The sequence below is a fragment of the Marmota monax genome, unplaced genomic scaffold (assembly GCF_021218885.2).
Source record: "Marmota monax isolate L192 unplaced genomic scaffold, Marmota_monax_Labrador192_F-V1.1 WCK01_AAM20220418_F8-fsc00025, whole genome shotgun sequence".
In the NCBI taxonomy this organism is placed as follows: Eukaryota; Metazoa; Chordata; class Mammalia; order Rodentia; family Sciuridae; genus Marmota; species Marmota monax.
The window spans coordinates 13580653-13641600 of record NW_026691950.1 but is presented as its reverse complement, the minus strand read 5'-3'; the positions used below and the strand labels follow the sequence as shown (position 1 = coordinate 13641600).

Genomic DNA, 60948 nt, shown 5'->3' with positions numbered 1-60948 from the left:
TCATAGAAAGCCTCGAGAAAGAAGCTAAAATTCAGGGTTTCTGATAATCCTAAATCAATGTGTGGTCCCATTTCCATAGACCAAACAAAAGAAGGTTTGACATTAGACATCTGAGTGGCAGTTGTAATGGGATCAGCACAGTCATTCACTGAACTCAGGATGCTGCAGCCCTGACTCTGGAGAAGGTAAGAGACCTCACTCCCCTGTTTTGCCTCTCATAGGCAATTATTTTGCACAAACCTCTGTACTCAAATGCCTAAGTTAGGTTACATTCCATTGTAACCTAAAGCTTGATAGAGATGGTTTTGTGCTAACATTGAGAGGCTTAATCATCTTCATCATAGTTGGTTTTTTGGCACAGATTCCAAAAATGTAAAAGGGAGAATTTATATATACCACAATCCACTTTCAAAAATAATTATTTTTTTTAATCAAGGAAAAGCACTATAGTTGAAAGTTGAATTTCACATCAAGTCTGTAGGTAAATATCATTATCGGTTTACAAAACATCTCTAGTGAAGAAAGCATATCTATATATAAAAGTGAAATGTCAAGAATTTTAAAAGCAAATCCCCTCAATATTCCTCACCTAGTATGACAGGCTCCTAGAGACAAGTATTTCCTAACTCTTTCTGAAAGTGGTTGATTCTATTTCTCTGAGGGTTTGAAGGTGCTCACTTTCCTCATTCTACTATCCTGTAATTCTATCCCACAATGTTAATGGATCCACTTAAAAGAAAGACATATGGATATTTACTTGAGAAGAAGACGCTTGTTAAAATGTTTTAATAGAAACTTAATAATACTGAAAAACCACAAGTGGGGTGAAAACATTCTAATGTTCACTTTACTTTTGTTGATTAAACATCCTAATTCTAGGGCTGGAGATGGAGCTAAGTGGAAAAGCATGTGGTTAGCATGTGCAAGGCCCTTTGTTCAAACCCCAGCACTGGAAAAATAAAAAATCCTAATTCACTCCAAATATGCTGTTTTTAAAATATGTTAATTGTACAACCAGAGATATGAAAAGTTGTGCTATATATGTGTAATAAGAATTGTAATGCATTCTGCTGTCATTTATTTTTTTAAAAATCAATAAAATATGTTGACTGGGTGTGGCGGTGAATGCCTGGAATCCCAGCAGCTAGAGGGGCTAAAGCAGGAGGATCATAAGTTCAAAGCCAGCCTCAGCAACTTAGTGAGGCCCTAAGTAACTTAATAAGATCCTGTCTCAAAATAAGAAACAAAAAGAACTGGGGCTGTGTCTCAGGGGCTATGCACCCCTGAGTTCAATTCCTGGTACCAAAAAATAAAATGAAATGTTTTTGTTTGGTTAGCTGTTTGCAGTATTAGATTCAATCCAGGAGTATTTTACCACTGAGCTATATCTCTGGCCCTTTTTATTTTTTTTATTTTGAGACAGGCTTTTTCTAGGTTTCCCAAGCTGATCTCAAACTTGAGATCCTCCCCAGTCATCTTCCCCAGTCCCCCCAGTGGGATTACAGTCGTGCACCACCATGCCCAGCTATAAATACGTTTAAAGTTCAAAATCTAAATAAGTAGATACTCATAATGAATTAACATTATCTTTGTGTATATGTCATGCATTGAGAAAATAGGAAATGTCTTATTTTTTAATCGAAAGTGGAAACCTTTGGTTTCAAGCCTGCCACTCAGCATTCCCCAATGACATGTAGGTGGTGAGTCACACAGTGGGCCTCGTCCTGCTTACTGCACATTTGCAGCCAGGTGTGCAATCAGGTCTTTGGCATCTTGCATAGTAGAAGGTATCTCTGAGCCATTCTTGGTCACTTGAGTTCCAAACAAGAACAATTTTCTGTCATTTCCCACCTCAGATAATGCTAATGCTTCGTGGATATCTGTAATGTGATAGGCTGCCTCGAGATCCTTCACCCAGAATGGAAAAATAAGAAGAAAAAGTTGGTTATTTTGCATTCCTTTGGGATATACAGACTTACTATTTGTCTTTATTGCTCTAATGACCATTTTAATACAGAGGATGTTGTGACCCCAATTGTGATGACACCAGTAGATGTTTGAATATAAATATTTTCACCAGAATTATGCCAGTATGGGGGTGGGTACTAGGGATTGAACCCAGAGGCTCTTTACCACTGAGTCACATCCCCAGCTCTTTTTATTTTATTTTTGAGACAGGATCTGATTCAGTTGCTTATGGCCTCACCAAGGTGCTGAGGCTACCCTCAAACTTGAGATCCTCCTGTCTCAGCCTCCTGAGTTGCTGGGATTTCAGGTGTGCACCATTGCACCCAGCTAATGCCAGCATTTATGTGTTATCAAACAAATGTTTTCTGGAATGAAGCTAAGCCAATCTAATACCTTAATTTTCTAAACAGAGTCATCACTGTTTTTAATTCAAGATTATTTTCAACAGAATCAATTAATACAAATTTACATTTATCAAAAGGAATTTGATTCATTAGTTACTTTTGGTTCATATCATATATTTCTAATTTTAGCACTTGCCATTGTGAGCTTTCTTTTCTGATCATTATTTCTACTGAACAAGAACTTTGGATCAAACTTTGGGAGGTAGAGGGAGACAGACAAGAGACCAGGGAGGGAGCAGATCGAGAACAAAAATGGTAGGGAGGGAGGCAAAGAGGAGGAGAGAGGCAAAGAGATGCAGCAGGGACAGAATCCCCTAGAGAGAGCCACCTGGGCTTATGCTGCATGCCACAGTCAGACTCCTAGAGGTCAAAATGGAAAGATCCAAATATACTCCTCGGCCTCTCATGCATCCAGAAGTATTTAGACAAAAGGTCTCTGATATTTCTTTCTTTCTTTTATTTTTTTTAAAGAGAGAGAGAGAATTTTAATATTTATTTTTTATTTTTCGGCAGACACAACATCTTTGTTTGTATGTGGTGCTGAGGATCGAACCTGGGCCGAATGCATCCTAGGCAAGCGCGCTACCGCTTGAGCCACATCCCCAGCCCCTCTGATATTTCTTTTAAAAATATTAAATCCCTATTGTTTTTGAGTCCTTTGTTGGCATTTTCACATCTAAAACTGCATTTATAATTGGCTTTTTATTAATTTGCAGCATTTCTCTAAGCTTTAGAGTATCATTTTATCTATCTATCTATCATCTATCTATTTATTGAGATGGGGTCTCACTATGTTGCCCAAACTGGCCTCAAACTCCTGGGCTCAAGTGATCCTCCTACCTCAGCTTCCTGAGGAGCTGGGACAAACTGGGGTGCCACTGCACCTGACCAGCAGAACAGTTTTCAAGTTCTAAAAATAATCCAATACTGAGTCATATTTTTCCTATACCAATGTAGACCTACCAAATTCCACCACGGGGAGGCTTCATGATGTGCTGTAATTAGTAACTGGGAGGTGGTTACCTTTCTGAGTACTGGTAGTCACATACATTCACTGACTGTTCTCAATCTGAATAATTTACTTGGTCTTAGAGCTTATAATAATTTGTGTAATGGTATTAATAAATCCAGTAACATGGATAATGTCCCATATTAAATAAGTTCACTGACTGAATTGGAGCAGAAAAAATAGGAAGAGAAGGGTGGTAGGTGGGAAGAGGGGCTCCCTCTAATGATATAACACATAAGGTATAAATACAGGGTTTATTCCATGCTTATATAATTGGGCCTTAATAGAGTTAATAATGCAAAGAGTAAAGATAAAAAAGATGACTTCTTTGAAAACCCTTACATAAAAACTTGAACTTGGGGCTGGGATTGTGGCTCAGCGGTAGAGCGCTCGCCTAGCACATGGGAGGCCCTGGGTTTGATCCTCAGCACACATGAAAATAGGTAGATAAAATGGAGGTATTGTGTCCAACTACAATAAAAAATAAATATTAAAAAAACCTTGAACTTAGCTAAAATAATAGACTAAATATTTTGGCCAAAGAATATAAACAAAGATAAATTGAGCTCTTGTTATGGTATGAATATGAAGTGTCCCTCAAAAAGCTCATTCATTAGGCAGTGCAGGAATGTTCAGAGATGAAATAATGAGCTTATGAGAGCTGTAATCTCATTAATGGGTCGATCCATTTGATTTATTAATAATTTAAATGGAATACTGACTGGTAACTGCAGGCTGATGGTGTGTGGCTATGGAAATAAGTCACATGGTGGTGATGGGTGGCCTTGGAGTGTATCTTGTCGTCCCTGGCGCTCTCTTGCTCTTGGTTGTCATGAACTGAGCAGCTTCCTCTGCCACACCCTTCTACCATGATATTTTACCTCCTCTTGGGCCCAGAGCAATGGAGTCAGATTGATCATGAACTGAACCTCTGAAACTTAAAGCCCCAAATAAACTTTTTCTCCTCTAATTGTTCTTGTCAGGTGTTTTGGTCACAGTGATGAAAGGCTAACTCACACAAACTAGAATATACAGATCTTTTCTCTTTAAGGCTCAATAATATTATAAATTTGACAATGAATGGCCTTGTTGATTTAATTTGATGAAGAGACAAATCACAAAAGAAAGTATTGATAAATTAAAAATAGAAATCTTCAATATGAAAATGTAAACTATAAGTAAAATAAAATGACATGGCACCAGAATGCTGAAGAAGAAGATAGTAGTAAAGCATGTGACTAACAAAGAATGCTTTTAAAGATTCCTATAATTCAAACAAGAAAAGATAGAGGGGCTAGAGGTATAACAGAGTGGTAGGAAACATGCATAATATATGTGAAACACTGGGTTCTACCCCCAGCAACACACACACACACACACACACACACACACACTATAAATACTCTAGTAAGAGTTTGGAAAAAGATACTAATAAATTCACTAATATGGAGATCAATAAACACCTGGAAAATATTTAAGCTCACTAGCAATTAGAGAAATATAAATTAGAATAATAAAAAACAATTCTGCCCCATCGTATTGGCAAAAATACCAAGTACTGACAAAGATACAGAGTTCCAAAAACTATCACCTTCTGCCAATGGGAGAATGAACTGGTATAACATCTTTGGAAAGCAACTTGATAAGATCTAGTCCAATTTACCATTTATAAATACAAAAACCCAGTAATTGTTCTTTTAGGCATATGCACCAGGAAAATGTTCACAGAGATCTCCAAGGAGACACATATATTTGAAGACTCATTTGCAACATTGTTTATAACAATGAAAAATTGAAAATAATTCAAATACACAACAAGAAAATGGCAAGACTGTGGTATATTCATTCGTGCAATGGAATAGCGTACAGCTCACATTTATCATGACTTTTTAAATCTTTGCTATTATTTATTTATTTATTGTTTATTGATGTTGGAACTGGCAATAGAACCTAGGGCCTCATGCATGCTAAGCACATCTTCTACCATTGAGCTATACCCCCATCCCCAAATCTTTGTAGTTTATGGTATTTAAGATGCTCCTCTTAAAAATAAAAACAAAATAGCACGAGTGTTTCTTTCAAAATGTTAACCGAATGTCAAAATCTGCTGAACTAGTTTCCACAAAGGACTTCAACTAGGCTCCTACTTTGGATCATCATTTGGGATTAGTTAGTTTACTTCCACAAATATTCACTCATAGAAGTCATAAAAGAAAAAGTAGGAATTGAGCTGTTTTATAATCGGCAAACCTAGCCATTGAGAAAGGGACTTAAGTAATACTAAAAAAAGAGTGAATTTCCATAACATTGTATTACTTAAGCCCCTTTCTCAATGGCTAGGTTTGCCGATTATAAAACAGCTCAATTCCTACTTTTTCTTTTATGACTTCTATGAGTGAATATTTGTGGAAGTAAACTAATACTAAAAAAAAAAAAAGTGAATTTCCATAACATTGTATTATTTTTAGTGATGAACACAACACCTTTATTTTTTTATGTGGTGCTAAGGATCGAACCCTGTGCCTCACACGTGTGCCACCAATGAGCCACAACCCCAGCCCTTGGAAATTGATTTTTAAATTTTTTTTAATTGTGAAAAGTGCACATAACAAAAGTTACCATCTTAACCATTTTTCAGTGTACAGTGCCATTAAATACATTCACATTGTTGTGCGACTATCACCCAAACTCTCTTAATCTTGCTAAACTGAAACTCTGTACCTATCAATTAATTCCCCCATTCCTCCAGGCAATCACCATTCTACTTTGTATCTTAGTGGATTTGACTTTTCTGGGAGCCTCAATAAGCAGAATTTTTCAATATTTGTCCTTTCTTGGCTGGGTTATTTCGTGTAACATGATGTCTTAAAGGTTCATCTGTGTTGTATATGTCAGAATTTCCTTCCCTTTTAAGGCCAAGTAATATTCCATTGTATGTAAGTACCATGTTTTGTTTATCTGTTCATCATTGGATGGACTCTTGGGTTGCTTCCACCTTTTGGCTACTGTAAATAGTGCTATATAAATACCTGTTTGAGACGTGCTTTCAGGGTTTTTTTGTGTGTGTGTGGGGGTGGGGCGGGGTGGAGATATATGCCCAGAAGTGGAATTGCTGCATCATATGGGAACCCTATTTTTTTTAATTTTTTGAGGAGCCACAATATTATTTCCCATAGCAAGTATACAATTTTACATTCCAACAGTGCACAGGGGTTCCAATTTCCCCATGGATGTTTAATATTTTTAACATGTGTATGAAATAAATTCAGGTCAATCTAGTTGGTCTAAAACAAAACTATTTCTTTATACATGGAAACCTCTCAAATATTTTGTTGGATTCAACCATTAATATATGTTTATTGAAATAAGTTCAACAGACCTTTGCTGAATTCCTACTACGCACAAAGCAGTCTACTTAGGAACTTCAAAGGACACCAAAATTCATAACAGTCGTATTACGCTCAAGGAGTTTATAACCCAGGGAATCTAATAAGTCAAATTGAATATGCAGCATATTATTGAGTATCTAGCTATTAAAAAAATAGAAATTTCTTGTATTAGTAAGCAAAGTATTGAGTGTGATTTATATTTGCACAGATTTTTACCTGTTTGTGTGCAAACACAACCAGAGGAAGGATTGGATTTGCTTCTGTTAGTTGGTGAAGGAATTTTTTGGCTTCAGGTAATCGATTGTGATCTGCTGAATCCACCACAAAGATCAGCAACAATCCCTTGGACAGGTACATTTCCCAGTAAGAACGAAAAGGCTCGCTGCCGCCAACTACAGAGAACAGTAGAGGAAGAAGACACCAACAAATCACAGGAGCATTCACCCAGGACAGTCTGGGCACACTGGACAGGTGCTCCAACAAAATTCCACTGTGTTAGAAGATACCTAATTCTGAGAGCAATCAGAGGGACACTGCTGGGAAATAGCCATTGGGAATGAGTACCCTTCACAAGTGGATCATTCATTTTGGAATCAGAAAGGATCTTTGTTCAGATATTAAATGTTACAGTGGGTGTCTTCTGATCCTGACATACACAACAGACTCACAGCCACTGCAAGTTCATCAATGGGAGTGGGCTACTGAAATAGTTAAAGGTGGTAGGTTAAAGCACAAGTTATGCTGGGCACAGTGGTGTATGCCTATAATCCCAGTGGCTTGGGAGGCTGAGGCAGGAGGATTGTGAGTTCAAAGCCAGCCTCAGCAACTTCACAAGTCTGAGTAACTCAGACTTGACTCTGTCTCTAAAAAATACAAAAAAAGAGCTGGGAATGTGGCTCTGTGGTTAAGTGCCCCTGGTTCAACTCCCAGTATGGGGGAAAAACAAACAAACAAAAAACACATATCACTCTGATTTTTAAATGGACTAAACTTCTTGGCTACCCTCATTTGCATAATTCTTTTCCTTTGTCAGAATCCCAGAATTCATTTCTATTTTTAATATTGCATTAAGAGGAAATATGATCTTAAGGTATTCAGGAATATTTGCCTTAGAATAAAAATGCCTTTAGATTACAGAAATTCATTCTACTGATTCTTCCCATAGGAAACTTTTTGGTAATGATAATATACAAAATGAATTTAGCTTTTATTTTTCTCCTAGTATGGGGTTTGGCAGACCATGGTCCCATATTCAAATCTAGCCAGCCACCTATTTTTGTATAGCTCACAAGCTAAAAAGGCTTTTTTACACATTTAAATGTTTTTTAAAAAAGAATACCATATTAAGACTGTGAATATTCTATCAATTTTAGATTCTAGTGTCCACAAATAGTTTTATTGGAACACAATATGTTTTGGTTTATATATTGTCTGTGGCTACTCTTATACCACAAGGGCAGTTTAGTGGTTACAACAGAGACCATGCAGTCCACAGAGCTCAAATTATTTACTACATAGCCATTGATAGAAAGAGCTTTCAGATCTCTGTAACAGCAACTTAACAAAAGCCATTTTAAACACTAATAAGAAAAGATTTACCTTTCCTTGTTTTCTTTTGCATCTCTCTAGGCTAGTCATTCTTCTAAGTATTTTGTGTTTTTCATTTGTTAAACTATTTTGAAAACTTCTAAGTAATTCAGATGGTTTTAACACAATTTAAACATCCATGGACATTGGGTTATTCCTCATTTATTGTTACCATAAACAATGCTGCTGTAAAGACTTTTGTATTTGTTTCCTGGTGTGGATATATGTGAAAGGAAGGCCAACTATGCTAAATTGTTTTCTAAAGTGGCAGGTTCCAATTTATGTTCCACCAATGGCCAATAAATTTCCTTTGGATTCACATTCTCTTCAAAACTTGGTATTATCTGATTGATTTGTGTGTGTGTGTGTGTGCTCTCGCACCTAATTTGAATTCTCTTGCTTAATGATCATTAAACATTTTTTCATGTTTACTTCTAATTTGTTTCATGTGAAATGTTTTTTATGATGTCTAAATTTTTTCATAAGAGTTCTTAACATATTCTGATTACTGTCTGTTTATTGGTTATAGGTGTTGCATGTATCTTCTCCCATTTTGTGGCATCTTTTTTATGAGCAGAAGTTCCCAATTTTAATGTAATTGATTTACCCATCTGTCTTTATCTATTTTTATATCCTGTTTTGTATTCTGCATTTGTCTTTTTCTACCCTGGAGACATAAGATATTCTCTATTTTCTTCACAAAGCTTTTTACATTAGACTTTTATCCATCTGAATTTGATGTATACATATGTATATAAAGAGGCTGGTAAACAATTTCACTTTTTTCTCATGTGCCATCACCATTTGTTAAACAGCCTCTCTTTTCCCCAGAAGATCTCTACTCTGTACATTTGGTCACTTTGCTCATTCCTGTGCCAACACCACACAATGTTAATTTTAAAGCTTTATAGTAAGATTTGATATTTGACAGAACAAGGCTGTCTTTCTTACTCATTTCTTCAAGAGTGTCCAGCTTTTTTTATACCTTTATTCTTCCATGTAAGTTTTAGTCTCAGCTTCTCAAACTCTTAAAAAAAGTTTTATCGGGATTTTGATTGGAATTGAATTATATCTAAACATAAATTTGGAGGAGAATTAACATCTTTTTAAGTTTTTTTTCAAAAAATTTTTTTATTTGTAGATAGACACACATATGTTTGTTTATTAGTTTATTTTTATGTGGTGCTAAGGATTGAACCAAGTGCCTCACACATGCCAGGCAAGCACTCTACCACTGAGTTACAGCCCCAGCCCATGAATTCATGGAAACTATGTCACCATTTATTTAGATCTTCTTTCAGTGTTTTTCAATGACATCTGCAAATGTCTATTATGTGTGTGTGTGTGTGTGTGTGTTTAAGTTTAGGACTAGCTAAATTATGTACATTGCTATCAAAAATGATATCTTCTTAAAAATCATATATGCTAAGTTGTGCATAGTAGTGCATGCCTATAATCCCAGCAACTCGGAGAATCCTCCCAGCAGGAGGACAGCAAGTTTGAAGCCAGTCTCAGCAACTTAGTAAGGCCCTAAGCAACTAAGAAAGACCCTATCTCAAAACAAAAATTAATTAATTAATTTAAAAGGCTGGGGGTGGGGGGGTGGGGTTGTAGCTCAGTGGTAGACCTACCACGTGTGAGGCACCAGGTTCCATCCTCAGCACCACATAAAAAATAAATAGAAGTATTGTGTCTATCTACAACCAAAAAAAAATTTTTTTAATAAAATAAATAAAAGGTTGGGTGTGTAGCTTTGTGAAAAAGTGCCCATAGGTTCAACCGGAGAAGAGGAAAAAAAAAATCATTTTCTGCATGTTGATGGATAACAGAAGTGTAATTGACTTTTTAAAGTAATTTGACGGGTTTTCTAAGTTTCCTTTAAAGAAAATTACAACATTCATAAACAAGAACTGTTTTGTTTCTTCCTTTCTAATCCTAATACATTTTTTTTGTGTTGAACTGACTTAGACCTTCTGGGTAATGCTGAATTAAAATACTCTTGTTGGTCCTGGCTTTCAAGGGGCCATACTTCTAATACTTTATGTTGAGGAATCCTGTGTTCTGAAGTGTTGGTGGGTTAAGGAATTGCCATTTATTTTTAGTTTATTAAGAATTTTAAAATCATAAACAGAATTGAATTTTGCAATTTTTTTCTGCTTTTATTGAGGTTATCATATATATTTCGCTAGTTAACAATGTAGTAAATGACATTTATAGGTTTTTGATGGGGGGGATGGGTACCACAGATTGAACTCAAGGGCACTCAACCACTGAGCCACATCCCCAGCCCTCTATTTTGTATTTTATTTAAAGACAGATGCTCACTGAGTTGCTTAGATTTTTCAAACGTTAAACTAACCTTTTGTTTCTGGAGAAGCCAAGCTTGGTCATGATATGTTTTCTCTTTCATATACTAACTGGATTTTGGTTTACTACAATTTTGTTTGGATTTCTGCTTCTATGCTCATGAATTTCCTTTTTTTAATACTTCTTAGCCTGGCTTTGGTTATAGTAATCTCACTGTGAGGAAATACTACTTTTGCTTCCTGTTGGGTAGGAGAATTTATGGAAGATTAAGATTGACAGAGTTTACCTATAAAATCAACTTATCTAGTGTTTTCATTATAGAGTGATTTTTTTTTTTTTTTTTTTTTTTTTTTTGTGGTATTGGGGATTGAACCAAGGGCCTTGTGTTTGTGAGGAAAGCTGAGCTACCAACTGAGCTATGTCCCCAGCCCTAGAGTGATTTTTAGCTAGTGATTTCATTTTAAATTTTTAAAATTATTCAATGTCTTATTTTTATTTATTTTCCACATTTTTATTGGTGAACTATAGTTGTACACAATGGTATGATTTATTTTTACATATTTGTACATGCACACAATATAACAATATAATTTGGCCAAGAGTTGTTATTTCTTCTTGAATCTGCTTTTGTAATATATATGTCTATTGGCACAGATGTAAATATACTCTTGACATATTTTTTTCATTTGAGACATTAGTTGTGCTTTCTGGATTTTCCTGATAAATTTCATCAGAAGATTGTCTATTTTGTTTATCTTTCAAGGAACTAACTTTTGACTTTTCTGATCTTTGCTACTGTATCTTTGTAATTAATTTCATTGGTTTCTTTATAATCTCTTTCCTTCTACCCTCTTTGATTTTAGCCTGTTGTTCTTTCCTAATCTACATCATATATTTAACCCATAAGTTTTCAGCTGTTTTTTTCCCTAGCTATAAACATTTAAGATTGTAAATTTCTTTAAATGCATTATTATTTTTTTGTCATGCCAATTTTGACCAATACATTTTGTCATTGTTATTTTTACCAGTCATTTGTTCTGAGTATTTTTAAATTCCCATAATGATTTTATCTTTGAACTATGAGTTATTTAAAAGTGGACCTACCTATCATTGGAAGGGTTTTTGTTTTTTGGTACTGAGGACTGACCCCAGGGGTGCTTAGCCACTGGGCTTACATCCTCACCCTCCCTCCTCCTTTTTTTTTTTTTTTTTTTCCTTATTTTGAAACAGGGTCTCACTAACTTGTTCAGGGCCTCATTAAGTTGCTTCGGCTGACCTCAAATTTGTGATCTTTCTGCCTCAGCCTCCCCAGCCACTGGGATTACAGATGTACACCATTGCACCCAGCTAATTCATTGAAGGGTTTTAAGTTAGCAATGGATTTGCTTAAATACATGGTTAAAATATTTCTCTTCACAAATGGACAAAAGCAAAAATAAAATGATGACTGCAGGAAACTGAGGAACAGGTGAGGGAGGTTTTGGCTCATTTGCAGGCAGTAGAAAAGGATGACACTGACAAATTCTAGTTATGCTTTGGAGATAGAAGGAGTCAATATGTTTCTCTTGTGGACCGAAGGCAGGGGTAGAGAAGGAGGAATCAAGGGTGACTCCCAGATTCTGCCTTGAGCAACTTGATGGGTAAGGAATCACTTAATGGCCAGTGGATTACAGGTAATGAAACAGACAGGAGGGGATAAGTCAGACATTTTTGTTTAATCACATGGTTTGAGAGGCCCATGAGACAATCAAGTAGAGATGTCAGGAGACGTTTGGATATGTTTGGGCTAGATAGGTCAATTGTGGGGGGGCTCATTATCATATAGATAGTATTAAGTGCCATGAAGATGAATCAAGTCATCCAAAGAGAGAGTGTAAGAGAAGAACCCAGGAGGCTAAGATAGGAGGATCACAAGTTCAAGGCCAACCTGGGCAATTAATGAGGGCCTCATCTACTTAGGGAGATCCTGTCTCAAAAAATAAAAAGGTCACGGGTCTGGGGATGTGGTTCAAGTGGTAAGTGTGCTCTCCTGGCATGCGCAGGGTGATGGGTTCGATCCTCAGCACCACATAAAAATAAAAAAAATAAAGATGTTGTGTCCACCAAAAACTAAAAAATAATTATTAAAAAAAAATCTCTCTCTCTCTCTCTAAAAAAAAAGGTCAGGAATATAGCTCAGTGGTAAAGAACTGAGAGAGAGAGAAGACAAGGGAAGATCTGACCCAACTTTGGGGCACAGCAACATCTAGCAAGGTGGTGACTTCAGCGTTGCTGCACAGTAGGGACTTTGGAACTGCCATCTAGTTGGAAGAAGAAGTTTGGGGCTTCTATATAATTTTATTTGCAGAGAAGGAAGCACACTGTACTTACTTAGGCTGCATGTTTATTTGCTATAGTGTGGAAAGAGGGAGGCCCGTTATAGATTATAGGAGGGCATGCTAAAGCCTTCCTTTAACCTCCCCTGTCTCCATCACTGCAAAAAAGGAGACAATTAAAAAAGCAGAAAGTGATTCCTAACTCCCTCCCTAGAGCACCTTAGTATTAAACCACACATGCATCCTAAAGTTTATGTAAATCTGATCCAGCATCATAAGAATCCAGTTGATAACACCACATCTAGCTAAACATAAAAGAAGGCTACTAGATAACTAGTGAGGAAATAGAGCTTACTCTCCAGGAACTCCATTTGGTTGTCTTCAATGTCGATGCAAACGGGATTGAAACCTTGGGTGGGTGCCTTGCTATGCTGGACTTTGTTTAAAGCTAGAGAGTCGAGGATGCTGGTTTTCCCTGCTCCATCCAGGCCTAGAACTAGGATCTGCTTATTTTTGTCCTGTGAAACAAAAGATAAATCAATAAACCTATGCCATCAGGTCCTTGTTTTCCTGGCTCCTAATAGTGTGTCTTCCTGTGCTAGGACTTAATAATAATCATGGAATTGCCAAACAGAGAGGAACTTAACATTTTATAGGCCAAGACCAAACCACCAATCACCTAATGTTTTCACATAACCATTACTACTATGTGACTATTAATCTCACATACCCTCTCCATCCCCCAACTCTTGGTCAGTCTATCACATACACCAACACACATACACCAGTATTTATGGAAGGTTCTAGAGGTCTCAGAGTCAATTTCGAGACTTCTTGTTCATGTCCTTTGGAGATTGTACCAGAATTTGGTTTGGTTTTTGGGGTCTTGGGACCTCCATGGTGCACACATCCACTATACCACTCAGCATGCAAGCATTTAAGGTCTCATGTTATTATTAATCTATCTTTTCTTCACAAGTAGATAACTTGATTATAAAATGTTAGTGCAAGTTTCCCCTCTTATATTTTTAATGCATATTTTTAAGTATCATGATTTAATGATATTAAAACCTGGTGAACTGGAAGTAAACTTTAAAAAAAGCATCCTACCAATATGTCAGCCTCAATTTTTATTGCCATGGACCGAGGGACCACAAGGGCAGTCTCATGAGAAGACAGAAATACAGTTAAAAGTGCCTAGAGATGTGGTCTCTACAGTGCAAACATTAAAGATTAAGAAGTGAGCCAGACTGCTCAGAGGAGTTCCATTCTATTTCCCAAACAGCTTAATAAAGATGTTTCCATGGGTCTAGAGCCACTTTTTGGTTCTAAACAGTTTTAATTATTAAAGGAAATTTGATATCTGATAAAACACAGGCTATGTAGATCTAAAATACTAGCAATTATCTTTAATGGCACTGGTTTAGAAATAACAATAATCTTATACACCCTGCTTGTTCTGCTTGAACACCAAATGTTGACATTAGACTTAGATTGCATTTCTGGAGGGAAAAAAAGTGATCTTAAACAGTGTTAGAATGTCTATAACCACTTCTTTAAAAAAAAAAAATCTATGTGAAAGTAAGACATTTTAAGTTCTGCCCTAATAGGTATTTGGGTAAACAACACATTTTTTTTTTAAGTTGGACACAATATCTTTATTTATTTTTATGTGATACTGAAGATCGAACCCAGGGCTTCTCACGTGCTAGGTGAGTGCTTTACTGCTGAGCCCCAGCCCCAGCCCAACAACACAATTTTTGAAGGCCATACATTTTAGAGTGAATTCTTTTTTTTTTAATTTTTTAAAATATTTTTAGTTGTAGAAGGACACAACACCTTTATTTATTTAATTAATTTTATATGGTGCTGAGGGTCAAACCCAGTGCCTCACACATTTTAGGCAAGTGCTCTACCACTGAGCCACAACCCCAACCCCTAGAGTGAATTCTTGATGGCTCTGAAAGTGAATGATATTTTTATGGATCTCTCCTATCTCCATCCCTATGTCCTTCCCCATTCTCTCCATCTGCATCTACACATTAAAATGCCATTCTTAGGGCTGGGGTTGTGGCTCAGTGGAAGAGCGCTTGCCTAGCATGTGTGAGGCACTGGGTTCGTCTCAGCATCACATATAAATAAATAAAGGCCCATAATAACGAATGAAACTATTTTAAAAATGCCATTCTTAGAAAGTGCTAGGGTAAGGAAGAAGGACTTGATACACAAAGGAGACTTTGTTGAATGCTTTAAAATTACATGGTTTAAAGCAGTAGCAGCACCAAAAAATGGCTGCAGGCATGGATTGTGTTCTCTCACCATTTGGAAGGGGCCCCCACTCAGGTTACCCCAACATACTTCATTACATACTCATTCCATGGTACATCCCTTCCTCATTTTAATATGCTAAAAATATGATGTTTTTAAAATCTATGGTATGTCCTATTTTGGTTGGTAGCATTTTTTTTTTCTTTCTTAGTGATTCCTAAAATAATGATGTACTAGGTCCTTGAAACATTGTGAGTTAAAAACAGTTCCCTACTCCTTTTCCAACCACATTGCCACACCTAAACCCATTCTACCTAGAAATTCTGCATTAATGATTTACATTTTGTTTATATTTTCGGTCTAAAATACAAACATTGGGCTGGGGATGTAGCTGAGTGATAGAGCATATTCCTGAGATTTTGGGTTCAATCCTCAGCACCAATTAATTAATTAATTAATTAAAATAAAATGTATTATCCTCGTGTCATCCCCTCCTAGGGAAACCTAAGATAGTTGTAAATCAAGAGTTCAGATGCAAAATGTGATGCTGAACACGATCATTCTGTGTCAAAAGTAATTTCTTTAGGACTGGGGATATAGCTGAGTTGGTAGAGTGCTTGCTTCATTTGCATAAGGCCCCGAGTTCAATCCCCAGCACCACAAAAGAAAAAAAAATGTTATTCCTTTAGCCATACATAGATCTACGTAGCCTTGTTTTACCAGACATCAAATATCCTGTAATAATTAAATTAAAACTGTTTAGAACCAAAAAGTGGCTCTAGACCCATGGAGCCAACCAGAAACACAGAGCCCATCTAGCTGACCCTCACAATGCCTGGGTTCTCACACCTCTCCGTTAAAAATTTGCGACGCCCCACTCCCCGCCCTTCTGGGTGCTGATGGTTTGAAAACCATGCAAGCAGTAACCACAGCGCCTTACAGAAAAGAGCCAGAGAGCCCCCAAACACATCCTGCATAAATTCAGGAACACTGCCGCTTCTGACAAGCGGAGAGAGCCTGCGTGCACGGAGCGTCCGGGACTGGTCTCTGTTGGCAGATGGTCTGGGAGCTCAGCGCTGAATGCCCGGCAGAGGCAAAAGGCGTCACTTTTGAAGACCAGTCAAGATCTCTGGTCCCTCAACATTAGAATCTGTTAGGACACAGGGTACAGGGGTGAAGCAGGGGAGAAGGGGAGGACAATGGGATGTTCGTAGCTCGATACAATCCCTCCGATCCTTAGGTGGAAAACCCTCTGTTGAGGCCCAGATCCCCCTGCGCAGGTCTTGGGGTCTGACGTAACAGAGCCGGGCCTTGGAGGCAAGGGTCCCAGGTACCTGGTTTTCTACTGATGACTCCAGAGGCGTCTCTGTCTTGGTGCTGTCGCTCTTCTCTACCTCTGGTTTTTCTTTAAATTGCTCATTCTTGGCTGCTGTCTCCTTCCCTTGCTCTTTCTCCTTTTCCTGCTCATTATCTTTTCTTATCCACTTCTCTTCCTTCCCTTTCTCTTTCCCCTTCGACACTTCTTTCTTTCTCTCTTCTTTTCCTTTCACCTTAATTTTCTCCTTCGCCACTTCCTTAGCCTTCCCTTTCTTCACATTCTCCATTTCCACCGCTCCTGTTTGCTTTCTTTCCTCTGCGCGCCCGCGCGCAGGAGTTGCAGCCTCGGGTCCGGGCAGGTGTGGCCTCCTCGCTGGGCGCAGGGCGGAGACGTAGGTCCACAGGGCGTAGGCCACACCCGTGGTCACCACGGCCGCAGCTATTCCCAGTGCGTACAGCCTGAGGTCTGGCATTTCGCACTAGCTCGCCTGTCCAGGGCGACTGGCAGTTGATTCGCCGAACCCGGGGGGTGAGGAGGAGGGACCCCAAATGGAGTTGAAATGGGCGGGGGTTCTAGCGGGTGGATCGAGCCCAGCCCAGAAGAACCCAGAGGTCCCAACCAAGAGTTGGGAGAGCGACGGGCTTATCACCGCTGCCGGAAAAAACGTTACCTAGGCGTCACCAGCTCCGGAGGGAAACGCCTTCCACCTGAGCAGGGTCCAGAGCGACCTTAGCCTCCGACCTCTCCAGCTTCAAACCCCAGCCTGCTCTGCCAAGCTGGCGTCCTCAACCCTACAGCGCCGGCGTCCTCCCTCGGCTCACAACCGAAGCCAAGCTAAATTGTGTATCTCCCCTCCACAGTGCGAGTAAACGCCACTTAGCCACGTCTAAAGGCTGCAACCTAGGGTTATTGGTTAAGGACAGAGTAATATGTCTTAAATTCTAGTTTCAGGGCTGGGGATATAGCTCAGTTGGTAGTGTGCTTGCCTCCCTATGCACAAGGCCCTGGGTTCAAACCCAGCACCACACACACACACACACACACACAAAAAAAAAAAAAAAAAAACCAACAACCACACACATTTGTTTATTTATATGTAAAATTTTCGGAGATTAAGTACCCCACCAGGATCCTGGCTGCTAACAAAGTCCAGGTTAGCAAAACCTGAACTAGGCAAAATAGTATAATTTACCCCAGGATAGAGTATGTAGTAAATTTGGCATCCAATGGAACTTTCAGAGGTGATGTGGGGGCTGCAGGGCAATTGCCTGTTATGTAGGAGGCCTTGGATTCCACCCCCTAGCACTGTCAATTAATTAAAAGTATAGTTTATACATGCAATAAACTGATTTTTCTTCATTTCAGATAGGCTTGTAAGGAACAATGAATAGCAGGTTTCACAAGCCTTGAGTGATGCAGTGGTTTTTGTTGTTGTTAATATTTTGTAGTTGTAGTTAGACACAATATTTTTATTTATTTATTTTTATGTCGTGCTGATGATCGAACCCAGGGCCCAGGACTTGCTAGGTGAGCCCTCTGCCGCTGAGCCACAACCCCAGCCAGATGCAGTGGTTTTTAAGGTTAGCTGTTCAGAGTTTTATTAAAAAGACTGATTAAAAACTTTTAAATGCTGTTTTGTTTATACCCATGTCAACATGATATATTTTCAGCGTAGTTTAAACTGGGTTCCTGCAATCCCATTAGATTGGCTTTCTGGCTCTGCTGGGAGGGGAAGGAGACAATTTTAGATAGTTTGAAAGAAAATTCTTAGATGTATTTACCAGGAAGTCCTCCCCAAAATGCCAACACTCAAAACACAATTATCCATAGTCACTGCTAGAATATTTTATTTTAAAATGTGCCATAGTGAATGGATGTATCCACACTGGTTTTTATAAATGTACACATACAACATGTATATACAAAGTTATATATGTCATTGGTTAAAGCCCTGTCCAAAAGAGGAAATAATTGATGGTGTTAACACTTCATTTGACAATAACTTATTTGTTTGAACTGAAATTTCAGTTGCTTAGCAATGACTAATACCAATGGCTGCCAAAAACAATGACTAAATAGAGAACTGTAAATTTCACTGTTGTGCCTTAGGTCAAAATTTTCAAAGATGGATAATTTTCACCAAGATTCTGTTGCTTAGTTAACCTAAAAAATTATTATCTTTAACCTTAGAAATTTAATGGAATTCTAAATAACAGATTTACTAACAATCATTCCTATACTGCAGTATATATTCAGAAGGAATAAATATTTGTCACTCTTACCAAGAGACTGTTCTGTTTAGCTCAAAAGTACAACATAATAAATCATTCTTATTTTAAGACCTCATGTTTAGATGCCACTGCAGATTCTGATTATGTTAAACAGAAAGGCAGCACTTCGTTTCTTATTTTAAAGATGGAAAGCCTTTTTAGAAACCCTTTGAAGAAGTTTCAGTAGATATGTTCAGAATCTAACACAGCAGCACTTTATTAACAAGGACAGAGTAATTTGATCACAAGGAAATACTCATAAGTCTTAAATAAATTATACTTGGGCAGCATAAAATGAATATTAAACAAGGGGAGGCACCCCAGTAACTGTCTCACAACTGTTGAATGTGAAGGTGGCTTGTGAACAAGGAAAGACAAGAACAACAGTCACACCACAAACTGATTGTAAAATACTTCATTACTTAGAGAAAGGTAATGAAAGGTCAAAACCCATAAGGAAAGAGAAGCCATTAGAGTATCTATTAATTGGGCCAAACAGTCCTGTTAGATCTTAATACTGCTTGGTATTGATTTCCTGTCTATGTAATGAAGTCAATGTTTTATGTTCTTGATAGGGGCTATCAATCTTTCTGATTAAGAAAGTCCAAACCCATCTGACCTCATAACACTAGGTCAAAGAGTCAACTTCTTACAACACTGATATATTTTGAGATATTGAATGGTGCTAAATCAACATTAACATAATCTGAGAATGAAAATGATAAGGGGCACAAAGGAACCATATACACATATGAAAAATATTCCATATTCCAGTATCCCATGACAGAATTTATGGTCAAAATTATTTAAAACATTTACTTTAGTCTTTTTGTGGTCATTTAATTAAGTGAAGAACACTAGTGTTTTGGTAAGGTTCCTTCTTATCACATGATATTTTTAACTCAATACTTAGAATGCTCAGAAGATTCCACTTTCAGCCTCCTAGGGCCATGTAAGACATAATTTAAAGTGGGACCTAAAATAGCAACAAGTGTCTTCAGACTCTAGTAGAAACAGTTTCTGTTTAAATCCTGGGAGACCTTAGATAACATGCCTTATTTGTGAAATGGAAAAAAGATCAAATCAGCACACAAAGATAAAGGGTGCAACAGATATCAAAGTGGTATATGCCTGATCATCTCCAGTCCTCATAATCTGTGCAAACATAGGCAGTTCAAATTACCAAACCTGACTAGGCAGTTTGAGAAAGGTGTTTTCCTATTTGATGCACAAGAAATTATTTTATGAAAATACGTGGGTATAAGATGGAGCAGTTCTGTGCTTCTTGCTGTGTTACCTTTATTATGTTCCTAGTATATCACTGAGGCTATTTAAAAACAGCCTGCAACAAGGACATTCTATCACCAGCCACCTTTTCCTCCTTTCTTCTTTTTCTGTTGCTGTTTCTTTTTTGTTGCTGGGGCCCCTGCAGGTTTCTGGTGTCTTGGGGGTATGATGTTACTTGTAGAGGCAGAGACTGTTGCTGCACTGCCAGGTCTTGGAGAGGTGGGTGGGCTGCTCACAGTTTTACTGGCATCCCTGAAATCATCAGACCAGAAATATTTTGGTCATTCATAAATTCAACAAAGAAAAAGGGTATATACAAGTGTTCTACTTTCCATATCTAACAATTTTCCACTTTGTTTAAGGTACATCTCTGATTCCTCACCCTTTTTCTTTTGTTTCTTTTCTTTTTTTTTTTTAGCAGTACTAGGGATTGAACCTAGGGATGCTCTACCTATCTAATCTATTGGAACAGGTTCTCACTAAACAGTTCAGGCTGGCTTGAACTTGGAATTCTCTGGCTCAGCCTCCCAAGTAGCTGGGATTAACCATACCTGGCTTTCACCATTCTTTGAACAAAATTTTTACTGTTTGTAACTAAAAAACTATATATCATTCATGCCCATTTTTAGAAAACTTAAAAAAGATTAAAAAAAATTATTCTGGGCATGGTGGCACATGCCTGTAATCCCAGTAGCTCGGGAAGCTGAGGCAGTAGGATCGTGAGTTCAAAGTCAGCCTAAGCAACAGCAAGGTGCTAAGCAACTCAGTGAGCCCCTGTCTCCAAATAAAATAGAAAATAGAGCTGGGGATGGGGCTCAGTGGTTGAGTGCCCCTGAGTTCAATTGCCAGTACCAAAAAAAAGATAAAAAAATTAAGTGACTTATAATTCTATGTATAAATAACATTTTAATTTATTTATTAATGTTTACATAGTTAAAAGACTCAGTATAGTTTCCTTTTCCTTTTCAAACAAAAAAAATTTAATTTAATAATATAATCAAAGTTTTAGTATTTACAACATATTCAAAGCAGAACTATATTTTCTCTCTTGTATACTGCAAACATTCATCAAGGATATATGATTGTATACTTCTCATACTTAAAATATATTAACAAACTCTCACTAATATCCTTAAATCATTCTCAGAAACAATCTATGTTCTAAGCAAGTTCTATTATGAAGCCATGACTTACAGTTCAGATGAGGCCCCTGCAGTTGCTCCCTGGGTCCCTTTTCCAATCTGATCCTTCTTTTTACCCTTCTTTCTTCCTCGATAGTAAGAACGTTCTCTCATTGGTAGCCATCTTTCTGGATCTGGGGTAACTTTTGGGTCATAATTCTTAGGCAGTTTTCCTGTTTAACAAAAGTAATAAAGAAATGAGGGATATGCCCCTAAAAGTTTCAAGACAGCTTGTTTACACAGTGTATCTATGCCTGGGAATAAATAACACTACAACAGAAATTAGTCTGAGAAAGTTTTATCTGTAATAATCTAACTAGGGAAAAGTCCTCATTTCTAAGCATAATACAAGATTTAGAGGCTAAAGATTTCACAGCTTTATCTGTATAAAATTTTAAAGTTTGACAAAATACATTTTTAAGAAAAATAGCAAAACCCTTATATTCTATAAAACAGAATATATTGATATCCTTAATATAGAAAGAATCCTTACTAATCAATATGCAAATCACTCAAGAAAAAAAATAGGCAGTTATCATTAGGGTAAGCCAGAGAAAATGAGTCATTAATCATGTAGAAAGATGCTCAACCTTACTAATTAAAAATGGGAAAGGTAGCTTTTTTTGTCTCAGCCGCAGACATCCCATCCAGTCTGAGGAAGACCTGAAAACTTCTGGGACACGTGAACCATGGCCACTGCCATATTGGCAAGCACCGGAAACACCCAGGAGGCCAGGGTAATGCTGATGGCATTCATCACCACAGGATTAACTTTGACAAATATCACCCAGGTTACTTTGGGAAAGTTGGTATGAGGCATTACCACTTAAAGAGGAACCAGAGTTTCTGCCCAACTGTCAACCTTGATAAGTGGACACTGGTCAGTGAACAGACATGAGTAAATGCTGCCAAAAACAAGACGGGAGCTGCTCCCATAATTGATGTAGTCCAATCGGGTTACTACCAAGTTCTGGGGAAGGGAAAGCTCCCAAAGCAGCCTGTCATCGGGAAGGCCAAATTCTTCAGCAGAAGAGCTGAAGATTAAAGGTGTTGGGGGTGCCTGTGTTCTGGTGACTTAAAGCCACCTAGAGCTCTGGAGGTTCATTAAATGCTAACAAATACTTAAAAAAAAAAAATGGGAAGGGTAACAAAACTTACTAGACTAACATGTTGAAAGCAATAATACGAGCTGGGGATATAGCTAAGTTGGTAGAGTGCTTGCCTTACATGCACAGGCCCTGGATTCTAATCCCCAACACACACACACACACACACACACACACACACAGCAGTAATACCCAGTTTTGGTGAAATGATCACACTCAAACACCACTGGCAGAAGTATATAGTGATATATAGCCTTTAAGAACAACTCTTTAATTTGACAATACCCATCATTTAGACTCCTAGAAAATTCCTGAAGAAGTCCACAAGCCACAAATTACACAAGACATTCTCTTTAATGTTAATATAGCAAAATAACTTAATTGTCGATCAGTGAGAAAGATTAAATAAATTATACCTCTAATACAGTAAGCTATACAAATAGGTTAAAAATGAGGCGCATGTGTATTTAATCATTTGGAAAAATCTTCACAATTTGGTCTAGAGGACTGAAACAAATTATCATAATATTATGCTCATACTGATTTTAGAAAACCGGTCATTTAGCATGTAAGTATGTAATTATATGTGTTTCAGTAAACAAGAAAAGTTAGTAATCATCTCTGAGATTATGCATTTGTGGCAGATTATTTTCCATGCTTTATGACACCCTATATTATTAGACATATATTATCACTGGCTTTGTTGTTTTCTTCTGTTTTTAGAATAAGTACACATCACTTTGCAAATTTTTTAAAATGTTTATCTGGAAATCACAAAAACAGAAAAGAAAGTAACACTGCATATTATTTCTACCTAATGTTATCAGTTGTTTCCTTTTAGGTAATACTAGTACATAAAAGAACTAATTATTGAATTTTTATCCATTTCCAAGTACTATGACAAAAGTAAAAAAAAAAAAAAAACAATAAGACTTCAAATTAAAGATAGTAGACTAGTACAAACATTAGCTTGTGTTCCCTCTCCAAGTTCCACTAAAATGGTAATAAAAATATTAGAATTTGGAAAAATAGGTTAAAAAAAGTGTGATCAAAAATTTTTGGAAACTGGAAAACAGCCGGAGCACAGTAATAAACTTGGTGAAGATTTGGGAAATCTGAGTCCTAAGATGGCAGTGGGCCAAATTAAGAAGTAACTGATTTTTACCCCAAAACTCAAGAACAGGTAAGTGGCTTCACTAGATGGATCCAAATAGTAATTTCACCCACTCGTGCCAGAGATTGAAGAACCTAGCCCAAGCCAATCAATCCACAACATTCCCCTGGTTAATGGTTCAGGACTGACCACGGACCTGTGCTGGTCCAGTCGGATTAATAAGAAACGTTTGCTGAGTCTCTCTGTCCTGCTGAATGTAAGTGACAAGCATGTAGCCCTGTTTCCAACAAACTCTTGGGACTGTAGTTCAGTTTTGTTGTCAAAATAAAGAGATACAACTACTACTGAGTCAATGAGCCTTGATGTTAACTTTCCTCTAGACTCCCAGTTATATAAACAGTAATTTTTCTTAAGCCAGTTTGGAAGAGCTTTATGGTATCTATAGCTAAAAGATTCTAATGCATAGACTGTGTGCCAGACATCATTCTTAGAGCTTTATATGTAGTATCTAACTTACTCCTTTGAGAGGTATATATTATCATACTGCATTTTAGACTCAAATGTACTAATTTCAAACAGTTTTAAAAATCATTAGGTTTTGCTTCTTATTAAAAAAATAAAAAATAAAAAATTTGGGTATCTATGTTATATCCACAGTCACAGTGAAAAAATACTATGGTAACAATTTGAATTTGGACAATCTAACTTCAGAGTTACACTCTTTTAAATTAATAAAATTTTAGCTCACAAGACAAAAGTCAAGTATTCAAAGACACTAGAGAAGGGGGCATCGTGGTTATGTCTACAGAATTCTATTTAGGAATAAACGCAAGTTTATTTTTTTAAAAATATTTTTTAGTGTTTTTTTTTAGGTGGACACAATCTATTTTTTATTTTTATGTGGAGTTGAGGATCGAACCCAGCGGCCCCGCACATGCCACATCCCCAGCCCTAAACTCAAATTTTTTATCTTTGTAGAAAGGAATCTAAAATTTGTTTTTCATTCTTAAAAAGCTTACCCTTCTTTTTCTTCTTCTTCTTCTTCAAATCTCCCTGTCTAAAATGAGAAGAAAAATCATTACCATCACTGTGCTAAAATATTTACTGACATTAAGTATGTGCAAAAGAACAAGCTGGGCACTTAATCATAAAGGTTATTTATTTATTTGCAGTGCTGAGAATTGAACCCAGGGCCTTATGCATGCTAGGCAAGCACTCTACCACTGAGCTACACCCCCAGCCCTCATAAAAAGTGATTTAAGATTTGGTACCAGTTCACCAAAGCTAACAAGCTGAAATATTAATTCAGGTTAAATTCAATCACACTTAAGGCATTATAACTTCTGGAAGATAGTTTAGAAAACACAGAAAAATGTTTTCAGAAAACAGACGCCAATTATGTTGAAAAATAATTCCTTTTTCTTTTGTACCAGGGATTAAACTCAGGGGCACTTAACCACTGAGCCACATCCCCAGCCCTTTTTATTTTTTTATTTTTGAGACAGGGTCTCACGAAGTTGCTTAGAGCCGCTAAATTGCTTAAGGCCTCACTAAGTTGGTGAGGCTGATTTCGAACTTGCAATCCTCCTGCCTCAGCCTCCAAATCGCTAGGATTACAGGCATATACCACAGCACCTGGCTTCACCTCTCTGTACTATTTTCTAAATAGTATATGAGTAGTATCTGAAGTGTAACTGGTAAAATTTTGAATCAACATGAAAATCTGCAACACCTCTTGGTTAAATAACCCTTCATTTTCCAAGACTTTACAGAATTGATAAACTCTTTGCCAGAAGAACATGTAAAATACCTACAGAGATTATCTCTGGAAGGATATTCTAAACTAGTCACCCTGGTTATAGTCCTAGGAGGGAGAGGCTGAAAAGGGACAGGAGGAAGATTTTTACTTACTCTCAATATTCTTTTATTTATTTATTTATTTTGGTGGTGGTAGAGGTGGGGGGTGGTGTTGGGTTTTTTGCAGTGTTGGGATTGAACCCAGCGCCGGTCGCATGCCAGGAAAGGTCACATACCAGGAAAGTTTCCTACCACTGAACTATACCCCAGCCCTATCTTTCAAATTTTGAACCATGTGAATCTGTTAACTTTAAAAAGTAAGTAAAACCTCTGTTAAGCACACTTCAAAATAATTGTTAAGCATTCTGAAAGCTACAATGAAAACAGATGAAAAAAAAAAATCTCTGTATATATTCACATGTGATATAACTCTGTGAGAACTATGAAACAGTAAACTAAAAAGATGAGACAGCAATAATTCCTGCCAATTCATTCTACAAGTCATTCAATTATGGAAATCCTTTCAGGATATCCTAAAGAATAATAAATGCAATGTGTATGTAGTGCCATACTTTAATATTTCATCTCTCCCTCTGACTTTGAAATAGTATTCTAAATTCTGCACAGGCACACAGTTTCCCCAAGATTCTTTGCAATTTCTTATGTCTCTGCCCTTCTTATCATCCTTGGAATCTGCACAAATGCTACCTCATGAAGCTGCTCCTAACTTGCCACCATCCCCAGGAAGAGCTACTCCCTGTGGCCTGCTCCGCTCTATCCCACACCATCACAGTACACACAACCTTTCCTGCAATTGTTGTTTACACATTTCATTTGGCTTTATTTTTTGTTCAACACTTAGCATATACATTCACATAGTGTAGCTCCAAAAGAGACTACACTTTTGCACTGAAAAGTTGAGCATAAGCCTAATGAAAATACTATGTTTAATTTTAAAACTTAAAAGTTTACATCCTGATTATTTAAGAGAAAATAAAGAACACTAAAGTTTTAGATAAAAATTGTATATTCTTAATAGTTACCCAACCCTGTTTTAGTAGAGAAAAAAATATTGAAAATATTTAAAAATGTTATTTGAAAATCCATTTAAGACCTAGGGTCAATTTATTTTATTTTGGGATTTCTGGTAAATCTTAAAATTAGAATTAAATGGAATTTGGAACAATGTAACATCTTTGAGGCTTTAATTCCTTTAAGTCTTAAAAAATTATTATAAGGATGATAATGCTTTTTATATAAGTTAATCATAGAAAAAAAAATCAATCATATATTCTTGCTTTTCTTTTTCTTTGTGCAGTGCTAGGGATCAAACCCATGTCTCATGCATGCTAGGCAACTGCTCTACCACTGAGGTTTATCACCAGTCCTGAATTAAAAAAAAAAAAAAGAGAAAACAAAATTCAAAAGGCATTTTAAAAGAGGAAATAATAAAAAAAAATGAAAGTCACAAAACTGGAGAAGTGTTTGATATCTTTCATGCTCTATTCATTCTGAATCAAAACTAGAATCATACATTTTACTATAGGTTTCTACTACCTACATTAAGATAGTAATACAGGAGAATCAGACTGTAAATTCCTTTAAATGAAGCTGGCCAACCTTTCCTCCAAATCAGCAAAATAAACCATCTGAATTTTGGTTCAATAATGCTAAATGATCTAAATGCACATCAATAACTTACAGGTAAATAAAGTAGGAGGCATCAAGCCAATGGAATATTTTAAATAAAAAGAATAAAATATGCCTACATTTAGTACATCAAAAGGTCTCTAAGGCTTTTTAAATTAAATGTAAGAAAATTTCCAAACAAAATAATTCTTCTGGGAAAAAAAAAACAAAAAAAGTAAACAATTTAAGGAAAATATTAACCACCTATATGTATAAACAGGAAGAAAAATATTTGGAAAGATACATTAAACTAATATCAGAGGGGCTGGGATTGTGTCTCAGCAGTAGAGCGCTCGCCTAGCGCGGGCGGGACGGGTTCGATTCTCAGCACCACATAAAAAATAAAAGGCATTGTGTTGTGTCCATCTACACCTAAAAAATAAATATTAAAAAAAAAAAACAACAACTAATATCAGAGATTAGTTCTGAGAAGGAGGAACAGGGGTGGAAATAAGAAATAAGAGCTGGGCACAGGGAAAGATAAGGAAAAGAAACAAATTTAAGCTTTATTTACATGGAATTTTTGAGATGTAGTTTTGTTTGTTTTGGTTTTTCTTCTTTCTTTTTTTTCCTTCTATTCTTGATATGTAGCTTTAAATCGTAGAATTTAAAGTCAACATTAGAATATTTTTATAAATGTTTTTAATTAGAAAAACATTACCCTTGTTCCTTCGGTTGACTATCTCCAGTAACTTTTCCACCCTTCTTCCGAATGTACGTAGCACCAGGAGAATTTTCAAGAGCCTCGACATCTACTTTTAGAGACATACTATCTGATGAGGGCAAGTGTTTGCTAAGACTGGGATAGAATAGGAGTTTAGGAACATAAAACACACAGGCACGTGCCTTTCAATATATTTGTGCCACTATAAAAATATTGTCTTTTTCTGATACCTGTCATCAGAAGCAAAAAATGTTCTAAAATCTACGGAATAATAAATCTGCAAGTTATGCCAATTATAAATATCTGTTCTGAAAGGAGAACTTGAAGAATAAAAATCTAATCATCTATAACTTTAGGGATATAGTTCAAGGTAGTTTCAAGACAACTATCAATAAAGACAGTAGAGGGGTGGGGATATAGCTCAGTTGGTAGAGTGCTTGCCTTGCATACACAAGGCCCTGGGTTCGATCCCCAGCACAAAAAATAAAAAAATAAAGACAGTAGAATGAACTGGATATAACTTTCCTATGTTCATACATGAATACATGACCAGTGTAACTCCACATCATGTACGATCACAAGAATGGGAAGTTATATTCCATATATGCATGTCAAAATACATTCTATTGTCCTGTATAACTAAAAAGAACAAATATAAAAAGATTATTTTTCACCCTGGGGGGAAAAAAAAAAGTTGCAACCATCAAGCTTATAAAACAGGTTTTTTAACTGCAAATGCTTTGACTTAGCATCCACCACCCCACCTCAGTTTCAGGAACACACACTGATTAGTGTAGCACATATGATCTAAGCTCTATCAGGACTCAAAATCCTCTTATCAATAATAAATGTTTCTAATAGTTCATAATTCATGCTCAACTATGCACATAAAACATGCTGTTGTCTTTTCATTCATTCATTATTATGTGCAGCTGGACTTGAACCTGGAGAAATATAGGGTTGCACCTTGTGGACTTCATTTTTGCTTTTGGAGCTAATAATCCCAAAGTGGATCCATCACTGTATTTTCCAATCACACTGATCAATAATTCTAATTTTTCCTTTTATCACTTTGGAAGGGAGTTATGAATTCTAGTTGAAATTTACAACATAAAAATACCTGGTCAAAACTCAGCCTCTAGTGCTTTATGGGGAGCTGTCTGAAACAATAGTCAAAAGGATACACTTTAGCTTTCTCTGGATCCACAAGTGAGTAAGCAGAAATAAGTTGCGCCAGGGTGTGAATATCTTTTGGATTTTGTCTGAAAGAAGAAAGAAGATAGTCACTGAACAGTTTGTAAAATAAGAAAGTAACACAAATGTGGAAAATAACTCCCTCATATCAATAACAGAAACAAAATGTGGATTTCTACATCTCCAAATTTTAGAGCTTACTTCCATAGCTGTTCTAGGTCACTAATTGCCTCCTTCTTCCGCCCATATTTGAGTTTGAAGTTTGCAGCTTCTCTTATCAATGACAAATGAGCAGGAGATTTGGGCTACAGGTCCAATTAAAAATAAATAATAAAAAAAAGTTAAGCCAAATATCTAGTAAATCAATGAAGTTGCATTAATTAAACTTTTTAAATGGACCTATCCATTAAATTCCTCATCCTAAGTTTTACTGAATGCCTAAAACAACAATCTCTCTCTCTCTCTCTCTCACACACACACTCACACACACACAGAGATAGGTAAAGACATTAGTATAAGTAATCACCAATTTATGAAGTTACAAAACCCAGTTCTACTTAGGTTATCTGTGACTAAAAACATTCTCCTAAAACCGAATCCTAAATATATACCACCACAGTTGTCAACCATAAACATAATATTTCCCAGAACAATTATGTCTCTCCACTACCAATAGTATTAATAATATAAATGGCATTAGTGTGTACATATGATGCGAAGTTGGATATTGCCCATGCAGAGACGCACAATGGAAAAACTCAAGATGTTCCTATTAGATGGAGACATGATAAACAATTATTCCATACACTATTGCTCCAATAATTACTACCATCCATGGGCTCTCTAGCTACTTAAGATGAGCTCTATTACATGCAACCATGTTCTACTATCATTCTTATTTCATGTACACATACACAAGAAGGAGCTTCAAAAAACACAAATGATTGCTTATCTAAAACATGTCTTTATAACACTTTACTCCTTATTTACCTGATGGTTTTGATACCACTGGATGGCTTGTGTGAAGACCTCAATGGCACTATCAATATCTTCCTCATGGCTGTACATGGTCACTAATGCAGACACCTATACAGTCAAAGGTATAAATTAATGAATTAAAGCAGTGTCAGCTAACAAATGGTTTGGTAAGATCAGAAGCTGAGAAGTGCTTAGACACATTTACAAAGCAAAACACCACTAGACATTCAAGTGTATGATCAGCCAGGTATACATTAGTGTAGCTGAACTCCTGTTGATGAGCTCATGGGGCCTGAGCTGCATAAAGCCAGTGAAAAGCTTGTCCAGTATGCTTGAAGGACAGCAAGGAGGCCCACATGGCTAGAGTAGAAGGGGAGGGAAAACAGGAGAAGCAGTAGGAAATAAAGAGAGATGAGGACAGAAACAGAGACAAAAAGTTGTATCTTTAATAAATATCAGGTGGGCTGTAGTTATAGCTCAGTGGTAGAGCGCTTGTTAAGCATGTATGAGGCACTGGGGTCAATCCTCAGCACCATATAAGAATAAATAAGTAAAATATAAGTTAAAACAAAAAAAAGAGCCAGCCAGGTGTAGTGGCGCATGCCTGTAATCCCAGCTGCTCGGGAGGCTGAGGCAGAGGATTGCAAGTTCAAAGCTAGCCTCAGCAATGGCAAGGTGCTAAGCAACTCAGTGAGACACTGTCTCTAAATTACAAAATAGGGCTGGGGATGTGGCTCAGTGGTTGAGCACCCCTGAGTTCAATCCCCAGTAAACCTCTCTCCAAAAAAATAAACATTAGTAAAAATAATAAACTGGCCAGAAAAAAAGACATGAATATAAAAAATGTAAGAGGGGCTGGGGATATAGCTCGGTTGCTACAGTACTTGCCTCGCAAGTATAAGGCCCTGGGTTCCATCCTCAGCACCACACACACACACACAAAAAGATATTAAGAGGAAAATAAACATTATACATAACTTCTATGGCAATAAATTCAACAACGTAGATGAAATGGACAAATTCCAGGAAAGGTAAAAGAGGGACAGATATTAAATCTTAAAAACATTTTATTTTCAGCACATTGTTATTGGATTCTACTATGAAGTGTAGAACAATCCTTAAAATAAGAATGAAGACAATGCACTAACATAGTTATTATTAGATATTTATTGAGTACTAGCTGCAAACAAACTGTGTTGAGAAAACAAACATGAGTAAAACAGTTTCCATTCAATAGATGTACATCCTACCACCACAAAATGTCTTTACTATGAAACAGATGCTTTCCTAGCTATATTAATGATCTAAACCTGTGCTATTTGAATAACCAGAGAACTAAATACTAAAGTTTGGCCACTATTACTAAATTATCTTAACTCAAAGTGACATGATATACAATTTAAGTCTAAGAAATTCCCTATACAGGTCTGAGATTATCTGAGGTTGACTTTCTTCAATAATTTAAGGACCTAATAGGGCCTGGCACATTTGACTGAATAGTAAACTAACAAAAAGCAGAACACAGAATGAAATTAAATTTATACCAAATAAATGCTATTATTCTACTATTCATACCTTATAAATTATACATAAGAAAATTAGTAGAAATTAAATATAAATGAACATCAGACATAGAATTCCACTATCTTTTCAAGTCTTATAATATTTTAATTACAAACTCACCATGCCTGGTTTATGCTTTAACTCCTCTATACTTCTCAATATTAAACATGCTTTGGAAATATTACCTTAGGAGATTAAAAACAAAATCATTATTGAAATCACAGTCTTATATTTTGTACTATCTCTAGATATACAAGCTTTGGGTTCTTGGGGTTAATATACTCCTTCTGTTCATTTCACAGAAAAGGAAACTGACGTAAGAAGAAATAATGTATCTTGTCTAAGCTTACAAAATTAATAGCAGAGTTGCTTCCAGAAAAGAAGTCTCTCAACTCCCATTCTGTTTCAGTTCTGTTTCTCTTTTATCACTCTGTAATTTGAATATAGTAGTAGGTGAATCCTTCCCTAAAGGCCTTGCTATATGTTAATATAGATATAAATGCAAAGGAAAATCTGTGGTGATAAAATTTTGAGTTTTCCACTCATTATAAACTTCAACAACTTTAAAAACAAAACAAATAATAATTAAAAAAAATACAAAAGACTCTCTCCTGTTTTTTTCTCCTCTCAGGATGATAAATAATCTTTGTAAGAATCAACAGAAACCAGGCAGTCAAGAGTGTTGGCAGGTGGGCACCTATAGTTCTAGCTACTCAAGGAGGCTAAGGCAGCTATATTAGGAAGACTGCTTGAACCCAAGAGTTCAAGGCCAGCCTGGGCAACATATAGCAAGACCCTGTCTCCAAAAAAGAAACCCAAACCCAAACCAAATAACACCATCACCACCACCCCTCCCCCCCCAAAAAAAAAGATGAGGAAAAAAGGTAAAGGGAAGGGCAAGGAGCCAGGCATGATGGCGCACACCTGTAATCCCAGTGACACACGAGGCTGAGGGCTGAATCGGGAGGATCACCAAATTCAAAGCCAGCCTCAGCAACTTAGCAAGGCCCTAAGCAACTTAGTCAGACCCTATCTCAAAAAAAAATTTTTTTAAAGGGCTGGGGATGTGGCTCAGTGTTAAGTGTACCTGGGTTCAAAAAAAAGACAAGTGAGGAAGATAAGGAAATGTGAGGGTAACAGGGAAATCAACACTATTTCTCAACCCTGTTTTTTACTGCTTCATTTAAAAGACTTTTTGGACATTTTTTCTTAATTGCCAAACTCCCCCAGTTCATGAAATTTTAATTTCAGCCATTGTAATATATGAGATTTTTTTGACCATTTACCACCCTCATTGAGAACCAGAGTGGTCTGACAGTTTTCTATAATGAAGAAAATGTCCTTTCAAGCCAGGAGTGGTGGCAAACTCCTGACAGGAGGATTGCAAGTTTGAAGCCAGCCTCAGCAACTTAGTGAGACACTTAGCAACTCAGCAAGACCCTGTCTCTAAACATAAAAAAGGGCTAGGGAGGGGCTGGGGTTGCAGCTCAGTGGTAGAGCGCCTGCCTAGCATGCATGAGGCACTAGGATCCATCCCCAGCACCACATTAAAAAAAAAACTAAATAAACAAAATAAAGGTATTGTGTCCATCTACAATTAAAAACATATTTAAAAGGAGGGGGGCTGGGGATGTGGCTCAGTGGTTAAGCACCTCTGGGTTCAATTCCAGGTACCAAAGAAAGAAAAGAAAATGCTTTCATCTGTGCTATCCAACACAGCAGCTACTAGATGCATGTGGCTACTAAGTACTTACAAACATGGCTAACCCAACTAAATCTTAAACTTCACTTGATTTTGATTGATTTAAAGTTAGAATAGCTTCATTTGGCTAGTGGCTAGAATGCTAGACAATAATAATTCTATTAATCACTCAAGGTTGAATCAAAATTACAAAACAAAAACACTGATAGTTTTCTGTAAGAATCAAACACATCAGTTCTCATTAAATCTATAGGTGGCAAAATAAAAATGAAAGATAAAGGGCCAAGCTGAACACTATTGGAGAGTACAATGCAAAATAATCCCTTTCTCCCCAGTGATAAAATATGTATGTGTAAGTATAGTCTTTTGGACAGAGGAATACTTTGCTTCAAGACTCATTCTAGCAACTGAGGAATAACCAAAAGAAAGGGCCAACTACCTCACTGCAAAATCTGTTGGTGATCTCAAGTCTACTCATGTTTGAAACAATAATTTATGCTTTACCATTATGTTAAAAGTGTAAAATAAAATATTAATACCTTGGGAAATTTTCAACTGTGCCATGGTCAGCTTAATTTCAGCTGCATTTTCTGGATGCTGATCTGAAAATTCCTGAAATTGTTTCAGTTGAGAGAAAAAAAATCATTTAATTTACACAACTGCAGATATTATAATTACTTATCACTCATCTCAGCTATATAAGATTTTTAAATTTGGAAGTCAGGCATGGTGTTGCATGCATGTAATCTCAGCTATTCAAGGGGTTAAGGCCAGCATGGGCAATTTAGCAAGACTCTGTCTCAAAATCAAAACAAAAACAAAAAAAATCTAAGTAACGAAGTTTTGAGTAGAATTCACTGAAGAATACATTACGAAAACACAAGTTACCCATGTTCTGCAAACTTACAGAAAACAAAGCTGTAGCATAAGAATAAACCAGAGTGGGGCTGGGGTTGTGGCTCAGTGGGAGAGCGCTTGCCTAGCACATGTGAGGCACTGTGTTCAATCCTCAGCACCACATTAAATAAATAAATAAATAAAGGCATTATGTCCATCTACAACTAAAACACAATATTAAAAAAAAAAAAAAAAGAACCAAAGTAACCCTGGAATTTATTTACTGGTACATTTTCTATTACTTTTCCCAACAAACTTAAAAGCTTATAGGTTATTATTATTAAGAAACAAGGCCATAACTGCCTGATACCTCATTAAAAATTCAAGTATAGGTCTGGGGGTGTAGCTCAGTGGTAGAGTGCTTACCTAGCATGGTGAAGCACTAGGTTTGATCCTTAGCACCACATAAAAATAAACAAATAAAATAAAGGTAGTGTGTCCATTAACAACTTAAAAAAAAACAAGTTCAAGTATAATGTCTTTACCTGAAGTAGCTCTATTGCTTTTGTATGCTGCTTTTCACGGCAGAGCTGGGCAGCCTGGATTAACACAGGCAGGAGATGTGCAGGACTTTGGGACTGTAAACCAGCAGATATTTTGCGACACTGTTCTGCCTAGAAGACACACCCCCAACCCCCACAAAAACAATCTGGTTAAAGAAATTAAAAGAAAAGAGGAACATATGAATATACCACAGTGAATCTCCACATCATGTACAACCACAAGAAAGGATCCTAATTAGAATATAATATACTCCATGTATGTATGTCAAAATATACTGTCACGTATATCTAAAAAAACCCCAAATAGGTGAAGAACTACGCAAGCTTAGAAAAACAATGTATTGCATCTATTCTCAATTTTTTCTTATAAGAAAAAAAGATTTCCATTTACTGAATTTAAGTTATGTGTTCTAAAAGCCTTTAAAGGAAAAATTATACATGTTCATTTGAATGCATAAATTCCAGAATTTTTTTTTAAAATAACATGTCTCAAGTATAAGCTTTAAAACCACAAAACACAAATATTTCTTACAAAAGTATTAAGAATAACTTGATTCGGTTCTAAATTATTACTGCCTTTCACTCTCCCAATAAAACCTTGACTCTAAGAGTATAAATTTCAAAATTTAATAAGAACGAATATTATAAAATTAGAATGCATATTACAACTAAAACTGCCTATACTTAGAAGATCCAAAAAAACTCCATCAAATGAATGCTAGAGCTAATAAATTCAGTGAAGTATCAGCAAGGCGCTAAACAACTCAGTGAGACCCTGTCTCTAAATAAAATACAAAAAATGCTGGGGATGTGGCTCAGTGGTTGAGTGCCCCTGAGTTCAATCCCCAGCACCGCCCTCCCCACCAAAAAAAAAAAAAAAATGCTAGAGAGGATGTGGAGAAAAAGGATTTTGGTCAAATTATAAGATTATATTGCATGCATGTACAAATATACAACAACAAATGCCATCATTATATACAACAATAATGCACCAATAAAAAATATAAAGAGAAAAAAATAAAAGAGTTAGAACTGAACTTAACATTTAGAATCTACAATTATGCACAATTAAAATGAAAGATGAATCTAAAATCTGTAATCATGACTGGCATCTTTGATAAGTTTGTTTTAATTCAGAGAGATCAGAACAAAGTAATGAGAAAGTCACCTCACTTAAAGATGTTAATGCTATTTTCTTCCGCTTAAAAGCCATATCCTTAAAGAGAACTGGGTAAATTACTTAAGAAAAAAAAAAAAACTATGACATATGACATGATAAAGAAGAAAATAAGAAAAAACATTAAAAAAAATATAAATAGATTAGACTAACATATCTCCTATTACAAAAAGTTTAGTTAGGGAACCAGAAGCCTATTACCTACCTGATTTGTGTACATAGCAAGCAAAGCTTTGTTAAATTCTATAGCTTGCAATTGTTTCTTGGAAAGTTTAAACTCTACTCCTTCTGCATTGGTTAGTTTCACCTTCTTCTTGGAGTCAAAGACATTTTGGTCCTGACAAAATAAAATATATCCATCATTAATAGAATCTCCAACTTCAATTCTTTTAACACATTAAGGCCTTACTCCTCTTTCATTATTTTATATCAATATAACAAGAGAGCTTAGATGTAGTTATCTGGTTGGGCAGCTAAATCTGTCTTGGGTTATTGGTTCACAGATGTAGACAAAAATCTCTGCAATTCAAACCTACCAGTGTATATGTATTTATCCTACAATCTAGCCCCATTCCTTTAGAGCTTTAAAAAGGATTCTTATTTACAAATAAATGGTTTAAGTGAGAAGTGAGCTGCTTTGAAGAATAAGATTTTTTTCTTCTTTCCATTATTAACTGCTTGTTTTGCACTTAGAAAAAAAAAAAAGACAAACTGAGAACCTGAGTGTCCACTATCCAAATTTTGTAATACATGTATTTATTGACAAATAGGGCTTTGTAAATAAGCATATTTACTTACAAACAGGTGATACAGCTGTGCTTGTAAAAATTAAATTATTATGGGCTGGGGTTGTGGCTCAGCGGTAGAGTGCTCACCTTGCACATGCAAAACCCTGGGTTCCATCCTCAGCACCACATAAAAAAATAAATAAGTGAAATAAAGGTCTAAAAATTTTTTAATTAAATCATTATACCATTTTAAAGATTAAAAGCAAAGAAAAAATCCAAAACAAATTTTACTCTTTCTCATTATGAAGTTCCAAAACAATTTTAAGACAGGCGCAGTAGTGCACATCTAGTCCCACTACTTAGGTGGCTGAGGCAGGATCAATGGAATCCAGGAGTTTCAGGCCAGCCTAGGCAACACAGCAAACCACCCCCAAAAAAGAAACCCTCTTTTCTACTTGGTTCTCTTGTATCACTATTTTTATAATGCAATTCTTCATGCATGCCACTGCTAGACTTTTCTTAAACACTGTCATGACATTCACTTAAATATTCAAAAACTTGAATTTTCAAGGCCTACCATACCTTAATATAATTTAATAACCTATTTGTTTTTACTACCCAGCAAATATCTATACTCCTCCGTTTTCTCACTTTTCCCCCACAAACCATAAATATTTCTTTACATGTACATATGCTTGTTCTGTTGCTTAACCTTTACACCATATTCCTTCTTTGGAGTCAACTCAAATATGCCAACCCAGAGATTTTCCTTTCACCAAATATGGCAGTTATAATGTATAAAGACAAGAGCCGGGCATGATGGTGCACACTTATAATCCTAGAGGCTCGGGAGGCTGCGAGTTCAAAGCCAGCCTCATCAAACACGAGGTACTAAGCAACTCAGTGAAACCCTGTCTCTAAATAAAATACAAAATAGGGCTGGGGAAGTGGCTCAGTGGTTGAGTTCAATCCCCAGGTACCAATAAATAGACAAGGCATAGTGTGGGAGCAACTTGATCCCAGCAACCAGCCTCAGGAACTTACCAAACCAAATAAGTCTACAGACAAGAAATTTAAACATGCATTTATTTTTAAAAAACATCAGGATGAATTTTAAAGTACACAATGACAAAGACTTATTATTTTGAATAAAAAGTTAATAAATCTGTGAACTGAAAATTAAGTTCAATATATAAATTATATTTAGATAGAGATATGTATTTTACATAATATACTCTCCAAAATTATATATGTCAGATAAAAGGCTCCATCCTGACAAGCATTTCAAAATTCATAAACATAGGCAGTTATGTATTTCTGCCAAGATTCAAATACCAGCAGCAATGATAACCCCATTTAATGCCACCATCTCACATTTAGAGACCCTCAGCATTTTTGTGGAGGAGAGAAGCACCATCAAGACTTTCTGAGGAGAGAAGTATCATAAAGGAGCAGAAGGGACAAGCCTTGGAATTAGAGTCTTGGGATCAGGTGCTACCTCATATTGGCTATATCTTTTCAACTTTTTTCAGCCCCAGCTTAAAATCCTATAAACTGGAGATAAGGACTACCACCTAAAAATATTACTGTGATGATGAAATAAGATGGCACTTGAAAAATCACACAGCATATAAAGAGAAATCAAATGTTAGCTACTTCTATTTTCTACTACCTTGGATTTAAAATCTAAACTTGAATGTTTTTCCATTAAAATAACGTTCTAAGTTGTGATTAATTTGATTAGCACAATACTCTTAAATTAAGACTATGTATATTCAAAGACACTTGTAATATTTTCCACAGGATGAAAGGATGAAGATACAGCATGTGCCTACACCTCGTCCCCTTCCTGGAAGTGGGGGTGGATACTCAAGAGAAAAAATTTATAATGAAAACTTATGCATTGAAACTCAGTATATGAAGAAATCACATAAAACAAGCATGCATTTAAAGTTAGAAGTCCAAACAACTTTTATCTCTAAGAAAGAGATTCTCTAAATGATCATAAACTTGGAGAATGGAGGCATAAAGTTCAGTCCAAGAGTTTTATTACTTGAAAACACACTGCAGAAACATCAACATTATAAGGGCTAAATACTCTCTGCTGTGATTTGCTAGACCTGGATTTTTTTTCTGTCAAGGAAAAAATAACACTTATTCTAGAATAAAGCTAGGGTAATCTGCTTTCAGTGTCATAGATATATAGGAAAATCATGGATATTCCATACCTTATTAATGGTAATGATGTTATTTGCAATTACAGCTAACAATCCCACATCAGTTGGCCTGTGAACAACAAGCAACAGTTAAAATTGAACAAACCTTTAAAGAGAAGCCTTATCCCATATAAAGGATACTTCGTTTTTAATGCACTTACTTTAGTTTTATTATCTGATTGTAAAGTTGCAAAGCCTCCTCGGTACGACCCTGAAGCTGCAGAATATAGGCCATCTGACCATGAATGATGGCCAGTTCTGCCTGTGGGTCTTCCTCAGTCCCATCCTAAGCAGGAAAAGAAACTTTTTTTTTTTCCTCTAAATTTTACAAACTGATTCACATATTTTACCAAACACTTGAAAGTTTTACAATCTTTAAGAAGACATGTAATTTCAGGTATTTTCCCTGAGGGTCAGTTTTCGAAAATATAGAATTGTCACCAAAAGAGATTTTTTAAAGGAAATATGGCAAAAAGATTCTGAAGAACATGACAACAAACAGGAATACCATGTATTACTTTATACACTATTCATAAATTTTAAAAACATAATATTAAAAATGCTTGTGTGTCAATTCTACTATAACTCTAAACCAAAAATTACAAAATTCTAATTAATAATATATAAAGAACTTCAAATACATAAGCAGGAGAAGAAACTTTTTTCCAATTTCCATAATTTTATAATTGAATGAATTCTATTAAAATCTAGGTAGCTCTCTTAACTGATGCTCTCTATCAACCTATATAATCCAATCCTTCCAGAAGTCTGGCTGATGTTCATGGATAACATGTATTGAGAGCTAAGAGGCTACTCTATTTTACCAACTCAGCACTGTGGGGACCAGGAATCAGATTACTGTATGCTGGTGACTGTATCCTGACCAGGAATCAGATGTTTGTTCCCAAGCACATTTTGTCAGTTGTGTTTGATAAGGAAATGATAAAATGAATTTTAAAATAAAAACTATATCTATAAAAGAAGCTTGCTTCAAAAATGTAAACTGTGTAAAAAACTCAGAAAGATTTGCTAATGATAGTTTCCTAAAGAAAATTACTTTCTGATTAGTTATGAGACAAAAACTTTAGAGATCAAAAAGAAAAAGTTAACATCTATAATGTCTCTGTAATGAAACTGCTTCTCAACTACATCCCCATTTTGTTGAATCATCCAGTAAGTGAGACAACTATAAAAATTTACATATAGTGCTGGGCACAGTGACGCACACCTGTAATTCCAGCAGCTTGGGAGGCTGAGACAGGAGGATCAGGAATTCAAAGCCAGCCTCAGGAAAAGCAAGGCGCTAAGCAACTCAGCAAGACCCTGTCTCTAAATAAAATAAAAAATAGGGCTGGGGACGTGGCTCAGTAATTGAGTGCCCTGAGTTCAATCCCTGGTACCCATCCCGCCCCCCCGCTCCCCCAAAATTAAATATAGTATGTAAAATATAAAACAATTATATAATGTTATCAATAAATAATGAACTTTTATTATAAATTATATCACGATGAATATTCTATAATTACATTATAATATTATTAGTGATGTTAGTAATATGTATAACCTCTAGATTATGATTTCCAATCTACTTCAATACCCCTGTGTCAATTTCATCGAAATATTGGCAAAACTGAAACTTGGGACTTAATGAGTTAAGACATTGTTGCACTTGGGGTTGGGGATTTAGTTCAATGGCACAGCACTTGCCTACCATGCACAAGACCCTGGTTTTGGTCTTAGGCCCTGAAAAGATTAAAAAATAAAAAAAAAAAAAAGGGAAAAAAAACAATATTGTACTTAAAAAAGAAAAATAAAAAGTGAAAACAAGAAATATTGGATTATATAATAAATATGCATCAAATTGCTAGGAGGACTCAAAAACCTTTAGTCCCACATCCTAAACTAAGAGAATAATTTTATATTTATATGAATTTAAAATAAATGCTTATGGTAAATATAAATTTTTAAATTTTAGCTTATCACCCTAGACTTTGTCCAAGTTTTGACTTTGATCAAGTGACACCTATTTAACAAATTCATCATCTTTTACAAAAAGTAGGTAAATAATACAATGAAACCTCTAGTAATTACATTAGAAGTGTAAAATTTGGTTTAACAGAATACTTACAGAGTCTTCTGAAAATGAACGTCGGCAAAGATCTACAGGAAAAAAATTGTTTTAAAATTAGTATTGCTGGGTAATTCCGATTTCTTTTACCATGTCAAAAAGTAAGAACTAAATTACCGAGCAGAATATTTTAGTATAACAACAAGCAAATTTAAAATTTACATTAGCATCAAATATACTATATATATATTGATTACCCTACCTCTTTGGTACTTTTTTTTCACTTGTAGTATCTATGCTAAAAGTTTTTTTAAAGGGCATTTTAAAAATATGTAAATATAGGGGCTGGGGTTGTGACTCAGTGGTAGAATGCTTACCTAGCATGTGTGAGGCACTGGGTTTGATTCTCAGCACCACATATAAATAAATTAATAAAAGGTCCATCAACAGCTACAAAATTTTTTTTTAAATGTGTAAATGTAATAATTATTAATTACTAAACATTGATTATAGAAAAGCATTAAATGAAGAAAATAATCTTATCACCTAGAGATAAGACCAGCATTTCAGTTTTTTTTTTAATGAAAATGCATGGCTGCATCTTAAAACGAAAGTGGGGTATTCTGCATATTCTTTGAGCCTTTTCCCTTCTCCTACTTAATATAATGTGAACACCTATGTTATAATAAATATGAATCTATGTTATTGGTTTAATGACTACATGGTAATCTAGTGTGTGATTATACTAAAACCTAGCTAATCCTTTACTAGTACAGAAACTCATGCTGTTTCTAATTTTTTGTTCTTATAAATATACCTTTGGTTAACATTATACAGATACAAATGTAAAGTTATTTATTCCATCAAAATAAATTTCTAGAAATGGAATTCAGTCAAAGAACATGTAAATTTAAAAATCTGCCCATCACCAAAACTGCCCATTGCGAAATCTGTACTATTTTTACATTCAAACCTACAATATATGAGAATGCCCATCGCCATATCACTGTCAATATTGGGTGTGATCAAGAAATTTTCATTTTTCTTTCTTTCTTATTCTTTTTTTTTTTTTAAGAGAGAGAGAGAGAGAGAGAGAGAGAGAATTTTTTTTTTAATATTTATTTTTCAGTTCTTGGCGGACACAACATCTTTGTTTGTATGTGGTGCTGAGGATCGAACCCGGGCTGCACGCATGCCAGGCGAGCGTGCTACTGCTTGAGCCACATCCCCATCCCAATGAGTGGTACATTTTTTCCCACCCCAGCCCCTCTTTCTTATTCTTAGGACAGGTTTTCTATATTGCCCAGGCTTGTCTCAAATCCAAGTGCAAGTCTCTTGCTTTAAACTTCAAAGCACTGGAACTACAGACACGTGCCATCATACCCTGCTTAAGAAATTTAAATTTTTGGTTTTTGTTTCAGTGCTGGGGAACAAACCCAGGGTCTCCTACATGCCACACAAGTGCTCCACGACATCCCAACCTCTAAAATTTTAATTTTTTATTTTGGTGGGGGGGAGGTTATCAGGGATTGAACTCAGGGGCATTTGACTACTAAGCCACATCCCCAGCCTTATTTTTTATTTTATTTATAGACAGGGTCTCACTCACTGAGTTGCTTAGTGCCTCGCTTTTGCTGAGGCTGGCTATGAACTCCCAATCCTCCTGTCTCAGCCTCCTGAGCCGCTGGGATTACAGGAATGTGCCAAACTGAAATTTTAATTCGTAAATGAATTTTTTTCTAATCATCATGCTCTAATCTTTGCTCTCATTTATGTATTTATTTATTTGATTAGTTTTTAAAGTATTGGGGATTGAACCTGGGGGTGCTCTACCACTGACCTATATCCCCAGGACCCTTTTTATGTTTTGTTATGAGACAGGGTCTCATTAAGTGGCCAAAGCTGGCCTTGAACTTGTAATCCTCCTACCTCAGCCTTCTGAGGCTCTGGATTGCAAGTATCACCATGTACAACTGCTCTTTATTTTAGGCTTCAACATTTAAAAGTAAAAACAGACCCCATTTCACCTTTTCTTCCCTTTCCTCATTCACTGAAGTCCCCTTAACATCAATTTTCTTGCTTTCAGGAAAAATGTGTACAGAAGAAAAATCTAAATGTTTCAGGAATTGAGATCAGACATAGCTCTATAAATTTCTCCCCAAACTTTTTTTTTTTTTTTTTTTGGTGCTAGGTACTGAACCTAGAGTTTTGTGCATGCTAAGTTCATGTTCTTCTTATCACTTATTTCCCCAGCCCTGTTTTTCTTAATTAAAAGCTTCATGAACCAGGGGTGGTGAGCACATCCAGCATATTGGGATGTGCTCCAAGTTTGAGGCCAGCCTCAGCAACTTAGTGAAGCCTCAGTATCTTAGTGAGATTCTGCCTCAAATTAAAAAATAAAAGGGCTAAAATGTAGTTCAGTGGTAAAGCACCTGGGTTCAATCACTGGTAGCCCCCAAAAAAGAAAGCTTCATGACCAAAAATTATGTTGTATGCAAGTATGTATATCACAATTCATTTCAATTCTATATATAACTATAATGCACCAATTTAAAAAATAAAAAATAGGCCAGACACCATGGCACACACCTGTAATCCCAGCAGCTAGGGAGGCTGAGGCAGGAAGATCCTTAGTTCAAAGCGAGCCTCAGCAACTTAGTAAGGCCCTAAGCAACTCAGTGAGACCCTGTCTCTAAATAAAATATAAAAAAAAGGGCTAGGGATATGGCTCAGTGGTTAAGCACCCATGGGTCGAATCCTCATTACCAAAAAATAAAATAAAATAAAATGAATTAATTTTAAAATAAATAAGTAAAAAATAGAAGGAAGACCAACAGAGGAGAAGAAGGGGGTCATGGGAGGGAGGAGACCGGGGAAAGAGGAAATACCTGGGATTGAAACATAGCAAACCATGTTATATGCTTTTATGAATATGTCAAAATGCATCCCACTATTATGTATGTGCACACACACACAAAAGCATACCATATTATTACCTATTTGAAATAGTAGTACAATAACAACTAGTATTACTAATATAACAATAACTAGTATCTAGTTTTTTATTATAAGCCATGTACTGTTATAAATGCTTAAAATCAAATCACTTAATTTACATTTAATATTTACAGTAATTTGTTCAAAATTCTACTCCTCAAAGTTCAGACTTTAGAGGTGGGGGTTATGGCTCAGTGGTAGAGCGTTTGCCTCACACATGCAAGGCCCTGGGTTCGATCCTCAGCACCACATATAAATAAATAAAATAAAGTTATTGTGTCCAATTAAAAAAAATTCAGACTATAAGAAATGGCTGGGCACGGTGGCACATTCCTATAACACAACAACTCAAAAGGCTGTGGCAAGAGGATATCAAATTAGAGGCCAGTCTTAGTCACTTGGCAAGACCTTGTTGCAAAATAAAAAATAAGAAGGGTTGGGATGTCACTCAGCGGTAAAGCATTCCAAGTTCAATTCCTAGTACCAAAACAAAACAGAATGTGTAAATGAAGCCAGGAAAAGTGCTACATGCTTATAATCCCAGTTACTTTGGAGGTAGAGGCAGGACAACAAGTTCAAAGCTAGCACGAACAATTTAACAAGAAAGATCCTGTTTCAAATCAAAAAGGGCTGGGATTGTGGCTCAGCGGAAGAGCACTTGCCTCGCAAATGCAAGGCCCTGGATTCAATCCTCAGCACCACATAAAAATAAATAATAAATAAATGTATTGTGTCCAACTATAACTAAAAAATAAATATTTAAAAACAAAAGGCTGGGGCTGGGATGTTGCTCAGTGGTACAGCACTTGCCTAGTGTGAGTGAGGCCCTAGGTTCAAGGTGTGGGGGGAGGGTCAGATAAATGAGTGGACTGATTTAAGGATTAGATAGAAACATGGTCAAAAACAGGCAGCCAGCTGGACCTGGTGGCACATGCCTATAATACCAGCTATTTGGGAGGCTGAGTCAGAAGGATAGCAAGTTTGAGACCAACCTGGGTAACTTAGCAAGACCCTATCTCAGATAAAACTAAAAAGGGCTGGGGACGTAGATCAGTGGTAGAGCATCCCTAGATTAAATCACCAGTAAATAAAAAACAAACCAACCAACAAAAGATCATATGACCTTAAAATTCTGATGCCTCAGTAACTTCCATTTAATAATTTCACAAATGACAAACGCAATTTTTGTTAATACTCTACAAGCCAGGCGCAGTGGCTCATGCTTGTAATCCCAAGGAGGTTGAGACAAGAGAATCAATCACGAGTTCAAAGCCAGCCTCAAAAAAAAAACAAGGCGCTAAACAACTCAGTGAGACCCTGTTTCGAAATAAAATACAAAATAGCGCTCGGGATATGGTTCGGTGGTGGAGTGCCCGAGTTCAATCCCCAGTACCAAAAAAATAAAGAAAGAAACATTCTACAAAGTTAGAATCACATTATATTTACAGATAACATTAACAGGGCTGGGGATATGGCTCAAGTAGTAGCGCGCTCGCCTGGCATGCGTGAGGCACTGGGTTCAATCCTCAGCACCACATAAAAATAAAATAAAGATATTGTGTCCACCTAAAGCTAAAAAATAAATATTAAAAAAAAAAAAAATTAAAAAACTTCCTACCTTCAGCTTTTTGTAGGATTTTCATTGCCTGGTTCAGCTGGCCTTGTCCTATCAGTGCACATGCAGAATTGTAGCACAGTTCATGTGTGCCTTCTTGGAGGCCCAAGTTCTCCTATTGTGGAGCAAAATACCAGTCAAACATTGAACATGAATGCTATTTCATGGCCATATGGGTACACAAGGGTACTCACTGGAACCACTTTTTCCCAATTGCTTTGAGCTGCAACCACTGCTGAAAGGTTTGTTTTCCTCTCTTCATCATAGTCATCTTGGGAGTTTCGGACAAGATCTCTATACACAGCTAAGCATTCATCGTAACGTTCTAAACGGTATAGCTGAAGGAAAAAAAGAAGTGAAAATATCAGAGGAGACTAATATGACATTATATCTTTAACAACACAGTAATGCTTTCTGGAACCATTAAGTAGGAAACCTAATTCATCATAATAAGGCAATCAATCATCTCTTCTATAATTTGTATATAAGTTTTATATGCTGTAATACTTTCAAAAAGCTACTAGTAATTAATCTTTTCTAAAATTAGAAAACTTAGAAAAGTAATTCTATTTACCTTTCTTCTTGAAATTAGTTAAGGACTGATATGGGTTGTGAAAGAAAATCTTTCTATAGAAGGCTATCCCGTTACCTGAATCAGAACAATGGAAAATTTTTTTCCCAATACAAACTGATTACTAAGTCCCAGTAAACAAAATAAAATGTTAACAAAAAAAACTTAGTATTTCCTAGGAATTCACTATGTACAATCTTCATTTTCTATTTCTCAGAAACCAATTATTGTACAGTTGTCTCAAGTACCTACAACATAATTCCTGCTTTTTTCATTCAAGTTCTTTTTTTCTTTTTTCTTCCACTATTTGTGATCAAATTCAGGGCCTCACACATAGTGGACAGCACTCTATCACTGAGCTACATCCCTAACTTTTTGTGACACAGATTCTCACCAAGTTGCCCAGACTGGCCTCAAATTTCCAATCCTGCTTCAGCCTCCTGAGCAGTTATACCTGCCTCTGCACTCAGTTCAAGTTTTCCTTAAAGGACAGTAATAAATGTCACTCTGGGTCAATCAGTCCACTATGTGTAACAGCAATTGGTGCCCTTCATCTACCTCTGGAATTTATCATAAATTTATTCAGTTTATAAATACATTTATGCCCTCTCATCATGAATAGCCCTATTTTAAGACTTAATATTAATGTTTCAAAATTCTTCTGGTATAAATATTTTTATTAATAAAATATATTTTAATGGTGGCAGATGTAATCACCCAAATTCTTATCCATCAGAATTTTCTTTTCAGAATAAAATGCCAATTAAATACTTGAAATAAATACTGTTTCAAATCTGTGTAAGTATATAAGCTCACTGGCCTTCATTTTTCTAAGAAGTTCAATTTTCACAAAATAGATCTTTCATTTTTCTTAATTTTCTAACTATCCTGGGAGAGTCCTTTGTTCATTGAACACTATATATACAACTGTTCAAACAAAGATCAAGAAGAGGGAATATATTCAAACCTCAAGAACTGGTTTGGTGGCCAGTTTTGTGGAGCATCAGGATGGGCTGGGTTTCCTCATCCCTGCTCCATGCTACAGGTAGTCATGCTCACCCAGAATGATTGTCAACAGGTGTTTTAAAGCAGTAATTACCACTTGTCCATAAAGTTCCTTTAATTTGTCTGTCTGCTGGTTGGCACTTTCTATTGTCTTCAAGGCATTCTCAATTCTGTTCAGCCTGTACTCACAATATGCCTTCTCAAAGGAGAGAGAGTTACTGAAGGAAAAAAAAAAATCTGGTTATTGCCTAACAATAAAAAGCACTCACTATATGCCAGACACTGCTCTAAACACATGATATGTATTAATTTATTTAATCCCAACAACAAAAGATAAGGAAATTTAAAAGTTAGTGACCTGTCCAAAAAATCATAGGCTAAGTAAAAGAAAATATTACATCCATTTCCCCAGCCTCTTTTTTTTTTCCCCGACATTAACAGTTTTACTGGTCTTCTGAAACTAACAATTAAGAAGCTAACCATGAACCAAATAAACAATCAAATGTCTTAGACACAAAGAAAATCATTAATTTTAATGGGATATTTAAGAAGTTTCTCAAATATATTACTAAAATAAGCCATATGATGTTTCTTTTAAATTGTTCAAGAAGAAAATTATTAGCAAAGAAAAAATAACCAGAAGTTAAAAGAACATAGTATTTATAATCAAACAATTGATAACTGATACATCTAGGAAAGCAGCATTACACATACAGACTTAAAAATTCAAAATTCTGAATTTAGGATAAACATGTTTAACAGTAGAAAACTGTACCCCTTTTCTTTTCTTTTTTTTTTTTTAATTCTGTGTGTGGTGTTGATTAAACCCAAGGCCTTGTGCATGTGAGGCAAGCACTCTGCCAATTGAGCTATATCCCACACCCTCTTTTTAATAAAGTGTTAAATTTAGTTTTTAATCTGCAATACATAAGAGGTTTTACTTCTACTGCTATACAGATTGAACCTATTCCTTCTTATCCCCTCCAAGTGATTATTATTATTGTTTCTCCTTCTAGTATTTGTTTTCACAAATACAAAAAAAGTATAAATAAATTTTTATTCTCTTCCTCCTATAAAAGGAGGTGTACTATATTCAGTTCTGCATCTCAGAAACCACTGTCCCATTAATGAATAAATATGCTACAACTTAATTTCAATACGTACTTCTTTTGAAGGCTAGGCAAGACTGTAAAGAAAAGTCAAATTACAGTAACAATTCATAATATAAATTAACATTTTGTAAAACAATAAATGAAAAAAATAAAAAGATTACCTAAAAAACCCAAAACAGGGGCTGGGGTTATAGCTCAGTGGTTGAGAGCCTGCCTTGCATGCATGAGGAACTGGGTTCGATCCTCAGCACCACATAAAATAAATAAATGAATAAATAAAATAAAGATATTAAAAAAAAAAAAACAGCAACAAACGAAACCAAAACAAACAAACAAAAAAAAAAAACCACCCCTACTACATAGTCTAAACACTATTAAGAACTACGATACTAAAAGATCTTAACCTAAAAACATACTTAACTAAATAATTTTCAATGAAGTTAGGCACAGAGGTCTGGCTAAGACTGCCACACCATCCTAACAACCTCTACCAGCTCTGATGCTTATCCACTCTACACTTAAATATGCTTACCCTACATGTTTTGTCTTCTGTACCTTTTTCTTTTTTTTTTTTTTTTAACTTCTAAATTTTTGTTCCTATTTATGTTCCACATCTTTGTACAATTTACCTCTTTCTTACTGAGATTAAAGGTCTAATACAAGTGTTTTTAATAACTATACAACTAACTGCACCACTTACTTGGCTAACACTTTGGTGTGAGTATTGATGACATTCAAGGCTTCTTTGAAACTTCCATTCTGGATAAGGCAGACCACTTTACAGTGCAAAGCAGTTACATCATCCTTGTTGATTTGAAGTACTGGAGGACAATTTAAAGAAAGTCATTGGTGGTGGTGGTGTGTAACCAGGGATTAAACCCTAGAGCACTTAACCACTGAGCAACATCCCCAGCCCTTTTTATTATGAGACAGAGTCTAAGTTGTTTAGGCCCTTGATAAGCTGTTGAGGCTGGCTTTGAACTTGTGATCCTCCTGCCTTAGCTTCCTGAGCCACTGGAACTATAGTTGTGCATTACCACACCTGGCCAGAAAGTCGTTTTTAAATCTATTCCCTTTGGGCTGGGGCTGGGGCTGTAGCTCAGTGGTAGAGCACCTGCCTCACATGTGTGAGGCACTGGGTTCAATCCTCAGCATCACATATAAGTAAATAAAGATACTGTATGTTAAAAAAAAAAAATCCATTCCCTTTTCATACTTTTACCAAGTTTTCTGATCCCTGCCTCAAAGATGAGGTATTTCCAATTTTATTGTAATAGAAACGATGTTAAAACAGTTAAAAAAAAAAAAGTGATTGTCATCTGTAACTTAAGTGACAAAAAGAAGTTATGGAGGGTTGGGGATACAGGCTCAGTGGTGGAGCACTTGCCTAGCATGTGTAAGGTACTGGATTCGATCCTTAGCACCACATACAAATAAATAAATAAAATAAAGGCACTCTGTACATCTACATTTAAGAAAGAGAAGAAGTTATCAATCAGACTTAATTATTGAGAAAGATATTCATGAGGCATGTGCCAAAAAAGTGCAGTAAAATAAAGCAGCAAGAAGGAAGCTATTTCTACAGTTTCTTCATCTTGGGACCCGTGCTGCATCCTATATATTTCATGACTTCACAGGGAAAGAATAATTTCATGTAGAATCAGATACAGTGCAAGCTCGCCCCCAGGTTTTTTTTTGTACCAGAGATTGAACCCAGGGGCCATTAACCATTAAGCCACATCCCCAGTGTTTATTTTTTATTTTGATATATGGTCTCACTAAGTTGTTCAGGGCCTGGCTCAGTTGGGGCTGGTTTTGAACTTTTTGATCCCCCTGCCTCAGCCTCCTGAGCTGCTGGCATTAGGGGCATGAGTCACCGTACTGGCATCCCTAGATGTCTTAAAGTCTTGGGAAAATAATTTAATAACCAAATTGGTTATTCTGATATACAGAATGAGCATGAGAACATAACTTATATTACAAGGTTATCAAGAACATGAAATGAGCCAGGTGTGATGGCTCATGCCTGTAACTCCAGTGACTTTGGAGGCTGAGGCAGGAGAATGGCAAGTTTGAGGCCAGTCTCAACAACTTAGGAAGACCCTATCTCAAAATAAAAAAATAAGAGGCTGAGGCAGGAGGATTGTAAGTTCAAAGCTACCCTCACCAATGGCAAGGTGAGACCCTGTCTCCAAAGAAAATACAAAATAGGCCTGGGAATGTGACTCAGTGGTTGAGTGCCCCTGAGTTCAATCCCTGGTACCAAATAAATAAATAAATAAAGCTGGAGATGTAGTCAGTGGTAAAGAACCCCTGGGTCCAATCCCCAATACAAGCAAACAACAAAAACCCACAAAATGAGAATAGTTTGGAAAAATCTTACAAATTATAAATTACTATAAGAACACAAATTTACCTTGTTGGCAATGTTCCCCCAAACCATTCAAGATTCCCCTTATTTACTAAGGTGACTAAAAAGAAGTAGAAAAAAGGACTCAGGTGACCTAGTTTCAATGCCACAGTGTTTACCCTCATAATTGCCTGTCATTCCTGGGCAACTAGGAGTTCAATTTTCAATCTAAGATCCAAGGAATTTCTAGCAGTTAATATATTCCTCCAAACAAACTGTCAGCCTTTGCTGATGAAATAATTTTTGCAGAATAACTTACTACCCTTTTATTAAGTGTAGAGTGTTAGTTGTGAACCTAGCCAAAGGTTAAGTTTAGGAATCAAATAATAATCAAATAAAAAAAATATATCAGTAGATATTTTTCCCAATGTCGGAAATCACCAAAAGTGCACTGTGAGCATTCATCACTACTTTTCACACCAACTCAGCAATAGGTTGTGGAAAATTATTTATACAGCCTTGTATGATACTACCACACCTTTTATGTTACTACTGCTCTGCAAAGCTAAACTGTTTTAGTAACTTCATTTCCAAATCTAACATATACAGGGTGCACCTTCAGTAAAGAAGAAAGACTGAAAACATTAAAATATACTTTCAATACTATACTGTAGTTATGTAGTAAAGAATAAAATTTAATGAGTCGCTCACAATGAAGGCTGTTAAAAATTTGAAGTGATCACTTAAGTGGGGGTAGGGGGGTGGGGGGTGGGAACAGGCCAAACTTTTCTTCCGACATTATTTCAAACGTTAGTACTTTCGCATACCCAGTTTCTGGTTAAATGGCATTGGTGAGATTCTATGTGGGAATGACGGGCCTGACCTGAAGACCAGCCCTTCTCAGGTCGAATCCGTACAGCTTCCACCTTGTCAGCGCCAGCATGTCAATTACGTGTCCCAGGCACCTTCCTTCCCCGGCCCAGGCCCAAGAGATCAAGCACCCTGAACAACACTTGATCCCTCAATTCAAGAGGAAGAGCAAAAGGAAAGGTGGCGTGTTTTCGAAATAAGGCAACAGAGGATTCAATAAGAAAACAGTTCGAAAGAGGCTCCAGGACCCGCGGTCTCTTTAAATCCCTCCCTTGCGTCCCGCGGGGTGGGTAGAGAAAAGTACACGTGGCTCTAAGCAACCGAGGACCCCCCAGTTGCCCGGTTGGCGCCGAGAGGCTGCGATCCGCACCCTCCAGGCGCTGGGTCAGTGCCAGGAGAACGCAAGGGTCTCCCGCTGAGCGCGTCTACCCGGAGGTGGTCGCGCGCGCCGGAAACAGGTGGCATCCTCCCGCCGGCTCAGGCCCGCCCCAGCCTCCGCCCCACACTTACTCTTGTTGACGGTCTTGAGAGCGCGCGTGAAGTCGCCGTTCTGGCCGTAACGGTTCACTTCACTCCACAGCGCAGGCACTGAAACCCCCCCGCTGCCGCCGCTCGCCATCTTGGAGGAGACGGGGGAAGGGCGGGGCGACCTCTGCCCCGGAAGAGGATCCCCCAGTCGGCCCCGCAGAGGGGAAGTTGGTGGTTGCTAAGCGTCGCGTAGAGAGGAGTGTTGCTCCCCTTGCGTTAGCGTCGAAACCGTAATCTTCCAGTCTCGTGGCAAAAATTTCGCATGCTTACGGTCGATATACCTTACCCCAAGGTGGTCCTGAGTGAGGAAGTGCAGGATCCGGGAGGGGGTTTCGAAGGGGTTCACCAAATAGTTTCAGTTTCAGCGTGCATTTATAGGGCGACCGACGTGGGCCAAGTGTGGCAGGGGTGACGGTCGGCCAGAAATAAATCTGCAGGGTGGTAAATAATAGAAACATTTGATTGAATGGCCTACTCTGCAGACATTTGTCCTGTCCGTCCTTCACAACTCCTGTCACTCTCTTCCTCCAACAACCTAGCTAACTCCTTTTTGTCCTAACGAATCTAGGTTAAAATTGCTTCTTTGAGGAAATTTTGGGCTTGCAGACTGGGCAACCTTATGGCTGTATTCTCTAAAGCTTTGTGTGCGGTGCAGATTAAACTTGCAAGCTACTAGACAAGCGCTCCACCGTTGAGCTACACCCTCAGCTCAAGGCTCCACCTGCAGCACTGATGATTCTTTAAGGACTATCTCACTCTGAGAGGTAGAGACCATATTTACTTTGCTTATACTACTGTATCCGTAGGATCTGACACCACTCCGTACTTTTTGTGAGTACCTTATCTAGTTGGTACTCAACTTTTATTTATTTATTTTGTACCAGAGATTGAACCCAGGGGCGCTTAACCACTGAGCCACATCCCCTGCCCTTTTTATATTGAGACAGGGTCTCCCTAAGTTGCTTAGGACTTCACTAAGTTACTGAGGCCCTCTTTGAACGTATGATCCTGCTGCTTCAGCCTCCTGCTGGGATTACAGGCGAGCGCCACCACACCCAGCATCAATTTTTAAATTTAATGAGATTTGCTTTATCTTTCTTACTTAATCTGTGAATTTGTTAAGGGCAAGTATGGGCAGCAACTGGCTACGCTGTATGATGTCTGCCACATTTCATGTAAAAACCATGAGAAGAGTTTGGGACTTTCAATGACTCTGGAATTATCATAGGTTTCAAGCCATGTGCCTAGATATCAAGGGTATTATCCCAGATGATATTTGGTATACTCAAAATTGTGTGAAAATGTAGATTACGCTGGCTTCTTCAAAGGTGTTTATGCCCCCCCTCGTAAGTCACTGTTTAGTAGTGCTTTTATAACTTACTGACTTTATGTAAGAATTGGCAGTATAAGTTTGATCTGATTCACCTTGTAGATTCTACAAATGGCTGAAAAGTCCTGGATTTCTATTTCTTCTTATTTTAATGGGAGTTTTGTGGCAAACAGGATACATATATGTAGGTTTAATCTGCTATTTTTTTAGACAGTCTTCCAAACCAGAGTGATCAAATACATGATTTTATGTCTTACATTGTAGAGGATGGGAAGTCCAAGCTAAAAATACCAAGAGATTTGGTGTCTGGTAAGGCTGCTAAGGCCCCTGCAAAATTGATCTTATCTAGCTGTGTCCTCCTCATGTGGTAGAAAGGAATTAATCTTTTAGTATATATCTGATTCCACTCTCCTATCTTCTTGATAAACTCCTAACTATGAAGCCCAACATGTGAGGTCCATTGTGATCGGGCTTACCACGTCTCCAACCCACATAGGTCTTTTGTTACTGTTAGTCAGCTTTCCATCATGGTGACAAAACACCTGAAATAATCAACTTACAAAGAGTAAGCATTTATTTTGGCTTTTGGTTGTCTGTTGCTTTTGGGCCCGTGGCAAGGCATTACTTCATGGTGTAGAGTGTGTGGTGGAACAAAGTTGCTCACCTCGTGGTAGCTGGAAGGAGAGGAAGAGAGAGAAAGAGAAAACCAGGGTCCCAACATTTTCTTCAAGGACATGCCCCAGTGACCTTACTTCCTTCCATGAACACCTCCAGAAGGTTTTACCACCTCCCAGTAATTGGCTGGTAGCCAAGCCTTTATTAGGAGGACATCCAAGATCCAAACTGGGTATGCACTCGGTATCCCTCTTATATGCTATACTCCTCTAGTATTAGGTTATGTGTTGGTCCATGTTCCATACCTCTGGGGATTTACACTTTATTTACTGGAGTATTTCACTGCCTTTTGTATATGCAACTGGTATGCATTACTTTAGTTGTTTAGGTATACAACTAACAATAAAGAAGACAACCCAGCTGGGTGCGGTGGCTCCTAGCTGTAATCCCAGTGGCAAGGGAGGCTGAGGTAGGAGGGTCACGAGTTCAAAGCCAGCCTCAGGAAAAGTGAGGTGTTAAGCAATTCAGTGAGACCCTGTCTCTAAATAAAATTCAAAATTGGGCTGGGGATGTGGCTCAGTGGTTGAATACACCTGAGTTCAATCCCTAGTACCCACCTTCCCCCCCCCCCCAAAAAAGAAGACAACCTGCTATACTGAGGGAACATATTTTCCAGTTGGGAGACATAGTAAATAAACAAATATATACTGTAGTTGGGGGATACTAAGTTCTATGAAGAAAATGAAGGAAAAGCGAGAGAGTGGAAGTAGATTGTGAGGAATGAAGAGTCTCTCTTTTTCATTCACAGTGTATCTTTTTTCTTTAGCACTCTAACAGTCCCTCTTCCTTTGTGTATTCATAGTCCCCTATCCTTATTCCATGTTGAGTAATTAACAGAATGTTTTGAAATTATCTGTCCCTGGAAGACTCTGGGACTTACTGTAGGCAGAAATCAGATCTTGTTCAACACTGCTTTTCTGGTGCATGTTATAGGGTTGGGGCTCTCCATAGAAACAGATGTGGGAGATGTTTAGAAATACTTTATGAAGGATTGGCTCAGCAATTATGGAGGCTGAGAAGTCATATAATCTGCCCTCTTTCTGCATACTAGAGACACAGGAAAGCCAATATTTAAGTTTTCCACCTGCAATAAAAATTCCCCTTCCTCCTGGGCCCTCAATAGCTTGGACTATTCCTATCCACATTGATGAGAGCAATTGTTTTCTTAACTACTCTACTTATTCAATTGTTAATCCCTTCCGGAAACATCTTCAGGGACATACCAGAAATGTTTTATCAGCTACGTAAACCCCAGATCCAGCCCTTTTTATTTATGAGACAGCGTCTCAGTAAATTGCTGAGGACCTCACTAAATTGCTGAGGTTGGCTTTGAACTGGTGATCTTCCTGAGTTGCTGAGATTACAGGTGTATGCCACCACACTGTTTTATGATTTTAAAAAAGCTTTCATGCACAGTATCTGATGTTATCATCTCACCAATTCTGCAAGGCAAGCCAAAAAGAAGAGATATTCAGTTCCAATTTACAAAAAAGAGTAATGTGCTCAAAAATATTTTAATTTTCATTATCATAATGTGAGATTAACTCCAAGTAGTTGAGATATGGGAGACTTGAGTACTAAAACACTATTAAAAGTATTTTTTTTAAGTATTTTCATGGCTTTCTATGGAGTGCTGGTCTAAAATGGCATAGTTTATGGATGCTCCATGACACATACTGTACATACTATACTTCTTTCATATTTTCAGAAACTAAATCAGCTGATGAGAATATTGAAGTAAGGCTAATTTTCAGAGTGAATTAATTCTACTCATATTAGCTTTTACACATAAATAGATTTTATGTGCCAGGATATACTTTATATATATATTAACTTATCTAATTCTCATATCCTTTGTAATTGAGTTTCAAAAGGCTTTAAAGCAAAAACAGGGCTAGGGCTGTAGCTCAGTGGTAGAGCACTTGCCTCACCACATAAAACATAAATAAATTAAAATAAAGATTTCATTCTCCCCTTCAAAATACTGTATTTTTTAAAAAAGCAAAAACAATTCTAAGCATGCTTTTATTATAAAAGCTTAAAAACTACATTCATTGAACAATTTTTCTTCCTCTATTTATATTCACCTACAAGCCACAGAAATTATAAAACATCCAGAGATGACAAACAGGGTTGTGTAAGTTACTTTTTACAAAACAATAGAAATATTTTCAGACAAATATTTACTCTAGACTGATGAGGATATAAGCATTCTACTATGAAAATAATGGTAAAATTGATGACCACTCATAATGGTCCCATCCACCAGTCTAAAATCTATGCTTAAAACCTTTCATGTATTGCAAGAATTGTGTTGTGTGGAGTCTTTGCTGTAGAAAAGCAGAAGAATTGAAATAGTAACCAATTCAGAGTCCAGGAAACCGAAGTATAAATACGTGTTAAGTCTGTTTTAAAATTAGCATAAAATAGAAAACTATAATTCATCTCTAGCAGTTGGCTAGAGCATAACAGCATTAGAGAAACAAAGTGTAAAATGTTTTCTTATCTCCTGGAGCTTGAAATCCAACAGATAAAGTACTACTTGTTGCCGCTGAGGATTATATAGTATATGGAGACTGAAGTCTAGTAACTAATAGATTTAACTGGTAAAAATAAAGACCCTTGGGCTGGGGCTGTGATTCAGACGTAAAGTGCTTGCCTGGCAAGCGTGAGACCCAAGACTAGGTAACCCCAAAGGGATCCAGTGAAATGAATAATAGTTTGGGTATGAGGTGTCCCCCCAAGCTCCTGTATTAATGCAGGAATATTCAGAGATGCAGTGATTAGATGAGACCTATGCTGGGAGTGGTGGCAGACACCTGTAATCCCAGTTCTTGGGAGGCTGAGACAGGAGGATTTAAAGTTCAAAGCTAGCCTCAGCAATTTAGCAACCCTGTCTCAATATTAAAAATAAGAGTTGGGGATGTGGCTCTGTAACTAAGTGCCCTGGGTTCAATTTTTGGTATTAAAGTTAGGAGAAATGTAAGCCAGTCCATCTTAGTTTAGGTGTGGTATATAGATACCACAGGTATGATGTTCCCAGAGGAGGTGGGTAACTTAGGTATGTACCTAGGAAGGGTTCATCTTCCCTGCAGCCCCTTTCCATCCAACCCCCTTGGCTTCCTGTCTACCTGGATGAAGCAGCATTCCTCTTCCACACCCTTCCTTCATGATGTTCTGTCTCACATTGGGTCCAGAACAGTGGAGTCATCGGACCATAAACTGAATCTCTGAAAATGAGCCAAAATGAACTTTCCCTCAACTAAGTTGCTTGTCAGGTATTTTGGTCACAGTGACGAGAAGCTAACACACAAGTGATGAGATAGCAGTTTATTAACAGTTTGTTGAACTGAATCTCTGAAAATGAGCCAAAATAAACTTTCCCTCATCTAAGCAGTTTATTAACAGTTTGGAGGTGAGAAATAAGAATGTGTAGGAAAGGTCTTATCAAAATTTCATCTGTAGCAGATATTCTTAAAATTTTAGGAGAATCAGGTCTTTGGAGAAAGCTAACATTTCCCTGTTCTCATAAAAATACACATGCAGGGGCTGGGGCTGTAGTTCGGTGGCAGAGCACTTGCCTAGCACACGTGAGGTACTGGGTTCGACCCTCAGCACATTAAATAAAGACATGATGTTCATCTACAACTACAAAAAATATATTTTTAAAAATACACATGTAAAATCTTACAAATAAGTTCAAGGTAGACACCAGATTAACATTCAGGGATCTGTAATACTCTCAGGGCTGCACAATGTGATTTCAAAATACTGGTTTATAGATTGAAGATGAATTATAATGAGGATTTCACCAATGCTTAACAAAAAGAGAAAAGACAATGTAATGAAATAATGCTAAATCTATATAAAGACCTTCTCTATATTCTGTGATTTCACCCTTCCTAAATTTTGCATGCTTTTCTATGAACTTATAGGCACAGTAGTTGGTATTGGAAAGTGGCAGGTAATCACAAGCTACCCATGGTATACATAAGAAACTAATCCTGCCAGGCCTGGAGGCACACCCATGTAATCCCAGCAGTTTGGGAGACTGAGGCAGGAGAGTTGTGTTCAGAGCCAGTCTTAGCAGTTTACTTAAGTGCTGAGCAATTTAGAGACCCTGTCTCTAGATCCTCAGTACCAAAAAAGAAAGAAATCGTCCTTTAAGACCATTGGCAGCTGCTGGGGTTATGGCTCAGTGGTTGAGTGCTTGCCTAGCACATGTGAGGCACTGGGTTTGATTCTCAGCACCACATATATAAATAAGTAAATAAAAGTCCATTATCAACCAATACAAAAATGTTTAAAACAGTATTAAGAGGACTATTGGGAAGGTGCCAGTAGAGCAACAGACCAAGAGAATAGGAAGGTTAGCAAGGGGAGTCAATTTACTATTGTTAGGTTACCCATTTCAAATAGGAATGTGATGAGCACAAGAAAAGCAAAAACACTGCAACAGAATCGACTTGGGTCAAATCACAGCTAAGATCCAAATAAAACACAACTGACCTCTTAGTAACCAGTGCTTCTACAGAGGTGCATCCTAGTTACTCTTACATTAGCCAAAAAAAAACCCTAATATTATCAACAGGGAGATCCAATTTCTGCAAATGATGGTAGGCTGGTGATTATTAGTGTGGCTAAAACATGTCTTATTAGAACTAAAAGAAGTTTATGACCCACAGATGCACCCACCATGTAACTTATGCTTTGAATATAGCCCTTGCTGCTCTGCCACTGCAACTTATTTTTAAAATGGAGGTGTTTTTCTTCCTCTCTCCTTGATTCTCCTTAATCTCAGGAGAAACATGATTACCTCTCTTCCCCATTTTAGGCAGATTTATCTGTCCTTGAGTACTCACCCACTATAGGAAAGGAGTAATTCAGACTTTGGGGATGGTAGCAGAAGATCTCAGAAATGACTATCCACCTCCCATGTTAATAAGTGAATTATAACTCCAAAGAGTCACCCCTTTAAAGCTTCCTGTTCCTGCTGATGGGCAGAATCACAGCTTCTGGGACAGGAGTCCCCTGTTTCTCCTTTGCTAGTAAAACATAAAAACTTTTTTCTTTTTCTCAAAACCATGCCCTCATTATTGGATTGGCATTGGGGACAAGGACTGAGCATTTGGTAACAACCATATCAAGTTTCACAGTTAAGTTGAATTCAGTCTTTCATTTGGGATGGCAAAGGTGACTACTTTTCTTCCTGTGGGGAAATGTCCTGATAAACATCAGAGAAAGTATCAAAAAAGTCCCCTTTCCATGACTTCTACAGTGTCCTTTCATCTTATTTCATGTGTTTTCCTCTTTGGCCTGCACTAATCTCAACTTTTCTTTAAAAAAAAAAAAAAAAAGAGAGAGAGAGAAAGAAAAAACTTGAAAAAACACAAAGAAGATGTATTAATAGCCCAAAATACATGTAAATGCATATCATTTTCTGAGGTACAAATAAAAAACCATGCCTTCAAATTTGTAAAGACCATAAAATGAAAGGACTATGTTACTCTAATCACCCAAGATATAATCAATACTTTCTAAAACTTATAGGTTACAATACAGAAGGTCAAGTAATAACTTTGCAGCTTTATAATAGGATTTTATTAGCATTTAAAAAATGTTACCTAACAATGGTCATATAGTGGGGTAAGAGATTAATTTGAAAATGTTTCTACAATAATTTCACTACCAATGAAGGAATATTAATATGAACAGATGAACTTTTAATCCATCCATCTAGAAGTGTTTATTCACTAATAAATTGTTTTCTGATCTAAAATCATCTTTTCATCTTGCTTTTTCTTCTGCAGCTGAACTAGAAATTTGCATTTTTTCGCCTAAAAAACTGAAATGACATATTCTTTCTTATAAACTATGTTCTCTGATTTTCCTGTCAGCCTGCTTCAAGAAAATCCATGTGTTCAGTATGCTTGCTCGCAGTTTGGCCCATATCAGATGGTTGTTTAATCCAAATATCTGAGCTGCAAACTGAGCTGATCCTTCTGGAGAAAGTATGGTGGAGCAGCCAAGACCTACAGTTCACAAAGGGAAAAGACAGAAAATTGAAGTGTCAGTTAATAATCAAAGTACAAGGGCTCAGTGATAGAGTGCTTGCCTAACATACATGATGCCCTGGGTTCAATCCCCCAACACCTCAAACGAAATGAATAAACAAATCAAAATGGTTATCTAGTGAACAAGACATCATAGAAAGAAAGATGAGCAATCTTTCAGGATCTTATGTACTAGTCACTATATGTTTTTTTTTTTCAAAAACACTGTCCGTAGTCAGGTGTAGTGGCACACACCTGTAATCCTAGAGACTGGAGAGGATGAGGATTATAAATTTGAGGACAGCCTCAGCAGCTTAGTGAGACCCCATTTCAAAATAAAATAAAAAGGATTAGGGTGTGGCTCAATGTTAGAGGATTTCTGGGTTCAATGCCCAGTAATACACATGCACACACAGATTATCTCTAATTCTAGTGACCAGAATGTACACATTTCCCAGAGTCCCTCTCTCTCCTTGAATAGCACTAGATAAAAACTGTCCTATTTTTGCTCATCATAGTTCCCTTTTTCTTTCTTTCTTCTTTTTTTTTTTTTTTTTTTTTAGTGGTGCTGGGGATTGAACTCAGGGCTTTGTGCATGTGAGGGAAACACTCTACCCCATCTCCATAGTCCCCTTTTCTAATGTCCATGGACGATAGGTATATAGTTCCTCTGGCATAAATTTGATCAATAGCTTTATTTATAGCTTCAGTGAATATTAAACTCGAAAAGTTTGTGTAATCAATGTGTAGTTAAGGATCTAGTGAAGATGATTAAGCACAAGATATATCTCTGGAACCATACTAAATCCATCTTAAAGGGAATAAAGAAAATAGGCATAAACATATTAGGACAAAGAGATAAACAAAAGTAACATTTTGACAACTGAAAAGCAAATAAAGTGGTAACTAACTTAATAGATTAAGAAAACAAAAGAAAAAAAAAAAAAAGAGAAGCAACCTAACTACTATCATAGAACCCTGCTAAAAGAGGAATTAGTTGCACCAGATACCTTTGAGGGAGGCATGAAGTGGGAATAAAAATTGGGCCAAAAAGAAGAGGACCAAACAATAAAAGTCTAAGAAGTAATTAGGCCCTCAAGAACTCTTTCCTTTGTCTATCTGAGTAAGTGCCTCAACATGGCA

At 36.8% G+C, this 60948-nt stretch overlaps 3 protein-coding genes and 1 pseudogene across 7 annotated transcripts in view; 1 reads left to right on the top strand and 3 right to left on the bottom strand.

Moving 5' to 3' along the window:
• Window positions 1–825: 825 nt before the first annotated feature.
• Window positions 826–17358, bottom strand: Arl9 (ADP ribosylation factor like GTPase 9). Its single transcript, XM_046467180.2, has 4 exons — window positions 16582–17358; window positions 13335–13497; window positions 6987–7162; window positions 826–1908 (listed from the first exon to the last, which is right to left on the bottom strand). Exons 1-4 carry the CDS (start codon window positions 17035–17037, stop codon window positions 1729–1731), a joined length of 975 nt encoding a protein of 324 aa, XP_046323136.1. The 5' UTR covers window positions 17038–17358; the 3' UTR covers window positions 826–1728.
• A 1037-nt stretch (window positions 17359–18395) lies between these two features.
• Srp72 (signal recognition particle 72) lies at window positions 18396–51874 on the bottom strand. Its single transcript, XM_046467090.2, has 19 exons — window positions 51730–51874; window positions 48700–48820; window positions 46982–47105; window positions 45506–45649; window positions 45315–45426; window positions 40760–40791; window positions 38793–38917; window positions 38644–38701; window positions 35893–36024; window positions 34493–34621; window positions 33650–33722; window positions 31529–31593; window positions 29858–29953; window positions 29069–29172; window positions 28858–28935; window positions 27671–27808; window positions 24543–24580; window positions 21317–21476; window positions 18396–20374 (listed from the first exon to the last, which is right to left on the bottom strand). Exons 1-19 carry the CDS (start codon window positions 51836–51838, stop codon window positions 20197–20199), a joined length of 2016 nt encoding a protein of 671 aa, XP_046323046.1. The 5' UTR covers window positions 51839–51874; the 3' UTR covers window positions 18396–20196.
• On the top strand, window positions 21908–22382 carry LOC124092989 (large ribosomal subunit protein uL15-like; annotated as a pseudogene).
• A 7456-nt stretch (window positions 51875–59330) lies between the features above and the next one.
• The window catches only part of Paics (phosphoribosylaminoimidazole carboxylase and phosphoribosylaminoimidazolesuccinocarboxamide synthase), a 74197-nt gene continuing 72579 nt past the window's right edge, over window positions 59331–60948 (bottom strand). For all 5 annotated transcript variants that reach the window (XM_058586493.1, XM_046466555.2, XM_058586480.1 and 2 more), the window contains one exon: window positions 59331–59784. In XM_058586493.1, the coding sequence (XP_058442476.1) occupies window positions 59618–59784 (167 nt within the window). In that variant the 3' untranslated portion in view covers window positions 59331–59617. The remainder of the gene's footprint in view (window positions 59785–60948) is intronic.

Coding starts and splice junctions, on each gene's coding strand:
- Arl9 (XM_046467180.2), bottom strand. CDS start 17,037: ATGCCAGACCTCAGGCTGTACGCACTGGGAATAGCTGCGGCCGTGGTG. Junction 7,163..13,334: donor CCAAATGGAGTTCCTGGAGA/GTAAGCTCTATT, acceptor TGTTCTCTGTAG/TTGGCGGCAGCGAGCCTTTT. Junction 1,909..6,986: donor TTGTGTTTGCACACAAACAG/GTAAAAATCTGT, acceptor TTCTGGGTGAAG/GATCTCGAGGCAGCCTATCA.
- Srp72 (XM_046467090.2), bottom strand. CDS start 51,838: ATGGCGAGCGGCGGCAGCGGGGGGGTTTCAGTGCCTGCGCTGTGGAGT. Junction 45,650..46,981: donor AGGAACTTTATGGACAAGTG/GTAATTACTGCT, acceptor TTTTTCCTTCAG/CTATACCGTTTAGAACGTTA. Junction 45,427..45,505: donor ATTGGGAAAAAGTGGTTCCA/GTGAGTACCCTT, acceptor GCTCCACAATAG/GAGAACTTGGGCCTCCAAGA.